This window comes from Trachemys scripta, chromosome 19 (genome assembly GCF_013100865.1).
Source record: "Trachemys scripta elegans isolate TJP31775 chromosome 19, CAS_Tse_1.0, whole genome shotgun sequence".
Classification (NCBI taxonomy): Eukaryota; Metazoa; Chordata; order Testudines; family Emydidae; genus Trachemys; species Trachemys scripta.
Window position 1 is genome coordinate 7288263 of NC_048316.1, and position 70013 is coordinate 7358275.

Below are 70013 nucleotides of genomic sequence, written 5' to 3' on the forward strand. Positions count from 1 at the left end.
CCAGAGGAACAAATCCGTTAAACACGTAGAGCATAGGGTGGGTAGTCGATGTCTTTAGCAGGGAATTCATTTTGAAACAAAATCTCAGATCTCTTAGCAGTGCGGAGTAATTCAAGGTTTGGAGAGAGAAATGATTCAGAACAATCCTGCTATTATATGTCAAGCGCTCCTAATTGCCTTAATTCAGGGTGCTGGTTAATTCTCAGTTCATCCTCTTTGTCTTTAGGACAGGCTCCTGGGGAGAGTGACAGTTGCAGGGAAATCTCCATGCGTTAATAACTCGGCTTTTATCCAGCCAAGCTGCTAATGGAATCAGCAGGAACTGAGCAACAGAAAAGGAGGTGAAATGCTAACAGAAATGATATGTACCCGCCCTGCTTGGAGGAAGGGCTCAGAGGGAGAAGTTGGGGACACGGGGGGCAGAGGAACCCCTGTAATGCAGCACACAGCGGGGGAATGATTTGGAGCCCTTTGCAAAGCTGCTGGGGCCTAGAGCCGGGTGAAACTTTCCTAGCAGGTCTTGAAACCAGCCCCAACCCATGATTTGCTGAAGTTGGCCGCCATGGACCATCTCCCTCACCACTGGCTCCAGGGGGCATGGTTCTTTCTAGGAGTCTAACCGTAGGGGATGGGGAGTTGGCCAATTGTCCTGGTTTTCTGAACCTGAAACTTACAGGAAAACTTCCAGCAAGTGGATCCCCACCTGCACTGGAACCTGTATTCCTGCTGATTGCACGGCTCTAACCGGGACCCCCGTCCCAGCACGCCCGTCCCTGTCCCGCGCACATAGGCCTGCCAGCACCCCGGGGCTCATGGCCACCCCGCCATGGGGAGTGCTCCCGCCTGGTCTCAGCCACTGGGAACCTCCCGAGAGGGGTCGGATCATGCTCCAGCCAGACGGACGCACCCCTCCTAGGACCTGTGGCTGAGCCAGAATTCCCCCGCGGAATCCCAACCCCGCCAGGCGCCTAAAACCCACCGTGTGCAGGGGGTGTAATGAAATAAGCAGCGTTTTTACAGAAGCAGAGGCTCTAACACGCCCCCCCCCCCCCTCAGCCGGCAGCCCATGTAACCCCCACACCTCCTGGGTGTGGTGTTCTGTCCCATCTAGGGCCGGGCTGGGCCATCCTCCCTAGCCCTGTGAGTGATCGGAGTTGGGAGTTAACCCCGTGCCTGCTGCACCTTCTTGGCCAGCGCACCCAGGTGACCTGAGCCCAATGGCGGGCCGTCCTCCGGTGTGCCGTGCCAGGGGGAGACGGGGCTGGTCACGGCAGAGCTGAGTCCAGGGAAAGGCGACAGTTTTCCAGCCTTGTCCGGCATCGGGCATTGAACCAGAGCACTGACTGCAGCCTGCCTGAGCTGCCTCCAGGCATCTCTCCCCTGGGTAGGAGCCCCACAGAGAGGGAGAGGCTGCGGGAGTTAATCGAGCGCACCCTGCCCATGGCGTCCTGCAATCCAGCCCACGTACGGCGCAGCGGCCTGCAGCTCCCAGGGCCTGGAGCCCTGCATGCGGGTACCTTCGGTGGGAACCCCTTCCTATTAAAGGCGGGCTCGGCTGTACTCTGTTCCACGCAGCATCGGGAAAGATTTGAGCACCGATCTCCAAGCCACAAGGATCATACACTTCCTTCTCCCGGGGCCTGGTTCGAAGCCCCTCGAAGTCAATGGAAAGCCTCCCTCTGACTTCCAGGGGCTTTGGCTCAGGACCATAAAGACTGGAGACAAGGAAGCTTTTAAAGCAGGGAGCGAGGGATGTACACTTGTGATGCAATCAGCTCCCCCCTCCCCCTTCGCCCCCCAGCCCTGCAGAATGGGTGGGTGGAGAGAAGCATAAACTCGCCCCACACCGCTGCACGATCTCTCACCCGCAGCGCTCTAAAATATCTCCCCGGATCAATCCGGCCCTGCAGGGGGAAATGACTATCCGAGACATCCTGCTCGGAGTCCGTGCCCAGCAGCACAGCGTTAATATTGCCCTGAATCAGAGCCTAAAACGAGACGGTGTTAGGGGCAATAAACAGGATGAATTGCCTAGGGCGAGCGTTTACTGTGCCTGTGTAACCCCCCCCCCCCCCGTGATTTACGTGTGTAATAGTGTTTGGGGCTGAGTTGTGACCTCTAACCAGGACAACTGTTTAGTGGAAAAGGCTCATATGCACACTGGCAAAAACTACGGGGAACCAGTGAAGGCTCGGGCTTAAATCAAAGAAAGGCTGGAAACGCAGAGCGCAGGGGCTCGGACTGTGTCTATAAACCACCTCTGCTGTGCCGTGGTATTGCAGCGCCGCGGTCCAGTGTAGTGGGGCTTTCCTTTGTGCATAGCCCTCCCTCCCGGACCACAGTCCTTTGCAGCCCCCCCCTCGCTGGAGCTTCTCACCACTGTCTGCACAGCCGTCAAATGAGACTTACCCCTGCTCCCTGCAGGGCTCTCACCAGCCCGTCTGCCTGGGAGCTCTGGAGAGTGGTCACCTGCCCTCCTCAGCATCCTCCCCCTTCCTAGGCACTGCCAGACCGGATTAGACCCGTGGTTCAGCTAGCCCAGCATCCTGTGACCGGTATCAGATGCTTCATAGCCCGGTATAAGAAACTTTGGGTTGGCTGTTCTGGGATAACCTGCCCACAGACACAGTTTCTTCCTAAACCCCAATGGTTAGAGGTTGGCTGAAGCCCTGAAGCATGCGGGTTTAAGGTGCAGATCCTAAAAGGGATTGACGTCAATGGGAGTTAGGGTCCGAAACACCATTTAGGACGGGGCCTAAATCCCTTCCACAACTTGTGTCTTGGTTGGCTGGTTTTTCATCTGTAATATTCCAATGGGTTATTCTTGTTAGTCATATCAGTGTCTGAACCTGGCGTAAAGCCTTCTAAGCACTTTAGGGTGACCAGATGAGAGGAAGAAAATATCGGGACACGGCTGGGATGGCTCAGGTTCCACTGAGCTCTCTGCATGCGCACGGTGATGCAACCAGCTCCCCTGGCAGCTGGCTGGGGAAGGAAGGAAAAACACAACACAATCAAGACTCCTGGGTTGATTTATCGACCAGCTGTCAGCCAGGGAGCCCCAGGAAAGAGGAGCTTTTGTTTCCATCAGATTCTGCCAGGTGCTTGTGCAAGCTCATTACAAAATCTCCCTTTGGGGTGATTGAGGTGGCTAGGAAGGTCAGAACAACACGAGTAACATCGGCTTTTGAGGCTGAAGGGGAATCCAGCGTTCTGCCGCAGATCCTAACCCTGGCCTGGTCACCCGCTAGGACCGCTGCAGACTCTCCCATACTTGAACACACACCTCTCCCAGACCTCCACCTCAATGGCGTAAAGCGTCTGGTGTACAGTTCAACTCTCTCAGGGGCACACAGCAGTTGTGAAGCAGACAACACACACACACACACACACACAATTTTGCCCAGTCTAACATCGTTATGCTCTTTTATCCTTACTCATGTAAAGCCCAGGAGAGCACAGATCATACAAAATAAAACGCAATGTCTCTCACTAGCTCACCTTCCCCTTGGGAGATCAGGTAGGCGGGTCCTCCACCTCCTTGTCTACCCTGCCCCTGCAGCCTCGGTGCAAAATGGCTCTCCCTTCCCCCCAGCTCTCTCTTGTCAGTCCCTTTATAGACTCCTGCTGGGGCCACCTGCTTCTTCTGTTCTGCTCCCGGTAACTTTCCATTATTCCCAACCTGCCCTCCCTTCAGACAAGAGGAAGTGTCTTCTCCCCGCTAGAGCAAACCCACTGCCCCAAAGTGTTTTGTTTTGAACAGAGCATCACCGATCACTCACCATTGTCTCTGGCCTGGTGGAGGCATGACAGACCCCTGCTAACTCCTGGGGGATCCACATACATGCTATGTGGGCTTTCTATGACACAGTAATTCCATGGGACAATTTCATGGAATTCAGACATGGTACAGCTAGAACCCTCAAATCATCACATTGCTCCCCCTTTCAGAAAAAGAACAGTACAGCCACTGATTGGATGCCCCTTTGTGTAACTGCAAGCCAACAATCCCTCTGAATACATTCTAGCGCTGTGACTCCTCGTGGATACATACTGTTCTGGCGGCTTTGATACCAGCCTAGCAAGGAAACGTTTGATATTCTTTGTTTTCAGACATTGGTGGCTCAAAAAGCCACAGAGAGCTATAAAATGAACCCAAAGACAGGGACTCATGGGCTCAAAAAATGCCAACGCATGGCTGCATTCAACAACTATCTTATAGGTAACCCAGAGTGCTGGTATAAATCTCTCTACACATCTCCGGGGTGATAGGACAGCAGTAACTATGGACACAATGGATTATTCAATAAAGATGGGAAATAGCTGTTCAGTTTCGGAGCACTGATTTGAACAGGTCTGGTGCCTATAATGCAAAGCTAGCCTGTCTGGAGCAGGGGCAAAGGGAGTTAGGGAAGCAAAGAGGAATGGGGAACTGCGGATGGTTGCTCTCTGCCATAGAAAGGAGAAGCCACTTGACTAGAATGCCTTGGTGAATTCAAATTTGTCTTGATTAAGATACCGTCCCATTCACACAAACTTTCTCTCACCGTTACTTAACCAGTGAAAAAAATAGGTCTCGACAACTCAGTTCATTCCCTTTAGACGATGCTTAGATACCTTGGTGATGGTCACAGAACAGAACAGAACAACCAGGTTCTCTGCAGTTTGTCTCACTAAAGAGCTCCTTGATTGTCCACTTCCTTTGCAGGCAGCTTTGCTTGTATAAGAACATGAAGAATTTTATAGCCCAGAGTGTTGGGAAGGGCTGAAGTTGAGAGAGACTCTTTATAAATCAAGGTTATGCATAGACTGACACACAGAGAACTTCCTCTCTTGCCCAGCAAGATCTCTGCTCTGAACCTATGTCCGCTGGCCGTCAAGCCAATATCGGTTAATGAACAGTAATCCACCTCTCGGGGATGGTGAGCCATTAATATATGCCGGCTCTCAGAATTATTACTATTCATTGCTGGCGGTCCTGGTTCACAGCAGTTTTACAGCATTCCATGCAGAGCTGCCATCTCATTTTTCACCCCAAATGTCTGACCCAGACGCTTGCTTTGCTGCCGAGAATTAACTTCCCAAGGAGGGGAAGTAGCCGTTGCTATCGACGCTGATCCTGAAACTGCTTAGATCTCAAGAAACTGGTCACGTCTGCAGTTTGGAAACTGACTGCAAAAGGGATTGACGGGTTCAGTTTGTGGGAGGTACCGCTTTACTAACCAGTGTATTATATGTCTGTGTTGTCTGCACATGTGTCTGTGTCTGGCTTTACTTTTGGACGTATTTATTGTATGTTTTCCCTAAAGCAACCCTCAGAACAGCTGAGATGCAGGATGACAAATCACCCACAGTTGAAGGGTGACAGCCATAAATTAAGCACCCTCCCAAGCACACTCGTCCCGTATCCCAGCCTTAACTGGAAGGGGACGACAGCATGGTTGGAAAGAAATGGACGGAAGGAGAGGGTCAAAGAGGGGAAGTAGAGAAGACTAAGGAAGGTAGAAATGGAGGGAAGAGAGATCAGAATGTGGAGATCATGAGAGGATAGATAGATAGATAGATAGATACCCCCACTCCAACTCTCTCTTGCACATTATATCATGCAGTGGTGGGCTAAAGCAATTCCATTGTCATTAGTGAGAATGCCACACCAGCAGCAGAGTAGAATATGTTGCACAGATCCCTCAGGCTCATGAGGGAGGAGAAATTTGCCTTTATTGGGCCGCATTCTGCTCTCCCACACTGGTGAAAATCCCGAGTAACTCTGCTGAAGTCAATCAAGCAGGTCCGAATTTACAGCCCAGTTTTCAGCCCAGTTTGTGCCAAATATGCAGGTCCGAACTGTGGACACCTTCAAACTCAGAGCCAATAGGATCCTCTGTTTCAAAGACAATTCCAAAGACTTTGACAATTGGTTGGTAATTAAAGTCTGGGAGATTTAATGTCCCACGATAAATGAGAGGACTGGTTAATATTCAAAATATGAGCGTGCTCTGTGGAGAGAGAACTGCATTTAATTGTATTGAATTCAGTTAAGATCTAGGAGTGGAAGGCGTCTGGATGTTATTTGATGGGAAAGGAAATATACGCCATCGATATCATTAGGAAATGGAATTACATTTGTAATGGACGAGTTCAAGTGTGACTTTATTTGTGTTTACAATGCAGCCCAGGAGCTCCCGAAGGCAGAGAAATGCAATGTCTGGAAAGGATTCAAAGGGAACAAAACCACCCCATTGAATCTCACGTGTTGACTTCAGACACCATCCCCAGACGAGACACCCAGGCCCAGTTGGGCAGGTTTGGCTAAAGCAAGGATCCCCTTAACCTCTCCCAAATTCTCACTGAATCGGTGCTCTGAGATCTCCAAGGTTTGGTTAGCTCTCTGGGCTTAGGATGGGATCGAAGGTCACTGTGCACCTCCTTTATGCTTCCCTGATCTCTGGCGTGTGATCCCGCCAGCACAACACAGAGCAGCCTTAAGGGGCCAGAGCTTGGTAGTGCTCAGGCAGGAGCGCCGCCAGCTTTTTGGGCGCCCCAGGCGGCGGAAGGTCCCGCCCCCGAAATACCGCCGCTGACCTTTGGTTCTGATTTTCAGCTGTCTCTGCCTGTACCATTTCTGCTCCTGCGGTCACAGCGCAAAGAGGGCAGGAGCGATTGACTGCTCAGAGAACAGACCCATTTAGCACATGCGGCTCTGGGGATCAAGGTCAGTTCAGCCGCCTTCCCAGAACCTGTCGGAACGCAGCAATGGCCGGGGAAAGTTTTGTTGGATTCCTTCCTTTCCAATATATGGAGACTATCTGCTTCTGTTGGCTGTCTGCTAGCACTGCCGTCCAGGTAGCCAGGCTGGACTGAGGGGCCGTAAGTGAAGGGGTTTAAAATCAGTGCTCTCCAGCTGGCCACGTGTTTGCCGAGACCCAGTTCGAGCTGTGAACGCGACCCAGGCTTGGTTTGTAGGTGTCAGTTGTTGCTTATGAGCCTGCCCACAATCTGCAACTTTGTCACATAGCCCAGGACAGCATCAGGGCTCTAAATCTAACTTCAATCCGTCTATAATAGCACTGGGGCCATGAATAATGCATGAGCCCTTGGCTTGCGATAAAACACTTATTTTCCCTCTCTACGGGCACCATAAAATAGTGCCTTCTAATGACTGCTGTATGGAAATGAAACGCTCGCACTCCAAGTATACGAACTGTGGGAAGGATTCCACCCCCGGCAGGGCTGGGAGAGCAATAGATCAGTTTTTATGAGGATCTTATTAAAACCCTACATTGTCCTGGGATTTCAAAATAGTGAAGGTGCTTTTCTCCTCTCTTCCCTGCACCTGTTAATTCAATGCAAGCAGGAGCGCCTGATGCTTCTCCCTCAATGACAGCCATGGTCACGTGAGGGCATGAACCGATTTCCACCCCTCCTCCTCCTTCTGTTCCCTGGGAATTGATCTGGGCAGCAGAAGAATCCTGCTTTCTCCTGAATGCATTGCTTTTACCTGTCATCAGACATGCCAGACCCAGGTTGACCCTGCCGCATTATCCTTCCCCAGCACATGCTGAGACCGCCAGCAACACTGACTGACTGGCAAGTCAGCCGGGAGTCACATCCTAGCGCTGCGCCTGCCCACTGAGAACTTGACACAGGCAAAGGGTTAATGGATGATCCGAGTATCCACTGTGCCTCTCCATTTGTCTTGCCCTGCACACCAACGTGCTTCAGCTTACAGCTGGAAGGAGCTTGCTGTGCTGAGAAGGGGAATTCAATATCCAAGCCCATCCACTCCTGGGTCTCTCCTCCGACTGCCAGCCAGGGGGACAAGCAGTGCCCATTCGGAGGATGTCTTTAGTGACACCGATCCCTGTCTTTTAGGAATGGCATGGAGACTCCCTGACCACATGACATAGCTGCTCCTCATTCTTGCCCTGACCTTGAGGCTCACCATGGTCCAGCTCTCTGTTCAAAGCCCATCTCTGGAACTTTGTCCCTGATTATATTCAATGGACTCTCTGCAGTACTCAATGGAAAGGGCCAGATTCTTGGTCCCAGCTGAGCTGTGCTCAGCACAGAACCTGAAGCAGCGGGGGATATGGACAGATGGAGGACAAAAGTGGCTAAAAGCTGTCTTTTCACTCACCTGATCCCGGAAGCATATAGAGGCCAGTTCAGAACCCTGGGTAAGTTAGAGCAGTCTCGTGGCTGCTCTAGCATATGTAAGCTTATAACAAGGACTTTCCCCAGCTAGGATCTGGAACACAAGGCATTATAGTCATGCTCCCCATTCCCAATAGTGTCCCTACACTGGGGTTCTGGGAGCAGGTGCCATAGAGCCAGCACTATGCGGAGGAATTCCTGGCTGCCCTATCAGGGAGCAGTGCAAAGCGGCTGGAGCAGGCTTGGAGGGTCTGGCCAACATCCTTTCTGGGGAAGATTTTTTTGGACCATTCCCTATCCCGCACCTTTTTTTTCCCCTCTCCTTTCTTCTTTTTGGCTGTTTTCATTCCCTTCCCTTATTTCCTGTCAAGTAGCTGGATCCCAGGACACCAGGTTCACTTCATTTAGAAAGTGGTTGCCTTCAAATGCAAACAGCTGTGACTTGGGTGTCCCGGCAGGGCTGCATGGCTGCACTTCCCTCCTCTGCCCAGAGGCCAGGGGCTCCAGCCCAAGTGCGAACATCTACACTGCTGTTCTTAGCCCTGCGAGCCCAAGTCAGTTGACCCAGACTCGGAGCCGTGGGGTTTTTATTGCAGGTCAGCCTTGCCCTTTCAAGTTCTGTGAAATTGATCAAACATGCAAAATGCCTTGTAACTATTGCTGGGATCACTTCTATCATGAACCCAGTGCACCTGGGATGCTGGCACGGGAAGCAGCATCATGCATACGACAGCCTCGGCCACACTTTGTTTCTTCTTCCCCTTCCCAAAAAACTGGGCTGCTTTCCCTTCTAGAAAGGAGCTGGGCTAGAGAGGGTCAGGAAATGTCTCTTCCCCCAGACCCTGCCTGCCTCTCCCATAAAATGTCACTGAAAAGGAGTGATTTCTCAAAGCAAATATTTGAGAAAATGAAATGTTTCAAGTTTTGTCAGAAAACCATCGATTTTGTGAGAGGCAGACATTTTTTGCAAAAGTTTCCATTTGGTCCAAAAAGCCATTTTCCATTTTAAAAACCACCATGACCAGCTCTACGTCTCTCCAAGCCTCGGTTTTCCCCTGTAAAACGCGGATAATGATACTTTCCCTTTTTTGTGCATCACTTTGAGATCAAAAGATAAAAAGCGCTAGAGAAAAGTTAAGGATTATTTATAGCTTCTCTAACAAACCCAGATCTGCCAGCATCCACAAACACCTGAAATCGCTCACCATTAGTATTCCTTTCACACCGCCCACCGGTGAAAGGCTTGATGCTAACAAATGTTGTTCTGAAAGGTGTTGATGCCTGAGTCTAATTTTATTTTATTTTTGACACTGTGGGTTTATGTTTACGTAGACGCTTGCAGCCAGATTTAGGGCTGAAATTTAGATTTTGAAAATATAAAAGGGTGAGTGTGTTTAGGGGGAAATAAAAGGTTAAACCCCCCTAAATGTTTTAATCGTTTAAACCAACAAACTTTTCCCTTCTTTTCTTTCTTTCCCCCCACCCTCCTTAATTATAATAGATCTGCCCAATGTTGCAAAGACACACCTACCAATGCTGCTTCTGCAATAGACCCAGACAGTGAAACTGACGGTAAATTCAGTGTAAAACAGATCATTCTAGTTAACACTTGCAAGCTGAGTGAAATGTAGAATTTTTTTTTTAAATAACACAGACGGTAAAACATTGATCAGATTCCTAAGCCTGTTTCAGCCCGGTTATTCTAAGCTGTTATTAGAAACAAATGTGTGCATTTATTTTTAATATGAGTTTTGTGTCAAGAGAATGTCCCTTTCAAACTGTGTGTCGCATAACCCATGCTTTCAGGAATCCCATTAGCAAATTACAGAACTGGCCAAATTGCAACTGAGATATTACGGTCCTCATTACAGCCGGCCCGGTCCCGTCATGATCTGATCCGTCACTCAGCTCGGAGAGAGCAGAGCCTAGAGCTTCTGTGCAGGGGTAGGGCAGATAGGCGGTCACCCGGTTGTCATGGCGATGAGGCAGGAGGGTTTCACTCAGCAGTGCCCCGCCAGTGATACAAGGCTGACTCGACTTTATGGGCACTGCGTCCCGGCCCCTTTGTGCCAACGAGGCAGCTACAGAGCAGGCGTCGCTAGGCGTGGAAATCTGGGTGGGCCCCGACGTTGGGGTGGACAGGCAATGACAGATGGTGCCAGATCAGTGTCTCCCCCGACGCCACGCCCTCTCCCGAGCCCTGCTGCCCCCAGATACAGGGCTTCACCTGCCGAGCTGGGCAAGTGCGTGCCTCACCTCGGGCAATCGCCGCCGCCAGCAACTCCTTCTCCGCCGGGCGCAGCTCCTCTCTCCTGGGGGGAGCCATGGTGCCTCCTCCTCGCCCCGTGCACGGGGGCTGGACGCGGCGCAGCATCCCCACGTGCCCGCTACCCCCCTCCCCTCAGAGCAGCTGTGGGTGAGGGTCCAACCATTCCCCCTCCAGCAAGGGGGGGGAGACGCGGCGGCCACCCCTCACTGCGCACGGGGTTGATTTCCCAGCCCCAACGGCCCACGCTACATTCTGCGTGGGGGAGGGCCCAGGCCCCGCCCTCCCCACGTGGGGTGGCGACTCCTGACGCAGAGGCCCCCAACAGCTGGTGCTCACCCTGCACCACCTCCATTGGCACCCTGGGCAAAAGAGACCTGAGGATAGAGCGGAGGCAGTGGGTGGGTGCAGACCCGAGGGTGAAGCATGGTTGGGATGGGCTCAGGGTCCAGCTATTCTGTTCCCCTGCGAAGCCCCAGAAGGGCCTTTGAAACAGTGACGCACTTTAGGGAAGTCCTCAGGGATGCCCTAGTGGATGGCACAGGCCCCACATCCCCTGAACAGGGATGGCTCCTGCTGTCTTTGCACCGGCACTGGGATTATCTGCCCCCAAATTCCTCCTTAAACCTCGAGTGATCGGCCCTCTGGTGGGGACATGGTGCAAGGTGGAATAATGACCGAGGGGTGAGCCGAGTCGGCGAGCTCCAAGAATTCAATGGCCTTGTGAAAGGCTCAAGGGCAGGTGGCCCAGATACCAGGACCAGTGCAACCAACCCTGCCCAACCTTAGCCTGAGGTCAGAGCCGCTAACTAGCCCCAACCCTAGCTCTGGGCCAGCAACACCAACCAAATCTAACCCGAAGCCCAGAGAACCAATTGGCTCCAACCCTAACCCTAGCCTGGGGTTGCCGGCTGAAACCACAGGCCACCTACCAGCCTTACCCCTAGCCCCACTGAACCCACCCCATCGCCTTCCCCATACAGAAATAAGCGATCCTGTTATAAGCACTTTGATCCTAGGTTTCGGAGTAGCAGCCGTGTGAGTCTGTATCCGCAAAAAGAACAGGAGTACTTGTGGCACCTTAGAGACTAATACATTTGTTAGTCTCTAAGGTGCCACAAGTACTCCTGTTCTTTGTACTTTGATCCTAGTACAGTTGCCCCCGCGCTCCAGGGTTGCACCGCTTCTAAACCGATACAACTTAAATGGGACCAAAACTGCGTGTAGACCAAAGTGACACAGGCCTGCTCCACTTACATTTCGCCCTTATGTAGCACTTTTCATCCAGCGATCCTTACCCCCATTGAGGAGATGTGGGAAAAGGAGACAGAGGACAGAGATGTGCATAAGGGCTCAGAGCCCGTTAATGGCAGACCCCCAGATCTCCCCCACCCCAGTGCTCTCGCCACTGGATCACACGGCCTGCTTGAAGATAACGATGATCGTTTAGCTACAAATCCTAACGAGATAAGGGCGGGCACAGTGTGCACTGGAAATAATAGTTCCACCAGTCACTGACAGAGAAGGTATCCCGTCTCCTGTCTTGAAACCGGAATATTAGGGGGACGGGAAGGAAGTGAAAAAGGGAGGAAGGCAACGAGGCTCTAAAGAGGAGGAGAAAGGCTGTTGAAGCAAAGCAGCTGTTATCTGGGTGCCTATTGGGGGGATCAGGCTTTTGCAAATGTCTGGTCGGTTTAAGCTGAAGACCAAGCCCCTTTCCTAGAAATTCTGACGAGCTGAACCAGCTAAAAGATGTTCAAGTTGGGAGGGGCAATTGTCGCCCTGAAGCTCCTGCGTGTGACCACTGGTGGGCAGTGTCGAAACACAATTAGCGAGAGGAAAGAGCACACCCATGCAAAGTCACCTCCAAATGAAACTCACCCCCCTGGAAGGGGCCAGCGCGCTGTTTGAGTCCCACGAGACGTCCAGGCAGCACGGCTGAGTGGCGCACAAGGAGGGTGCGAGCCCACTCGCCACTGAGCTGGTTAATAGTGCCACGCATCATCAAGACACATCCTTTCCAGGATCAGTAGCTTTGGGAAGAGAAAACAGATGAGGACGGTGAGATTAAAAGCTGGATGCTTGCATGCAAACAATTAGCAACGATGCACCATTGAGGATCTACCCATCCAAGAAAGAGACCAGTCTCAAAGCAAATCCATCACCATCGCTCATCAAAGATAGCCCATTCCATGGATTCATTTCTTCTCCTGCCTGGGCCGTGGCAGACCCATCTGGCCTCTTTGCTCGAGTGCTCCAGGAAGCTAACTCTGGAAAACAGCTGTCAGCTTCAAACCCAGTTCCCTTCATTACCATCAGCTTTCTGCAGAGGAAAATCAAACATGCCTGAGATTCTCATGCACAGCAGAGTGAAGCAAAGGAGAGACAAATGAGAGCTGAGTTATCCTAGAGGTCGGAGCATGGGGCTGTGAGCCAGGATTTCTCTGACACCAGCTCTGATGCTTGCAGGGCCATAGGCAAGCTACTATTCTTTATACTGTGGTAGGGGCTCGGGACTCCAGTCAGGGCCCCACTGTGCTAGGGGCAGCACGGACTCACAGTAAAAAGACAGCTAATCCCTGCCCCGAGAAGCGCCTTGCGGAGGCGACATGCTAGAAGAGAGCTCAGCATGTTCAGTAGGGTGATTTAAAGAGCTCCTTGTATCCAGCTGGAACCCAGAGCTCTCTATAAATGGGAATTGCCTCACCCACCCCTGCCAAGCAGCCACAGCTGGGCTGTGGTGCACAGCAACTTCTGAGGAGGTATTAGTGGACATTTATGCCAAGCTGCCCTATAGGGGCGGCAGTGTTGGCCTCTCTCCCTTTGATTCTGGGAAAAGATCACCACGGATCCATCTGAATCAAGCTACTCCAAGCTGCCAACGACTAGCTGTTTGGTTTGTCTTTCGAATGAACCCAGCTTCACAGGGTTATCAAAATACTTCCCGCCCAGGGCAATGCCCCTGATTCCCCTTACCAATGCTTTATCACCCTCCCACACACTCCCTGCACAATCCAAACATGGGGGAAGGGGCATTCTGCCCCTCCTTAGACCACGTCTAATCAGGGCCCTGGCTTTGCCCCACTGGCTTTGCAAACATACAGGGTGGAAATATATTTCTGGTTGCCAGGCTACTCACTTGAAAACAGAACTAAACCTGCTCTTCCCTGCCCCTCTCCGCCACACACTCCGGGCCTGATCATGCCCACTGTTGTCAATGCAGAAGGTTTACAAAACACTGGGCCGCTCCTCCCACTCCGGTGTAAATCAGGAGCAGCTCCCCTGAAGTCCATGGAGTTCCAGTGAGATAAGCAAAAGGGGAATTGGGGCCTGTGTGTGCCTTCTATTCCATTCCCTGGCTCCTTCCTTGTTCCTCCTGTGGATGAACTGGAGTAAAGTTGTCGACAGCTCATCAGTGCAACTTGAAGCATTTGCTTGTCTCCCCTGGCCTCACTGAAGCGGCTCATTCACCTGGCCCTTCAGAACTTCCCTATGATATTCCCATGCATGCTACCTGTCGTCACTCCAAGCGCCTCGCCTTGTCTCCAGCCCTGATGAAATACACCAGTGACACTGGGTGAAAGTTCATCCCAGTTCCTTCCATCAATAAATACATTTCAAGAATAATAAAGGGAAATAAATATTCATGGAGATGCAGAGTCCATCCATCAGGACGGCAGCTGCAGCAGGCCGTTGCAATGAGATTAATGTGTGTAGGTTTCAGTTCCTGCTTTTACCGTTCAAAAAGTTTTTGCTGTGTGACTGGAGTCCTCTTCGCCCGACAGAGAGGCACGCCGTGTCTGAATATCTTCAGAGCAAAGTGCCCAAGTCATCGCAAGGCAACAATCTGGTGGGAAGAATGGGCCTGAATTGAGCAAAGGGAGGTTCAGCACTAAATGCCAAGGGAAAGTTCACTAGGAGCAAGTGTGATATAAACCTCCAAGCTGCACGTCTGTTTCACCCCCCGAGGAGTGAAGTTTCAGGATAACGACACCAAGCCATGATGGTGATGACTGGGTGTTTGTACAGAGACGGGGCCCAACCCCCCTACACACTGATTGTGCAAGGCATGCACTGGGATTGCTTCCACCCAGTTCTGGAATGCAGCCACCTGTAGGGCACAACGCAGCAGCTGCTTGTCAGCACACCTTGGCTTTATGTCTCAACTGAAAGGTAAATGGCCTAATAGGGCTTTGCCACCACTGATAGCCAAGGATTCAGTCCTGCAGTTCTTTCTCCGTTCTTACGCTCAGTCAAGCCAATGAGAGTTTCATCTGAGAGAGGATTGCAGGACTGGCCCCTACGGAAGCTCCCTGGGAAGATTCTATCATGTTACGGGACTTGAGACTCCACGCCCCTTTCTGTTTTCATTCCCAGGGGTGCAAAGCGGGTGAACAATCCTGCCCCGGGTGCGAGTGGAGAAGTCTGGTTTCTTCCTGGCACTCCCTTTGCACAGGTGTCAGTGACAGCACAAAGGGGCCCACTGTGTCAGGCGAGGGAAGACACATGATCGACTCTGCGCTGCCGCGAACGAAGAAGAAAGTGTACATTGGCTGAAATTCAGCAATTCGCATCCCTGTGCTGAGCCAACCGCAGTAATTCGCAGCATGTGGTGGAACGGAGAACAGGCATGCCCGCTGCTGGTATGCAAACATAAACCCAGACTTGGGCTCAATTTCCACCAGCACCATTATTGTTGATCACATGCCTCGCCCTACGGAGGTTGCTTGGTCAGGGCTGCTGGAGTGTGATTTTCAAATTGCTTGGAAGTTTGGATTGAAGAGGCATCCAAACGACAGGACAGTTCTCAGAACCATTAAAATAGCGTGGTTCTGCAAAACTGGACCAGAAATCAGTGTTGACAGCTCTCACGATTTTATTGCCAATCTCATGATACTTGACATTTTTCTTCAAGTGCCAGCTCCTGGAGTCAAGTGATTTCATGAGAATCTCAGGTTTCATTTTAAAAAAGTAAGTTTCTAGCCCTCGTGATGGAGAACAAAGCTTGAAAACGTGGCCCGGGTGCAACTTAAGGCTCAAGAACTAGAAAGCTAAGAAGAAGAACCCCCAAATCTCAGATTGTTAATTCAATCCCATGATTAATTGGGGACCTGACTCATGATTTTCAAATGCTTGTGGTTGGCAACACTGAAATACTAGGACAGCCTGTGCTGTGATACTTCTTGTCCCAGATGGAACCAGGAAGTACAAATGTGTGGGAGAAAACAAGGTGAACATAATGCCTCAGTTGGAGTTTTGGGCAATGTTCTCATTTTATTTCTCAGCCATTTTCCACCATTCATATCAGACAACTGGGTCAAACGGCAACGCCTTTAAAATCGCTACCAGCTAGGGCCCTGATCCTGTAAACTGTAGGAGCATGCCAGGCAACCTGGCTCTTTTTATTTTGGCTTCTACAACATTTGCAGTCCCAAAACAGCAGAGTTTAGGGCTTCCCCTTTTCCGCCTTTCTGCTGGCTTTCATTTTATCTGTCCCGGCAGCCCCTAAACTTGGAAAACTCTCGGGAGTAGGAAAAACAGGACGAAAAGGGAGTTTATTTTTCTTGTAGATTTCATCCAACTGCAGCGACTGCTTTGCTCCCAGATGGGCACCGTGGGCCAAATCCTCAGCCGGTGTAAAACAACATAGCTCCAGCGGCGTCTGGTTTACACCAGCTCCAAATCTGTCCTTTGGGATCCAATGAACCCTCCAACTACATTTTATATATTAAAAACATAGCATTAAAAACCAGCCCACATTAAAACCCTTCTGAGTAACATTGATTTTGTTTCAAAGGTAGACACATTATTGAACTATGTTCCCAGCTAACTATCGGTTAGCATTTCAAATAAGTCCTGGTGAATTGCATTTGTGTTTCCTAAAGGTTTCAGGTTTCCTAGCTGACAAGGGAATCATTGATGTAGATAAACCGACCCAGAATAAATTAATGGAAACACATTCGAAGATTGACAGATTCCATCTAACTTATTAGCATTCTTAGGATATTTTAATGTAGATAAGCGGCTTTGACCTTGGCCAATGTAGTATAATACTAATATGTAATTCCACCACAAATAGATAAATAATTAAATAAACAGACCCAGTGCACCTGCATCGAGTGACTGCAAATAGCAAAGAACAGAGAGGCTGAACCTTTCTTGCTTGATGGATTGTGACAGGAAGGTTTATTTCACAACAGTCAGCTGACATTCATGCTCTTAATGCTCTTTTTATTATTATGATAACTAGAAGGATGCTGTCAAGAGAAATGTCATCTGCTTTAAGATTGCAGTCCTTGTCTGTTACTAAGAATACCTGCAGTTATAAAAATGGATTTTTAAAAATCTCATGGACGTTTCACCATTTATGCTGATTGTGCACTTTTTTCATCTCATTCACCTTGGGGGATTAGGGTCAGATTTTGCACATGATGAACTTGAGAGGCCACGAACTCCAGTGCAGGTGCATAAACCCCTGAAGTATGTGCACATTTGAAATACCTGACTCTGAAGACTGACTGGTCAGTTTCACTTTTGTTGCTAGTCAGTCTGGGGCAAGGCCCAGAGTCTTTCTCTGTGTTTGTATGGCCTCTAGCCCAGGGGAGCCTGGAGCCTGCATGGACCCTGGGTTCTGTTAAACAATATTAATAATGAGGTGGTTGTGTTTGGTTTCCTAAAAAGGCAAGAGGACATTTATGGTCAGATTCTCTGCTGCCAGGAAGAGGTTGCCAGTATGAGAACACGGTACAACTATGATTAGTATTTAATAATGGACATAACACTTTTTTACAAGCATCACAGTATTGAACGGAGTGTAATACCCAATCCAGTATGTCCCAGCAAATCAGTGAAATTGGATCCCATAAATTAAGCCTGCTTACCAGCCACACCTCTAATATTGGACACCCACATGCGCTGGCCTAGTTTATTGGGAGCTCTTCTCTTTCTAATGCATAGCACAGCCTTCTCTGGCTCTAGAAAGCATGTTGGCTCAAACTGTGATCTCAGTTACATTGGCATAAATCCAGAGCAACTTCAGTGTATCCAGTGGAGTGATTCCAGATTCCCCTCAATGTAAATGAAATCAGAATTGAGCCCATAGGGAGCTGGGAGGAGATTGTGGTTTTCAAATTGAATTCTGCTTGGAAAACAATATGGGTTCAAATGAAACATCTAGAAATCAAAACAGCTTTGCAAACCTCAAAAAAACAGGATGAGAGGTTCACAAAACCTCCAATTTCTCAGCTTTCCCCAGCCCTGGTAAGACCGTCTTAGCAAGTGGGAGAGAAGTCTTGCTAAGTACTACCTGTGGAAGAGTCTCCTGCCAGGAGATATTAGATGCTGTAGTTGGTGCAGTAAACATGAACTTCTCTCACCGACCCCGGAGCCACCCAGAGCACTACTGGTGGGAGAACAATTTCTCAAATGTCTTTATAGCGACAGCACCACCTTGTGGGTTCTTACAGCTCCTGCCTTTGGTTTTGGTTTATTCACAGCCTTCTCTCCCTGCCAAGGAGACATTCTGGAGGATGTGATCCACCTTCCCAAACTCCCCCAACCACTGAAAACATGGGGATGGCTTATCATGGGGGGAGGGATTGCTCAGTGGTTTGAGCATTGGCCTGCTAAACCCAGGGTTGTGAGTTCAATCCTTGAGGGGCCACTTAGGGATCTGGGGCAAAAATCTGTCTGGGGATTGGTCCTGCTTTGAGCAGCGGGTTGGACTAGATGACCTCCTGAGGTCCCTTCCAACCCTGACATTCTATGATTCCATGGACACACAGGCCCCTTTACACAACTCTGACAGAGTCAACTACATGCACACCCACTGGACGGTCCCTTTACACAGCCGGAACTGTGGAAGGGGCCTTACTGCAAATAATAGGAAGGAAGGCTGGACTCAGAGGACAAACACCATCTTTCATGTGCCTCCTACCATCTGGGGAGAATTAGCATGTGGTCATTTATTACACTAAGGTCTTTCTAGTGGGGGATGGACCTCAAAAGCTTTGTTTGTACCATCACCCCAAATAAATGGATGCTCATCAGAACCTCTTGGCTTCCTCTCTGCTGACCTGGGCTCCCCCCGCAGTTACCCAGATACAGGATTCTTCTTCCTGTGCTCAAGGCAAACGTTTGTAGTAGAATTGCTGTGAGCTGCTAAACAATCGCCATGTTCCATCCCAGCCCTGGCTTATTTCAGTGGTGGGCAAAGTGATGAATGAAAACAGGGCCTGATTTTCTGAGGTGCTGGGTACCCACAATTCCAGGTGGGAGATGCAGGTGTACCTGAAAATCAGGCCCATAGTTTGTAGGATATTTTTTCCAGGATCCTTCAGCATGAACAGCACCTGAAGGGCAAGATATTCTTTCATTCTTCTTATGCCCCATAGCCGCAAGAGTTAATGCTTCAGGAGAGCACTTCATGGAGCTAAGCACTCGCCACCTGACCCTGCCTGGAAGATCAAAGGCTTTGCCAATGCCTAGTAAAAGCAGGTTATCATCTAACACAAGGCGCCTCAGAGAGGGGGAACATGTTGGTGCTTGTCAGAAGGTCTGCAGTTTATTAAGAGTAGCACCGAATTTACTTTGTTTAACTGTGCTGGGCAGACGTGAAGCTCTAGTGAATGTCACTCCAGTCCACAACAGCCACAATCACTTTCCAAAGCTCTGAGCAGCTGACCCCCAAACTAGCAGATGGACTGGATCTGTCGTTGTCTTTGCCTGGAGAGCGTCTTACTACGAGGGAGTGGTGCTGTGTGACTCTGCTGACCTGGTGTCTCATTGTCTAGTGGAATGTTGGCAGCAGTGCTGAAAGAAGTTACATGTGTGCAGGGAAACAGACATTATCCTATTAACCATTAGCAACCAGGTCCTCCTCCCGAATCCATTTAGTCACCGAGTAAACAGCACAGACGGAGCACAGTACTAAATACAGAAAGCCACGAGGACAGTGCGGTCTTCAGAGCATACAGGCTTCCCTGGACATTAAGGGGACACTCTCAAGGTCAGAGGGACTGACGCGTTTCACTTGCATTGATTTTTATCTCCTACTGGTCTGTGTGATACCTTATACGCAGGGGCTTTATTTCCCCCCAACAGCTTCACTACTTAGTCGAATTTTTCTTTTTGAATGAATGCCAGTGGGCCGGCCCCGAGGAACAACCCAGCGATAACCAAAGCTTGCAAAGGCTACCACTACGGAAACGACCCTGCGATAACAAACCAGCGTGTGAAGCCTCACACTGACCAACAGCACTACCCTAACAAGTTGTGCGTACAGCCGCGCCCGCCGGAGCCACCCTACGCACGTGACTGTGGCAGGAAAATGATTGGTAAGGAAAATGACTGTCCTTTCCATCTAAAAAGGGGTTGGCTCTGAGAGACAAGAACTAGCTTTATTTGTTTATTTTTTATGAGGGAAAATATCGCCATGGTGTCTGTGCGGTTTTGAGGAGGTGGGTGTTGTGAAACTCCAGAAATTCTCCCCGTACGTCTCTTGAATCCCTGTATGGAAGAGCCCCTGCTGCAAAAGCAGAGCGCTGAGCCCCACAGGGGAACAAGGGGCTCGTTATTTGAACAGCCTTATTTTGACTCAGGGCAAGTTGAGCTCTTCAAGGCTGTTTTGTACCCCTGAGCTTGGCTGGCCATGCGTCTGAGCACCCTCCCATTTGCTTATTCTCAATGGACAGTGGAACCAAGTGGTGAGATGGCTATCGTCCTTCAGCCCCCTAACATGATTAAGTACAGGTTCATGAAACATTAACCCTTTGCACTGGGACAGTGGAAACCGACAGCAGTGGCCACTGTGAATCTCAGAGCCCAGGTCGACTGACTGGAGCTCGCGGGGTTCAGGCTACAGGGCTAAAAATAGCAGTGTCGATGCTCTCGCTCGGGCTGGATCGGAAACCTTGTGAGGGGTGAAGGGTCTCAGAGCCCAGGCTCCAGCCCAAGTCAGAACATCGACACGGCTATTTTTAGCCATGTAGCCCAAGTCCGTTGACCCACGCTCTGAGACTCACCGCTGTGGGGTTTTTTGCAGTGTAGACATACCCATGGAGAGCAACAAAAGCCAACGGACAGCAATGGCTTTTGGTTACTATTAGATTGAAACCTGTGATGTAGAGGCTCCACAGCCTAGTTTTAATTCCCTAATTCCCATAGTCCCCTCTGCAGTGATGGTGGGGGGTGTAGTTAATGGAACTAATATTCAGCCGATTATTTGTTGCTTGTTGAAAAAACAAATGAGGAATGAGAGCAGAGGCCGAGTTCCTGAGGAGGTGGATGGAGCTGAGTGAGGAGATGACCCTGGAAGGAGAGTCGATGGGGAACAGCTCTGAATCTGGCATTCAGCTCATGGAGAATAACTCACCATCTGCCCCTGGGCACCCGGGCTGGAGAGAGCTTCACCTGGCAGCTTGGGACGGCAACGCCCACCTGATGAAGCAGCTACTGAGGCAGGGGGCAGTGATAGAGAGCAGGTGAGCCCCCTCGAGCCAGCTACTCCCACTCTACCCCAGCTCTGTCTCACTCATTCGCTCTCTGTCCGTCTCGCGCTGAAATAAACACCCTGAGGTTTCATTTTTGTGCCCACACAGGGATGAGAATGGATGGACACCCTTACACAGTGCCACGCTGAAGGGGTCCATCATGCTGGTGAAGTTCCTGGTGCAGCGCGGAGCCGTGGTCCATGCCACAGACAGAGCACACTACACCCCGCTGCACCATGCCTCTTGGAGAGGCCATACCCAAGTGGCTGAGTTTCTCCTGGCTCGGGGATCCCCGGCATCAGCCGTGACTAAAGGGGGTCTCACCCCACTTCACTGTGCAGCAGCCAGCGGTCACACCCTCATCGTGCAGTTGCTCCTACGGCAAGGCACAGATCCTGCCAGCGGGGACAACAACCGGTGGACGGCACTGCACTGGGCGACTGTGAACAGCCAGCTGCATATTATGGACTTGCTGATTTGCCAGGGTCTCTCCCCAGACCTGGGCAGTAACGGAGGCATCACAGCACTGCACATCGCGGCAGAGACGGGAAGAAGTGATGCTCTAAGGTTCTTGCTAGCCAAGGGTGCCAACATCAATGCTCAGGATGGGCTGGGGAGAACAGCACTTGCCATTGCATCCAATAATGGCAATCAAGAGGTAGGCCCCTAATATCCATTTTTCTTAAGGCACGGAATTCTGCAATATGCTCATGGCAATGGTTCATTATCAGTTGATTAGGGTCAGCAAGGTGGGAGAGATGACCACTGAAGTCTATCAATAATAATATGAATATTTAGCTCTTACATAGCACTTTTCATCCATAGATCTCAAAACACTTTACGAAGAGGTCTGTATCATTATCCCCATTTTACAGATGGGGAAACTGAGGCACGGCGGGGGGACGTGACCTGCCCAAGGTCTCCCCACAGGTCAGTGGCAGAGCTGGGAATAGAAGACAGGTCTCCTGAGTCCCAGTCCAGTGCTCACGTGGGACAATCCGAGATGACCAAAGATGCTGACTCAGACCCAGCCGTTTGGCTGTGAATGTTATGTCTGGGTTATCAACACTGACCGCTTTCTCTCTTGATTGTCCTCTGGGGTTCCAAAGTTCCACAAAGTGGAAAGATATGCCTGAACAGATGCAGCTAGCTCCATTGACTGGTGGCTCGTATTGAACTATATGATCTCTGACACAATAGCACAATGGGCTTGGCTTCTCTATGCATGTTTAGGGAAAAGATACATCACCAAAACGTAAAGGACTCTACTTTCTAACAGCACCTTGGCTGACGACAGATCATATTCTGGTGATGGCATTCGATAGCTTGGGTGCCATTGGTAGTTTGTACAGGTGCACTACATGTACAGTTGCCTTTTCTAAGGAGGGACAGTAAACCAGCTGGAAATTCCCCCTGCCCTCCCCGACGCCCAGCTATCAGAACACAGGGGAGAATTCAATGAGTGACTTTAAAATAGGAGAATGAAACGGAAGAATTAAAAGGCAAATGCAAAGATAAAACGCAAATGAAACTTGTAAACGAAAACGGAATGGCACGGCACGCTCTAGGAATTATTTTGGGGGAGTTCTGTGGCTTGTGTTACACAGGAGATCAAACTAGATGATCTCAATGGTTCCTTCTGGCCATGGGATCTATAAATCTATGAAATTTATATTCACCAAGAAAAATAAATCTACTAGACTATGCCTCGCTGAGAATACGTCAAAAAGAAGAGGAAGCTGCATTTACTGCTAAAAACACTGATTCACTAAAACTGAAATCCTGGCCCTACTAGGGTGACCAGACAGCAAATGTGAAAAATCGGGACAGGAGGTGGGGGGTAATAGAAGCCTATATAAGAAAAAGACCCCAAAATCAGGACTGTCCCTATAAAATCAGGACATCTGGTCACCTTAGGCCCTACTGAAGCCCTCAGAAGGAGTTTCCAGTTTCTTGTCCCATGCCAAGACTTGAAGAGCAAAAAGTAATGCTCATTTTAAGGCCCTGATCCTGCAGTGAGCTCTATATTGGCACAAGGGTCTCTGAGACGGCAAACGGCCACTGAAATTGCTGTAGGTTGCGCAGTGTGGGCCCGGTCCTACAAGATGCCGACCCACTCCTAAGAGGTGCCGAGTGCCCTCAACTCCTGTTGACTTGGAAATGAAAATAGCTGATTGCAACAGGTGCTCACGGTTTTGCAGGTTTGGGCTCAATATTCCAATGGATTGCAAGAAGGTGGAATGTATGCCCATTCGTTTGCATGGGGCCACACAACTGAACTCTCTTTTTCTTTTCCCAGATTACAGAACTGTTGCTGAAAAGCAAAGCTGATGTGAACATGAAGGACCACTACGGCTGCACGGCACTCCACAAGGCAGCAGCTGCGGGACACTTGGCCCTCGTCCACCTGCTGATTAAGACAGGAGCTGTTACCAACATTAGGGATTGCCTGAATCTGACTCCGCTTCACAGAGCTGCCTGTCGTGGGCACAGCGAGGTAGCTAATTACCTTCTGGACCATGGAGCTGAGATCAATGCAGCTGGCTGGCTAAACAAAACCCCGCTGCACTTGGCTGTGGAAAAAAATCACTTCCTTTTAATGGAGCTGCTGCTGGGGAAGGGGGCAAGTCTGTCCCTTAGAACTCGCTGGCATGAAACGGCACAGGATCTAGCGTCAGACAGGGCCCTACCTGCGGGCACTCCATCCGCTTCCCAGGAGAAGATGACAAGCTGCAATCCGGACCTGAACTAGATCCCAACTGCAACTCGAGTACAGTTAGCTGGACCTGAGAGACATGAGAACAGCTTTGTCCTTCAGTTTCCTCTGCTGCCATCTTGTGAAGAAGGATCAGACTTTCCCATCATGCCAGTATTAACCGATAAAGGGCCTGATTCTCATTTACATTGTTCTTGCAGTGGAACAGAACCCTAAAGGGGGTATAAATATACTGTATATCCATTGTAAGGCCCCTTTATACTGCTAGAGTGGTGTCACAGAGCCTGAATATAAATGAGAATAAGGCTCTAATTTTTAAAAGGTTCTGTGTTTACCAATGTGCTGCTGTAATACGTATTTACTAGGGATGTGATTAAACCATCTTTGGGGATTCATTAGATACCAGATAATGTAGCCAGTGGATACTAAGATGAATCAGGGAGGTGGGGTGGGTGGTGCCCAAGGCGCAAGATGAGGTCCTGGAAAGGGTGGTCGGAGTAATGAAGCAGCAGAGGACACGGTAAGGTGAGATTGGTAGAAGATCGGCCAGGCAGCGAGAAGAAGCAAGACCACACTTAAAATGGCCGCTGTCATCACATGGTGGTAGCCATTTGAAGTGCCTGAAATTCACTTACCATTTAGCTTGGGATGCAGAAGAAGGGCAAAATGGCCAGATCTGTGCTATTTACAATCACCCTATCTCTAGAATACACCTTTGTACATTAGAATAATCCTATGCTGATGTCATCTTATATTCAGCCAGTGGCCATGTAATAAACCTGTATGCATAAAAGAAACACTGAATCAACTGAGAAATTACCAGCTCTTGTAGCATAGGAAGCACTGAATCAGCAAAGCTGTCATCTAGGCAATAACTGCACCTGCTGCCTCCATATAGGGCAGGATTCCAAATGAATGCAGGATGTAATTTGTTTCCAAGTGGAAAAATAGCTCCAATGCTCCCAAGTAGTCACTTCCATGCCTGCAGCCAAAATCAAACATGTACATTTTGAAGGCGGGTTGAAGACATGTAATAAAAATACGTCAACAGAAGTTAAATGAAAATAAGAATTAGGTCTTGGTTAAAGCTGGATGGATAATAATATTTGTCAAGTAATGGAACTATTCACTATTCCATGTTTTGCATTACTCAACTTTACAGCTGGTTGAGTGCAATATTTGATGACTAATACATGATCCGGATAATATTTTACTTGATAAATCGTATTATCCAGTATTTGAACAGCTCTCTTTTCAGTCTATACCCCCCACTGTGGACATTAACTCATGTTACAATAATAATCTTGCACTTCTATGGCTCCTTCTAACCAATGGTCTCAAAGCACTTTGTTATTTTTTACTATTATTCATTTACGTAGCTCTTTCCAAGCACAGACTAAGACGTATTCCCTAGCCATTAGCTTGTACACCTCTACTCCGATATAATGCGACCCGATATAACACGAATTTGGATAGAATGCGGTAAAGCAGTGCTCCACGGGGGCGGGGCTGTGCACTCCAGCAGATCAAAGCAAGTTCGATATAACGCAGTTTCACCTATAATGCGGTAAGATTTTTTGGCTCCCAAGGACAGCATTATATTAGGGTAGAGGTGTATATAGTCTTAGGCTTTGTCCCTTTAGCTGGATTCACACGGGCAGATCCCTGCACTCACACAGGACCCCCCAAAAGTCAGTGGGGTTCTCCACTGGTGCAAGGGTCCCATACACAAAGCAGTTAATAGGGCCTAGAATAGACATGTCAAAGCTTGGGCCAAGAGTTCAGATGAGGAGAGACTGCTGGCAATGTGAACACCTTTAGAAGGTGTAAACTAGCAGTGTGCAGCAATCGCAACAAAATTCTGTCGGGTCACCTACGTCCTTCCTACAGGCTCTTCTAGCGTAATCATCTCAGCAAAGTGAGCTTGGTCTTACATTGCCAGAAACCAAAGAGAGGCATGTCCCCCAGTCTGGGTGACTACATTCAGCACTGTAGGTGACTGGGGGATGCGACAAGGTAGCTTCCCAAGCATGAAGTAGGGATCCCTGCCTTCCTTCTATGCAACATGCCGGATTTACAGAATCCAATACTGCCTCATTATCTTCCCATCTGCAGGGAGAGAGGGACACTAAACTGGAGAAAACCCCTGCTGGCCAATGATCAGATAGGAAATCTATACGATCATGAAAGGTTTCAGCTATGAAAAATTTGCACCTCCCAGACTGATTTTTCATTCATTTGCTTGTACCTATTCACCACTGTGACACTTTCTCGCTGTGCCCAGATTCATAAGCCAATATTTTACTCATCTGCCTCAGCAAGGGAGAGTTTTGCTGGAGCTTAAACTGTGTGTTAGGGCCCAGCCACACCGGTCTGTCTGCCTCACCAGCAAACTCCTCGAGAGTCTGCCAGTCTTCACCTTGCCTTGCAGGTAACATTCAGTCAACCCCAGTCCCCGAACCCCTTGGACCATTCCTCTGCAGCATCCATCTCTTGTCACCAGATGACCACAGAAATACCAAGTCCACCATCTCTAAAGAGACAGAATACTCCCTACCCTGTTGGCACATCCGAGACTGCACACCACACTTTAATATAACAGCACTGAGTGACTTTATGGTCAACTAAAATTAGTTTATTAATAAAGAGCAGAGGTTTAAATGATACTGAGCGGAGATAATAGAAACAGAAAGTGGTTACAAATAAAACAAAAGAAAACACGCTTTCTAGTGTCTAAAACTTAACAGTCTCAGGCAATTTCTCACCTAGAGTCAGTTTTCAGCATCCTCAACCCACATGGTTGAGGAACCAGCTTTCACAGATTCCAAAAGTGCTGTCCCCTTTTGTGCCTTAAGTGATGGATAACCAAGGAGTCCCTTTGATTCCATTTTACAGTCAGAAAACCTTTGAAATGTATTCTTTGAAAAATAAACGCAGACAAAGTTCTTCTCCCCTGCTCATAGGTGCCAACTCCGTGGGTGATCTGGGGCTGGAGTACCCCCTAGTGTCTCCCACCCACTGGCAGGCCCATGGATCAGCGCCTCCCCATCTCTCCCAGCCCCTCCCGCCCGCTGTGAACAGCTGTTTCGCGGCATGCAGGAAGCTCGGGGGGAGGGGGAAGGAGCAAGGATGCGGTGCGCTCGGGGGAGGAACTGGGTGGGAAGAGGCGGGGTGGGGCTGGAGTAGGAAGAGGCAGGGTGGGGCCTTGGGGGAAGGGGTGACGTGGGGGTGGGGCCTGGGGCAGAGCCAGGGGTCGAGCCCCCCCCGGCACTTTGAAAAGTTGGCCCCGTGCCCCTGCTGCTTTTTCCTCTGGGTGCAGGCAGCATGCCCCTTCTTCCTCCTCTGGTCAATTCACCTTCTCGTTTGCCTTGATCACTTTGTTTACCTTAGATGTATATGTACTTTTATTGTCCTTTTCTTGTAACCAGGCCATGAGGTTTTCTCATCTGCCTGTTAGCCTGATCCATGAAGACACGTAACCCACGTTCCTTTATCAACTGCCTCCACGACATCTTTTAAGAACACATTTCCAGCACACGTACATAACTGTTTATACACAACCCATACCCACATCACACAATGATATTCATGACTAGCATGTCACCATTTTCATGACACCTCACAAGAACGGTTTGGCTAAATATTCTGACAAGAGCATGTTGAATGTAGTGAGTTTGTCAGATCTGCTGGGATTTATGGTTACATAACAGTACGCCCTTTGCCAGTTGGCATAAAAGAGCTCTTCAGGGCACAACTACCTATGAAATCCGAACAAATGACAGATTGGAATAACTTCACCACTGAAATGCAACCACCCTTGGGGTAATGACTGCAAAAATGGAACATAACATGCTGCACAACTGTGTATGTATATGCAGATAGGAGGAGAAATTTTGGCAGACACCAGGGCAAAAGTCTCATCTGATGTAGCCCCTATTTTAATATTACAAACATCTTATCTGCAATTTATATCTATGGTATACCGTATATCAATAATATTATGTACAGTATATCTAACCTATAAACTATATCTACATATATTACACAAAAAGTCCTAAGTTAAAAGAATAATATTAAGGTTGCACAGTCAAAAGTTAGGAAATGCCAGAATTAAGGCTGCCGGTGTAACCTTAATTCAGCCCCCTTGTGCATATGCATTATGGGCTTCAATTACACTACCCATTTACTGTTTTTTTTCCACAAGACCCTTGCCTCATTCAGTGCACAGAATGGATGGTGTTCACTCAATGAGCAGCTATTTCATATTTTGTTTTCTCCACATTTTTCAATGGGTGGCTCCAGGCCTTTACTGCACACTATTCAAACCCTGTTCTGAAAACAGAATTATTAATTTCCTCCTGGGCTTTTGTATGGTACCGTTGTGATAACCGGGCATATAAATTTACACTAATTGTGAGCTCAACTGTGAAAAGTGAATAAAAGTTCAGAAAATGTCACAATAACCTATAAAAACAAATGTTGATGGGAAAAGGTGCAAAAGATATCTGTGTACCAGCGACCCTGAATCTTGTTTAAGACTGTTTAACGTCGGACAGTGATTGGGTCATGTTAACACCTTTAACTCTTAGGGTCCATTTATTCCCTCTAAATTAATACAATAGTATCATCATAGCATTTGCGTGCTTTACAAACGTTAATTTCCACAACACCCCTGGGAGATGAGGGCACGTTGTTATCTTCATTTTACAGATGGGGAACTAAGGCACAAAGAGATTAAAGTCCAAAGTATCTACTAATTTTGGGTGCCCAGTTATTTGAGACACCTGTGACCTGATATTCCAGAATATTTAGCATTATGCAGCACTTTATATGTTCAAAGCACAGCTCCCATTGATTTCAGCTGCAGCTGTGAGAGTGGATTTTCAGCGAACAGCAAATGGCTCATCATTGGCTCAAAGGTCAAGTCCCTGCTCCAAAGCATGAGGACACTAGAGCGTCCTAAAGAAAAGTTTGTGGGAAAGTTTTTTCCTCCTTCTCACAAACAGCTGAACTCTTTTGGCTACATTTTTTTAAAACAATTCATCTTGAGGAGACACCTGGCAGGGAAAGCTTCAGTTCCACCAGCTAAAGTTTGGCAAAGTTATAAACACTGAAAATCTCATCAAGAGATGGGTTGGGTACCCATAACAGGCAGCCCTTCCAGCCCCACCTGTTGCTTTTTCTATCTACCTTGCAGGCCATCTGCACAGCTTTCCTGACAGCACAAATAACTGGCTGGGGGGGGAGGGGGGGAGCTCATGTGCCCAGATATACATTTTTCCCCAATCTTGTCAACTACTGCTCTTCCCCCCCCAAAAAATATCTGGGCAGCTGTGACCTCCTGCCCAGAAGGGCTGGAACCATTTGTATAGTGGGGGGGGGGGGGGCTGAGAGCCATTGAACCAAACTGTAAACCCTGGATAGGATGGAAACCACGTCAAGCCAGGGGGTGCGGCAGCCCCCCCACGCCCAGCACCTCTGCTCCTGCTCCCCAAAACTGAGCGCATGGGAATCCCTGCCCAGCCCCTAGCATGAGCAGCTGAGACCCCCGCCCTTATGGCCGGGCCCAGCCCCGCAGCTGCGCCGCGGCACGGACACCCGGCCCCGGCCCCGCCCCCTGCGCTCCCCGCGCCTGCCCGCGTGCCCCCGGCCCCGCCCCCTGCGCTGCCCGCGCCTGCCCGCGTGCCCCCGCCCCGCCCCCCGCGCTCCCCGCGCCTGCCCACGTGCTCCCGGCTCCGCCCCCTGCGCTCCCCGCGTGCCCCCGGCCCCGCCCCCTGTGCTCCCCGCGCCTGCCCGCGTGCCCCCGGCCCCGCCCCCTGCGCTCCCCGCGCCTGCCCACGTGCTCCCGGCCGCGCGGCGCGCAGGGCTGTGGCCGGCCAGGCGGAGGGGCGATGGTTTTCCTGAGCGTGTCCTGCTGGGCGCGGAGCCGCCTGACCGACCGCTTCTGGAGGGTGCAGGCGGTGCTCAAGCATGCGCGAGTGAGTGAGTCCAGCCGCCCTCCGCGGCCCGCTTCCCGGTACCGGCCAGGCCTCCGCCCCGGGCCTCTTTCCTCCCCAGCCCCGCTCGCGGGCTCGCTCCCCTTTGCGCAGCTGCTGGGAGCCAGGCGCTTTCTCCTGCCCTCGCCCCACCTTGCGGCCAGAGCCCGCGCTCCCAGCCCCGCCGCGAACCCGGTGGGGGTGTCTGTCCCCAAGGAGCAGAAAGGGTGTGTGTGTGGGGGGGTGTCGTGTCCCCAAGGAGCAGAAAGGGTGTGTGTGTGGGGGGGGCGGGTGTCGTGTCCCCAAGGAGCAGAAAGGGTGTGTGTGTGGGGGGGGGAAGGTGTCGTGGCCCCAGGGAGCAGAAGGGGTGGGTGTGTCCCTTTCTCTTCGTTAGTTGCTTCCTCCCCCACCCCGTCCACTTACAGTCTTGTCCTTCCTCTGAGCCTGAAGGTGACACGCGTGTTCCTCTCGGAGTTGCCCAGTGCATGGTGGGTGGTAATGGCAGAGAGCAGAAATAAAGCTTTCACCCTGGTCTCCCCCAAAGGCTGTGCTCTTCTCCATAATAGAACCAGAAATTCTCACCCTTTATTTTTTTTTTATACAAAAGGGAGGCATGATGTTACGGCTTAAAGGAAAATAGCTGAATTATTGGCTGTCCATAGTTGCTGTATAAATGGGGACTAGATGGCTAACTGCGCCTTGCTTGCACATATAAGGTTAAAGGGACAGTGTGAACTTAAATTTGGTCACCAGAAATATAAATACTATAGAACAGGGGTTCTCAAACTGGGGGTTGGGAGATTATTACCTGGGGGGTCGCAAGCTGTCAGCCTCCACCCGAAACCCCGCTTCATCTCCAGCATTTATAATAGTGTTAAATATTTTTAAAAGTGTTTTTAATTTATAAGGAGGGTCGCCCTCTGAGGCTTGCTGTGTGAAAGGGGTCACCACTACAAAAGTTTGAGAACCACTGCTATAGAAACTAGTTTTGATAAAGCCTTAACCAAACTTTCCCTCAGTGTTTGAAACTCAAACTGTAAACAATGAAACTGGCTAAATTGACTTAATTTTTGAACTGATCAAAATGCAAAAGGTAAAGAGCATTAACAGTGATAAGTACATTTATATTTGTATATCTTCAGGTGTTGTTAGAACTGGTAAAGATACTTCTTTACAATATGACTTAAGTGGACAGTATCTCTTAAGCTATTGCATGTAGGGTTAAAAAGGAATTTTCTGTAAGGGCATATTGTCAGTAGCTTTAGTGATATCATCACCTGCTATAGCATTGAGCAGGGCCTTGCCTAACTGAAATGGGCGTATCCTACACTTGTGGGTCCCAATCTAGCCATGTATCATAAGTAGCCTGTGGGGACAGTTGTTGGAGGGCAGACTAATCACATGGTGCACTTGCCCAGTGTTAATTTTCCATATATGCAGCTGTGGTGGTTTCCACAGATATTATATGATCATCAGTGGTACATGAAGTGGCTCAAGCTATGAGACATTACTCAGGATGGGGATTCCCAATTGATTTCCTGCTTTTTGCGTAGAGGCACAACCCCTTCTGTTTTTTAAGAGTCAAAAAGTTAGTGTGAGTTTGGCCCACTGTTAGAATCTGGGACTGAAAACTAAAACTGATTCTGTGCTCTGTCCAGCCAGTGAGAAACTATGGTCTTTCTCAGGTTACTTAATGTTTGAGTTTCTATTTCCTCATTTGTAAAATTAGGCTTAACTAATGTTTGTAAAGTGCTTTGAGATCCTCTTAATGAAAGGCTTTATAGAAATGCAAAGTGATATCTTCTATATTCATATTACTGAAGGGCTTTACAGCCTTATAAAGTTAATAATTGAACTGGAACATCTTGTTTTTGCCTTAGCATTTTCGTGGAAGAAAGAACCGCTGCTATAGATTGGCTGTACGAAGTGTTCGGAGAGCTTTTGTGAAGTCAACAAAGGCCAGAAGAGAAAAGAAGAAATTCATGAGAGCGGTAAAAAACAAACCAAAATGATAGATGTAAACACTGAAACTGGGAGACTAGAATCATTTTTATATAGCCATTTTCCTACTCGGGGTATCCCCAAATGCTTTACAAACTGCTGTTGAAAGAGTAGTTCTGCAAGTTCAAGGCAAGTGCAGTAGCCCCTGTTGGCTCTGCAGTAGCTCATGTTTCATCAGAATTTTAGTAGTGAAGAAATGTTGGTCAGGACACATTGTGTTTATTGAATCTGAGCACATCCATATGTCTAATTCTCTACCAAAAGAAAGCATCAACTAGAATATTCTTATTTTTATATTTAAATCTTTGTGTTTTTAAAGCTTTGGATTACGAGGATTGAAGCAGCTTCTCTTGAACATGGTTTGAAGTATCCAGCTTTCATAGGCAATTTGCTTAAGGTAAGTGTGTTGCTTGAAGAAGAATTGCACTGAAATGGTGACATGTTGTCCAAAATTCTCATTGGTCTTTCAGTCAGTCATTCCATAAAACACCCAGAAAACCTCTCAGCTCTGCTGATGAGTGATAAATATGAAATTTGTTGTGTAGGGTTTTTCTTGCTTACTGCAATAATGTAGTCATGTTTTATACTTGTATCTATTTCTGCTACAAGTGACGACCTTTTATCTTGGCAGCATAAGAGCTCAACATAAGACTCATAACATGTTCCTATCTCTTCACTATAGATTTATGTGACCAGAAGAACTTTTTTCATTTATTCTTTAAAGGGACAGTGTCAGTTTACATTGTTTATTGTAAATAAAAGATGTTACCTATGCTACTGTCAGGTGCTCAGAGTAATAGCTGCCTTTTTTAATACCTTGATATCTAAAAAATATAAAACAAATAAAACCTTGAATTACTAAAAGTGAGTTTAAAAATCCGAATTACTTTTCACTAATTCGACTGGTGCATTTCAGTCAGCTTGGACAACAAAAATAAATGCAGTCAGTTTCGCTGCTACATTCTTAGCACTCCAGTGCTCTCTTAAAACAAACGGGGGGATTTGTTTCAAAGCTTCACATTAGAATTGGAAAAGTTTGTTGGTCTTAGGTTTAGCTTGTTGCGAGGTTATTGCGTGGGGGGTCGCGAGTTGTAAGCCTCCACCCCAAACTCTGCTTTGCATCCAGCATTTATAATGGTGTTAAATATATAAAAAAGTGTTTTTAATTTATAAGGGGGGGTCGCACTCAGAGGTTTGCTATGTGAAAGGGGTCACCAGTACAAAAGTTTGAGAACTACTGAACTAATTAAATCAGATTTATTCTAAAGTTATCAAACTGTTAAAGTTCTTCCATTGTTTTCTCTTGTCACTCTTGGTAACTAATGGAATAAAGTACTCGGCATAGAAGTTCCATCAAACTGAGTCAAAGGAACAGGTATTTCAGAGAAAGTCAGTGTCCCTTGCATCTTAGAATTGTCCAACAGGGAGGTCCTTAGTTTCATTTTCCAGAAGAAGCAGACCTGGTTTCTATAATCTCTTGATATTTTAGATCATCCACTCGTTGCCCTATGTAGTCTATAAAGGGACCGATCCTGAAGTCCTTCCATTTTGAGACCCATTTAATGGCCTGATCCTGAGTTCAGCATCCACCACTTCTGTGGAAGTCAATGGGAATTGTTGGTGTGCAGCACTTCATGGGATTGGGCCCTGAAACTCAAACTTGGCTTTTTATTTAAAGGTGAAGATAAATGTATGGGCTGAGAATATTTCTGGATGTTATTGCATAATCTGAAATACAATGTAAGGATGGTTAAGGCACAGGACTAGGAACTGAGACCCAAGTTCTATTGCCAGCTCTGAAATGGACAACTTGTGCAACTCTGGCCAAGTCAGTTTCTGTGTATCCATTTCCTCACCTCTAAAATGGATAGAATGCATTACAAAGGAGCACTGAGAACCTTGGATGGAAGTCACTATAAAAGTGCAAAACATTATTTCAATAAGAATTCCCATCCATTTGGAACATATATACCTTGTTTGCTGGAATTTGAAAACTAGAACATCCAAGATCAGGCACTTACTCCGTAGACTTACATAAAGGAAGAGACTCCCCACTGTAGCTACTGGAATTTGTTAGAAAGGGTTTTTAGAAAATCCATGATTATCTGTTTTATATCAGATGCTGTAGTAGAAGATTGCTGCTGTTGAATTGTATGACACTTTCCCCTTGGGATATTCACAAAAATTAGATGTGTATCTTGTGAGGTTTGCCCAGGCAGTAAAATCATATGTTCATTTGCCTAAAACAGTCATTAAATATTAGCGTTTTAATGAAACTTGTATATAGTAATGCACTTAAGCACTTAACAATGAACATTTGGAAAAGTATAATTCCTGTGCTCTTCATTGACCATCCTTCTTGCATTTAGTGCCAGGTGGAGCTGAACAGGAAAATGCTTGCTGATCTGGCTATTTATGAGCCAAAGACATTCAAGTCCCTAGCTGCCTTGGCCCAAAGGAGGAGACAAGAAGGCTTCCTTGATGCCCTGGGGGATGGAAAAGAACCAGAAGGAATATTTTCACGAATTGTGCACCATTATTGAAGTGACAGGCATAACCTACAATTGTAGCTGCCTATTCTAAGCCGAGGCTTGTATTGCAAAGTAAGTTTGCACCCCAGAGTACAAAAAAAGATCATGTACTTGAAGGAAGACTTAGACAGCTAGCTTGTAAACTCAAGAGGGCGGTTCTTTTTCCTTAGTGGTTTTGGTCAAAATTGCAATCTAAGCTTAACAGGGATAAACCCTACTGTGCAGAAGTCACTCTATGTAAAAACATTGTGTAAACATTTTTGTTCTGTAACAATCTAATAAAGGTTTTTTATGTATTATAAAAATATCTGAATAGTCACTTCTGGTGTCACAGAACAATAACATGCATTTTAAATGCTTCCTGAAATGTTGACAACTATCCCACATAGATGCAAGTAAAAAAAATATTTATGTGGTACTCAATGTTAATGAGGTTATATTGCAAAGCTATGGCTTAAATATGTGATGCATAAGATAACTATGGAAGTACCTGCCAAAAAGCAGAAAAAAGGAAAATCTTAAAGGCTTTAGTAAGGCTTGTGCTGCAGCTAGTAGAGTTCTACTAAAATAAGTAGTCAGTCCATGAGAATAAGCATGTGAAGGCATCTTTTACAAAAAATAAAGTGAAAAAGGGCTAGTGAAATCACCAGAAATTCAGATTTTGTTAGGAGTATAAACCATGCCTTCTTAAGTATTGTGCCATCTAGCTTCATGCCACAAAATGTGGAGTTATCTAGCTTTTTTTAAACTAGAATATGTAAGAGTGCAGCACAGCTAGACTATATTCAAGTGTAGCGGTCAGTCTTTCAAATTAGTTTAAAAATTAAACTGGCCAGTCTAAAGTAGGGAAAGCTTACATGTGATGTGTTGCTTAAAACGTATCCACAGAGTTGCAAATCTCTCATTGGTTCAGTCTATACTATACTTGTATCCGAATCAGGGGAACCAGAGATTAAGCCCATATCTACGCTACAGCTGCGCTACTGTAGCGTGGACCCTTCCTAAATTGATGGAAGGGTTTTTTCCCCATCAATTTAGTTAATCCACTCTTCAAGAATGGTACTAGGTGGATGGAGGAATTCTTCCATCAACCCTGCTGTAATCTACACTTGAGGTTAGGTGGACCTCCGTAAATTGCTCAAGGTGTGAATTTTTTCACAGCCCTGAGCAATGTACCTAACTAGATATAATTTTTTAGTGTAGAGCAGGCCTTGCACTTAAAAGCTGTAGTGCAACTGGGACCTCTGTCTGTGTAAAGGCTTTAAAACCCTGGATCCTCCATGACTCTGGTCTTCAGGGGAGCACCACCGTATTATAAATATCCTAGCTAAAGTTGAAGCAAATGGAGGCTTACACTCAGATATATCTTCCAGTAAAATCTGTGTGCTGGAGTCTGTTCAATGCAGGTGCTAGTGCTGCGGTGCAAGATAGAGTTCAAGCAGGAATTAATAAGGCATAGCAGTGCAAGATAACAAAACTACACTTGTGGGGAGGCTGGTCAATGCTGCCAATTCAAGATTTTGGGGGTGAGCCTTGGGCGACTTGTTTTACTTAAAGCCCGGGCTGCTGGAGTCAAGAAACAAAGCTTCTTGCCCTCCAGCATCGCAGAGAAAAGCTTGAAAATGTGGGTGGAGTACCCCTTAGGGCTCCTGTTAAATGTGGGGGGAGGGCAATTGTCCCAGGGCCCCCCAACTGTAAGTGGAAGGGGGGGCTCCAGCTTTCTCTCATGGGCCCTGTCCATACCCCCAGCATCTGTGTCAATGAGTCTTTCAAACCCCCTCCCCCCGGCGTGGGGGGCTCCCACTGGCGTGTGCTGGGGGCGGGGGAGGGCTGGCTCGGGCCTGGTCGGTGGTGGCGAGCCAGGCTTTGTCTGTGTGGGGGAGGGGGCGCGGGAGGCGCGCGATGCACGCCGGAAGTTCCGCCCGCTCCACCCTGTTTCGAATTCCCAACCGCTGCGTCACGCCGCTTGCATCAGGCCGCAGGACCAGCGTCACGGCGGGGGCAGGCAGGCCAATCCGAGCGCGGCGCCTCGCTGTCACCCGCCAATGGGAGGCCAGCGCAGGGGGAAAGGGGCGGGACACCGCCCGGCTCCGGCGGCTGGAGAGGGGGAAGGCGAGAGAGAGGTGAGGCGGCGGCCCAAGATGGCGGCGGGGACGAGCAGCGCGGCGGCCGTGGTAGCGGGGGGCCCGGGCGGGCCTCAGGTGGCGGGGCCGGCCCCGTCGGGGAGCGGCGCCCCGGGCCCCGGCGCGGTGCTGATCGGGGACCGGCTGTACTCGGGGGTGCTGATCACGCTGGAGAACTGCCTGCTGCCCGACGACGCGCTGCTCTTCACCCCCTCCATGGGCAGCGGCCTGGACACCGACACCGAGACCCAGCTGCGCGTCACCGGCTGCGAGCTCATCCAGGCGGCCGGCATCCTGCTGCGGCTCCCGCAGGTGAGCCGGCCTGCGGGGCCGGGGCCGGGCCCGCGGCGGGTGAAAGACGCTCGGCAGGGAGGAGCAGCTTCCGGTCTGAGGGAGCGAGCGAGGCCCGGGCGGGGGCGCCGCGGGCCGGAGGAGGAGGGGGTTGCGTAGCCGCTCCGGGCCCGCGGCAGCCGGGGGCGCTGGGCCTTCGTTGCCCGGGAGCGTCGCGCTTTGTTCTCCCGGGCAGGGCTGGTGCCCCATGGCCGCTGCGTCACTCACACAAACTCCCCCTTTAGTCCTAGAAACTAGGTAACGCCCGACCCGGCCGCTCCCGGGGGAAACGGGCTCGGGCCCGGGCCCCGCAGCCGCGTTTGCAATCGCGGGGGTGGAACAGGGATCACGAGGCGCCGCCGGCCTTTGATTTACCAAGGAACCAGGCGTGTGAAACTGGCCCTGTTGTGTCCTTTACGGGCAGCATTCCCCCCCCCCTTTGTCCCGGCCGGCTCTGCTGAGACAGGAAGTGAATGATGTAACCATCTCTTCCGGTAAAGCCAGGGCCTGGGTTGGCTCAGCCCTCCAGGGCCCTTCCTGGTAGATCGGCCGAGTCTCGCTCGTTTCTAAGAGGAGAGGCCCCCTCACGCTTTTTCTTTGCTGCGGGTGGTAACGCACATGATTTCGCAATGCCTTTCAAATGGGGTTTCTGAACTGCTTTCTCGTATGACGTGTCGCCAGTGGACTTCCCTGGTGCGCTTCAATTCCTCCCATTAAAGAAAATGGGACAAAGAGTCAATGTTACTAACACGGCTGCTACTCTGAAATGTTACTATGATGGTTGGAGGGAAGAGCAGTTACAAAAATGCCACTATGGCTGAAACAAAGTTAACGAGACCTTCAGCTTAAAAAAAAAATTTTTTTGGCCTAATGCTGCTACCAATAATCTTTATTTTAGCTGTTTTAATTTCTCTAGCCATCTTTTCTTGCATATGAGTGTGTTTTAATATGGCAACAAGGGAGTCTTTTTAAATATGGTTATGTGATTGTAAAACCACAAAGGTTGGCTGGGGAGCTTGTGGGTAGGTGGTAATGCTTGACATTTAGTGCTGACTCATGGTTAAAATGACTCGCTTTGGGTTGGTGGTTGCCTTTTAATATTGCACAATGAACATAAAACCAAAAATAAACAAGTAGGAGTGTTTGCATAGATGGTGGAGCACTGCGGGGCATTTAGACTGTAGTGTCCACCCTCATAACTATTTTTGAGTGTCCCCATAAAATATTTTGTTTGGTACTTTTCTATTGTCTAGTCTAAGACTGCACATTATAGTTCTAGGTGTTCATGGTGTTATACGCTTTTTTTTTTCTCCCTCTGGGAGCTGTTTGTTGCTGTGTCAGGCATTTCTAATGGTTTTTATGGGACTCATATTTGTTGCAGTGTAATTCATCTTGCTCTAGAACTTTGTATGGGGATATTAATATTGGATTACCATTTCTTCCTTTCTCTCTAGGTGGCAATGGCTACAGGGCAGGTGCTGTTTCAACGTTTCTTTTATACAAAATCTTTTGTGAAGCATTCCATGGAGGTAAGGATTCTTTTAGAAAATGCACTATGCATTTGATTTCTCTCATGTTTGAGAGCATATATTATGCCCTGTTGTTGAACTATGTGTACAGGAAACTTTCGAGCTATAGATATGTTGTTTAGTTAAACACAGTTTTACACATCTACATTGTAACAAATACTTAACTTAAAATTTGGAATATTTCTTGTTTTTACCACCACTTTCTCTTGTTATCCCTCCTAAAGCTCTTGGAGGCGATCAGTTCCAGATTTGAGCAAAACATCAGTATGTTGCAATACTTATATTTCAGCATGTGTCAATGGCCTGTGTTCATCTGGCATCCAAAATTGAAGAAGCACCGAGGCGCATAAGAGATGTAATTAACGTATTCCATCGCCTTCGACATCTAAGAGAGAAAAAGTAAGTTTAGAATCTGAAAAATGTTCCCTTTCTTCATGGCCGGTTGTTTAAATGTGGGGACTACTGAACATGAGAGCCTGAATTTAGTAGTCTAGCTAGCCATAATTGTTGCTGTGCCTATGGGGGAGTTCAGATGCATCACGACTCAAGGAACATGGGGTAAAACCTTGTTTGGGGAATGAAAACCAAAACATGAATCTGGTTAATCTTAACTGGAAAAAATGCTTGTACTGTTGTAAATACTAGCTAGTTTGCATCAAAATATAGTAACTTGCATATGTGTCCAAGTAAGATTGTTGGGTGTCTTTTAATATTGGCAGTTCATTCTTACTCGATGGAATCTGCAATAATGTCTTACAGAAAACCTGTACCTCTACTACTGGATCAAGATTATGTTAATTTGAAGAACCAAATCATAAAGGCAGAGAGAAGAGTTTTAAAGGAGCTGGGGTTCTGCGTTCATGTAAAGCACCCTCATAAGGTTTGTACGATATTCAACTAACTTATCAACTGTGTGCGGTTCACACTCTGCTTGTTCTGGGCAGACTATTAAACTGGTTAAAAGCTGCTTGTTCCACAATACTGAGCACAGTGAAGCTAGTTTACAGTGATCTTGCTATCTTGTTTCTCATTCAAGAGAGTCTTAATAGTTGGTCTTGTATCTCATTGGTCAGTGAAGATTGGAGATGGATGCAAATGTTAAGAACTGGTTAGACTTAACTGTACTTGGATTCTTCAGTTTGTCATAGCATGAAAACAACTTATTGTTGAATAAGCAGGTAATTTTGGTGTTAAATTCTGAAACAATATGAATAACTCGTCTTTGACTAAGGCTCTCGAATATCCCTTTTGTAGAATCTAGCTCTGATTATAATATTCGTCATTACTGATGGGATGTGTGAAATTCTCAATCCCAGGAATGCTGTTCCCCAAAGTGTGCCGACTCTGCTCCCCATAGGAGCTGGTCAGCACGGCTGTTTGAATCTAATAGAAGGTTAAAGTAGTGTAAGGGTTCTCCTTTTCCTTGCCCTGCAGGTATCTGCTCTCTGTCTTGCAGTAATGGCTACTACTTCAGACCTCTTCAGCTCACTGTAGTGTAAATGCTCTTTAAATTTGAGATCAAGTGCCCCCTGATTAAAAATGTGTAGATACCTTGCTCTGTTCAGATTTTCTCTGCCCACTGCCATTCTTTCTGAGCCTCCTTATTTATTGGGGTACCAAACACAGGAATGAGTGTACTCCTTCACCCACTAATCCCTGTGAATTTTCTGTAATTTTTTTTATCTACCATCTTTTTTCATGTGGTTCACAAAAAACTTTGTTTTGTATGCTGCTGTGAACCTTTTAAACCTATTATGTAGGACTTTGCAGAAGCAAAAGAGGGGAAAACACGTTGGCTAGGTTTAGTCCCTTCCAATAGAGGTGTTTTGTGGTGGATTGGTGCCACTTTTTTCCAGTTGGCAGTGTTTCCTCCCATGTGGCAGCTAAGAGGACTGTTGAGTTCTATAGGAAAAGCAAACCTATTTTGAAAACTGAGCGTAAGGCAAGACTTCTAGATGAATAGGATGACTGAGCACAGAAGGAGTATGAAGAAGGTCAGATTTGGCTGTGCACAGCCATTTTTGGAGCCTGTTCTTTCCCTCTTTTGTAATTGAAGGCAGAAACTACCCGGGTAAACATTTGGCATCTTACAAGCACTCTCTCGGTGGATATTTGAGAATGTTAAAATCTAGAACAGAATAGCAGATGCTACATGGACATCCCCTCTGAATTAAATACTTGGCTCTAGAGATTCTTGATAATAACTCAGTAACCCATATCTTCCAGATAATCGTTATGTACCTTCAGGTATTAGAATGTGAACGTAACCAACACCTGGTCCAGACTTCATGGTAAGTTGATCTATCTTGTTATACGAGACCAGCAGGGCAGTGGCAGAAATATGTCATTTGAGGCACTCTGGGCAACATTGGTGTAGCCCACAACTATGTTCATGGAATAGACAGTTCCAGTGTTTCCTGGAGTGCCCCAACCTACTACCCAAATGTTGATCGGCCTCTAAGTTTCAGGCACTGTCTTAAATGGTAAGATAGCTTTTAAACCCCTCAACCCTTGCTCTTTCTTCCCTTTTCTTCTACCCTTTGCCCTCCCTCTAAAGTGAAAATGTTAAGTGGTTGTTTCTTTGGGTAAATCATATGTGCAGTTCTTGTCCGTCGCTGATGCTGGGAGACACTTTCCCAACACTTGAGCTGCGGTTGCAACAAGGGCATCAGGAACCCTCGACATAAATCCTTTTTATCCACATGGATAATCCAAGATGTCAGCTACTAAGACTGGATAACTCAGTGTTTTTGCATTTGTCATGAAACGTCTTCTGCCTGTCTTGTTGCTTCACTGTAGTGAAGAGAATCATTTGGGGATGGGTATCGAAGTAAAAATTCCAGATTGTAACAAACTTGTAACTTATGAAACAATGACATAATTTAAAAATTGGAATAATGAATCTAAAGGTCATATTTCTGCTGACTGAACTCTCTGGTACTGTGATCTGTTTGATGGAGAACCTATTTTGACTTTTCTTTTCTGTACTCTTTTAATCAAAGGGTAGCCTCTGAGGGTAAGTGACTAAGACTTCTCCTCTGCTGCCCAAGCGCTATGGTGCAGGGATAACTGCGTCTTCAGTCAAACCAAAGCAGGCTCTACAAAGAGAAGGCTGACTCTAGACAGGTGGTATAAATACGATAGTATAGTAACTGGCCAACTGCTTCTTGTGCTTATACTTTTGATTTTTGTTGTTGTGCCCTTGACTCTCTTGTATATTTTAGAACTTGATTGTTTAAATTTTGAAAACTGTTAATGTTAATATGCTTTAACTATGTTGATGATGCTGTACCTTTTTAAAATGCAAAAAAAAAAAAAAAACTATTTAAGGTGGGATTTAAGTCTTCTGGGTGAATTAACTAACTGGTAGACTTCAGTTTTTATCATATCTGTGTATGTTATTTAATCCAACACTTAAGACCTTCTACTCAAGTATTTTCAGTTTGGAATTAAGTACAGCAATGACACTGGACATTTTCCCTACTTCCAGATTACACAATACCATTGCATTTAGAATTCACATGTGAAGCAAGACTATTAGGCACCAATTTCCTTTTTTGTTTGGGATGCAGCGGAATAACTATTAGAGCAATTCCCTAACCATTCATTGCTTCCAGTACCTGGAAAGTCATGGGTATCCAGTATAACTAATGTTTGAAGTGCAGCGGTTTTAGAGAACAACTTAAAGGTGAAGTAATGTGACACATGTTTAATTCTACATGCCCCCAAACTCAGAGCCCAAAAGACCAGCTGCACAGTTAGCAAGTTAGTTTTTGTTTAGCAGTTTGGGAAAGGAAGCCCAATCATCCTTCATACCTTGTGAATACTTCTCTCGCTGCACTTCATTTCGCAAAGACTTTCTCTGATCTCCTTCAAAGTGTCTTCTCCATAGCAAAAAATGGTGTTAGAACAGCATGACTTAGTTTAAGCTTTCCTCATGGGCAAGGTGAAGGAGAGTCAAGACTAAGCCTCTAACTTGCCACTTTTTTCCCAATGGTCAGTCGATCCCCGTGTATTAGAACTGAAATATCCAGTAAAGGACTAAAACACGTAGATGGGAATGAGATTCATGAGCACCTCCTCTTTCTGTAAACTGGTTTTAAATGGGCTGTGGTCTCTGGTTTGGGCATCCTTGTGTGCTGCATACCTCCACGATCAATTTCAAACTCTTCTCAGAAAGCTTGTATAACTATATGGTGGCCTTTGTTCTGGGTGGTGTTTTCTCCCTTGCCCACCTGACACGCTGCTTGAAAGAAATATTTTTTTTAAAAGTTATACCTTTAAACATTGTATTTGTTTGTTGACAAATTCAGATGCAAGTACTTTGAAAATACAAACTTCCTTGAGGATTTAAAATCAAAATATTTTAAAGTATGTACTGACTGTTGTGGAATATGTGCAATATTTTACAGTTGTCTCATTCTGTGAATATTCATTTTAAGAAACCTTGTTGAAATGGGACATTTGGAAACGATACTGTCATATGCCAGAGAAGAGGAGATCTGTTTGAATACTGAACCATCCTCTGCACTGATGATCCCAAATTCCTGGATTTCTTCCACGACTAGCTTTTTGCATCACAAATGGATTCTGTCTTGGATGCTGTCTCACTAATGGAAAATGGACAGGTTCCTAAAACTTTCCAGTGGAAATGGGTACACGCTGAAGTGGATTGCATTTCTCCGGAGAACTCCAGCAGGATCAGCAACTTTGAACACTAGCTTTCAGTTTGCATGCTTCTCTGCACTCTGGGATTGAGCCTAGATTTCTATTACTGAGTTCTTTACAGATTATATGTGGTCTCTACAAAAACATTTGTTTTTGCATGAGAGCAGGCCAGTAGATCTAGAGGGAAAAGTAAAGTTAAAATTGGTTCTCTTTCATAACTGATTTGTCTGACAGCCAGTCAGAAACTTATTCCCAACCACATATCCATCCCCTTGAAGAAATTTTTCTAACTTCTCTTCAGATTTACAGGAGTATAGCATTTGAGCTTAGTAATAGAATGTACAGAAAAGTAGTTACTGTAGAATTGAAGAGAATAGAACAGAGAGGCATTCTGCAGGGGGTTGCAATTGTTCCCTTATTGTGTATTTCAGGAATTACATGAATGACAGTCTACGAACAGATGTCTTTGTAAGATTCCAGCCAGAAAGTATTGCTTGTGCCTGTATCTACCTTGCAGCTAGAACATTGGAGGTGAAACATCTATTTATATTTGTCGTTTAAATTTACATTAAGGTTTTCATGTAGAAATAGAAAACTGAATGTATGATTTCTCAATTGTAGATCCCACTTCCTAATCGTCCTCACTGGTTTCTGCTGTTTGGAGCAACAGAGGAGGAAATTCAAGGGATTTGTATAAAAATCCTGCAGCTATATACTCGGAAAAAGGTTCGCTATTGTTTTATATGATGTGTATTCTCAGAACATAGGGCAAAACATTCTGCTTCCATTGAAGCCAGTTGCAAAACTCCCACTTCTCTGGGAGCAGAATCCAGACTCTGTGAGTTGTATCCCTTCTTCTAAGCATGGTCAATTGAAACAGTACAGAGAACTGATTTTTTTTTTTTTAATGTGCATTTGCAGGTTGACTTGTCTTATCTGGAAAGCAAAGTAGAAAAGAAAAAACTAGCCATTGAAGAGGCAAAAGCACTAGCTAAAGGCCTGCTACCCGACAAGACTCCCAATTTGGAGAACACGTCAGGGTTTTCCCCTGTTCCTAAAAATGGTTGGTATCAATGTACCTAGTTTGCACATTTGGACTGCATTGCTTTCTCCCATATTTTGGGAGTATTAGTGACTTCATAACTTGAGTAAGAATCCTGTCTCAGTCAGGCTATTTTAGATGGCAGGTATTCCTTGTTAAGCGGTCTATGTTCCAAATGAGGGCTGCAAATGCCGCTAATTTGCGGCATCCTCACTCTAGAAAGGGGTAGTCAAACTCCTCATGAGATTTTTTTTTCCCGTTCTTTTTCTTGGCCTCATGTTATTATGTGTGCTAAAAGAAAGGCAGCCTTGGGACATGACATGAAACTATTCGTTGTAGTGGGAGAACATTGTCTAGTGGAGAGAGCCAACGTGTTCACTTTTCAAAATGCCTCTGCTCCAGTAACTGTATGCGCTGGGAAGGGTGGTGGAGGAATGGCTGTGTGTGAAGGGAGAGTGCCCTGTTCTCTATTCAACTGAAATGTGTGTATAAGAAATAGTTATTTCCGGCTAGTTAAAATTCCCTTTACAAAAAAAATCTGGCATGTAAATTTCCTTGAAACAAAGAGGAAAGAGTTGGACCTTTTAATGAATCAAATAAACTGGTATTCACAGATTTAGGTTGTAACAACTTTAAAGAAAGTTTTTTCCCCAGAGCACCATGTTAGGCAAAAGATAGTTTCCAAACAGAGCCCTCTTGGAGATACAATAGTATCTGCCTTTCCAAAGCATTGAAAATTGTGTGACATATTACATAAAATGCCGGTTCAGGCAGTTCTATTAAAGGTTTGTTCACTGTTTAAAGTCTGTTTTAGAGGTTTTTGGGGTTTTGTTTTTTAATGTACTAGGTTTACAGCCTCAGAAATTTACTTTAGATTTGAATAACTCATTCAAGTTTCACCCTTTATCTGAATGTACAGCAAAGGGTATCTAGAGGGATCTGGTAATTAGTCGATCCTTGCCCTCATTAGTGAGGGCAGGTGATCCATTCAACTACTGCTTGCCACTCCTTATCATTGGGTTGCCCACTAAAGATTGACATCTCTGATACGCATGTGGGGGTGGATGAAGTGTAAACTTCTACATTTTTCTTTTAGAATCTCCAAAAGAAGGTAAAGGAAATAAACCTTCCCCACTTGCTGTGCAGGCGATGAAGAATGCCAAAAGAAAAATGGATGGAACAAAAAGAATGAATTCCAACAGCCCAGTGAATGGGTAAGATTCCACGTGATATAGACTCTACTTTTTTTTTTTTTTTTTTCCTCCCAGCGCTTAAATCTAAATCTTACTTGGATTCTGTCCTTCATAGCATTCAGAAAGAAAGGGAGAGCAGAAGTGGAAGCAGAAGTCGAGAGCAGAGTTATTCAAGATCACCATCTAGATCAGCATCTCCTAAGCGCAGGTACGTACTGAAATGGGTGGAAGTGCTGAGTCCCATTTGTAACCTGCTATGCTAATGGCAAACTACCATCCCAGAGAATGGTGCTTTGGGAGTCAGTGGGCTCTGAAGCAACAACTACAGCAATTTATATAAAAACTGAAACCCCGTTTGAGCTCTGGAAACGAGACTAGTGTATGGAGGTGCAACACGGTGGCCAGTGTAGGTTCACGTGAAGTTATGATTAGAGGAATAACTGCATATGAATGGCATCTTACTCAGCAAATCTGCTCCTTGTGCCCATGGTCCTTTCTGCTGACTTAAATGACAAAAATAAGTTTATATACTGCTTCTTACTAGCCTCACCATAGACCCAACAAAGCTTGGGGGATAGGGAATTGGATTCTCTTCTGACTCTCAGATCAACAGAATGGCAATATGTTCAGCTTCTCCCTCCATTATACCTTGTGCCCCCTGTACCAAACACTGGGGTTTCACAAACAGAACTGAGGTCCAATTTTGGCCTGCAAAGCCTCTTACTGGGGGTGATGCTCAAGCTAGGAAAGACCGCTTGATTTTCATGCCTTAAGCTGTTTTCAGGGCTACAAATTAGAGAGAAAAATCTATGGTAAATTGGCTCAATTTACAAGTATGTAGATATCCATGAGAGGTAATCATGGAACCCCCCAAAGTCCATAGGTCTAAAATTCTTCCAAAACCTTTTGCTGTAATTATGAAGCTGATTTCTTTCTGGATTATTAATAAAATGTTGTGGAAGATACTGTTCAGCATTTCAAAGCATTGGGTTTTTTACCCATTCAACAACGGATCTAATGATTACAAATGTTACCTATTATTTTAGTCCTACAGGAAATTACTTATACTGTGTTTTAATGAGTTATGGGGTGTGAGCTGGGGAAGTATTCTGTTTGAAACCAGGCGATGCAGACAAAAGCTAAAATGTAATTGAAATATCTTCTAAAGCTTGCTGGTTCAACTAATCAGATTAGTAGCGCTCTGTATTTAGAGAAGAGGCTTTTGCTTGTAAGATCTATTCTGAGGGCAGCTTTCAACCTGAATTGTAGTTTACAAGTAAGTAAGGGTGGCATTTTAAAGGACCATGTCAAATTATTTTTTCTAAAACCTTTTTCCTTGTGTTCCAAGTAGCACCTAAGATTGCTATAATCTGTCTTGTCCTAGTGCATGCTTTTAATGTTGTAAAGTAATTGGACATTGATTGTTAAGGCACTCACTGTTCTCTTCTCCTTCTACTTCCCTGTCTTAGAAAAAGTGAAAGCTACTCAACATCGAGTGGTTCCAAATCCCACAGCCGCTCCAGGAGTCGCAGTGATTCTCCCCCAAGACAGTTCAACCATAGTGCTAGTTACAAAGGCTCTAAAATGAGGAGTTACAAAAAGTCAAAGGACTACAAATATTCGACACACAAGCCAAGGAAGTCCCGCAGCAGGAGCTCCTCACGTTCCCGGAGCCACTCACGAGAGCGTTCTGATCATTCTGGGAAGTACAAGAAGAAAAGTCACTACTATAGAGAGAGACATGAGCGTTCCCACTCCTATGAGCGTACGGGTCATCGTTATGACCGAGACCACCCTGGCCACAGCAGGCATAGGAGATGAGCGCTACAACGGGTTCTCTTCTGTCCTTTGGGATTCAGAGTGGAGCCCGGTTTCCCCCATTTTTCCCTTGCAGCATAGGGTTAGCCTGGGTCTAAACCACTTAGCATCAGTAATCTTTTCTAACCCTGTGCTTGTTAGCATGAATCCAAATACAAGAACACTGAACAGACATGATGATGTGGGAGACTTGATCTGGTAGATGGTTTAATTGTTCTGCTGCTGGAGCGTCTCTTAGAAACACCGAAGAGCCTCTCTTGTGGTGGCTGCTCCTATGCCTGCTCTTTGGTAATAGGTAAATTTGCATACTGTAGTGCAATGGTGTTAGTCTATTTCGGGACTCGGAGTACTGAGAGCACCAATTTCCTGGCTCAGCGATTAGCGAACCCTGCTGAACTAGCCCTTCCTGATGGAACGAGAAGAAAGCTCAAAACGTTTCATGAAAACCATTAGTGGCTTGGTGCTAACAAAGCTGTCGTTTCATACTGACTCAATTATGTTGTACAAATGTAAGGTGATATTTCTAGAACTGATGCCTATATTAGGTTACACTTGTGTATATATTTTGCAGTGTTTAACAATACAATATGGGAATATGGCCTTATTAGCCCTTCTACTTTCTCCACCGTGTAAATAAGCATTTGTTTAATACAAGTGAAAGCTATATACTGAAAAGTCAAAACTTGAATTCTATCAATTTAAGATTTGTGTAGAGAATTCTGATAAATGTGAAAGTATTTAGCTCTGTGTATTGAAAGTAGTATATTTTTATCCGTGCAATGCTGCGTGCAGGCCACCAGCTCATAGAGAAGTTTCATATATATACATTTTATGTGTTTTGAATAACTCTATACTCAGGATCTTTGACACGCTGAAGAATTGGTAGTTTGTCAATCTGCTTGCTTGTTTAAAAACAGAAGGTGTAAAAAAAAAAAAAAAAAAAAAAAAAAAAGCCCAAGTCCGCAGCTCAGTGGTATCCGTTTTAGTGGTATATCTGAGCTGTTCCCATGCTCCCTAATTTCATTAAAGTATTTGATTTTGTATTTAAACTCCATGATACTGTCTGGTGTAATTCCGAGACTTTCTTCTAAGTTGTACCGCCACGTCTACTCGAAAAGGGAAAAAATAACCTGACTTGAAATAGGGGTAAATGAATAGTTTATAGCAGTTTTATTTTTAAACTGACGTGTACCATCTCAAATGTAAATACTGTTTCAGACTAATTTTGTAGCACATGGTTACAGGGGATGTGAGTAATGGTAAAACAGGTCTCTTCCTTTCCCACTGGAGGGAGTTAAAAGCTATGCAACTTAGCAGGTCCATCAGAATGTTCATCAGTGCAGGTGTAATAGAGGGTTAATTTCCTGAAGTGGGGAGTGTCTTCCTATCCAGGGAAAGAAAGTAATGGTGGCTGCTGATTGGTTGACAGTGGTTCCTGTGACTTTCAAGCCACTGAGGGTATGTCTACACAGCCCGCAGCAGCGAGCCTCTGAGCCTGGGGTGACTAAAAATAGCCTTGTAAATGTCATGGCCCCGGGCTCTGATGTCTACATCATTCTGTGTAGTGCAGTAGTGAGAGCCTGAATCGGCTGACCCAGGCTTGGAGCCTCACAGCCTGGTGCTGTATAGACATACCCTGATACAGCATAGGTTAGCTTTGGTTGCCTAGATACTACAGTGAGGGTGGGGCATTATAAATGCCCTTGTATGTCTTCGAGTGATCTGCTGGCAGGCTTATCGCAGGAGCGTTTACAAAGACTTTCAGTGTCCCATCACCAGGCATGCGCAGCATTAGGGGTGAGCCGGCCACTGGGATGGCGTTGAAATTCCTCGTTCCCATATCCCAGAACAGAATTGTGCAAGCAGTGCAGTATCCTTTGCAAATGCCTTGGAAGAAGGGTGCGCCTGGGTCCCACCCCACGAATCATGGTGCAGAGGGGAGAATAGGCAAAATGCTGTGCTTTCTATAGCTGACCAGCAGCAATCTCCCCTTCCTGCTGTTTTTGCCCTGGCCTTTCCCACACCCTCTCATGGCAGCTTCTCATGTTACCACCGTTTCCCCCACATGCTGCTGTGGAGCAGGGGAAGCAGAACAACCAAGAGGACCTGGAGCTGCCTCCTGAAGCAGGGCTGTTCCCTGCGGATCACCTAGGAAGTGCTGAGCACCCCAAGCCTGTGACAATCAGGCCTCCCCAAAGTGCCTCAAATTGGGGTAAAAATGGAGGCACATAGTCACTTATCACACAGGCGGGCCTGGATGTGCCACAATGTATCGTGTCCATTGCTGCTTTCTTATCACTGCACAGAGGATTAAATGTTGCTTGCTATGCCATCTGACCTCAGTGAGTTTCTCATATATTAAAAAAATCCTTCAGCTTTTAAAGCACAACCGCTTGAAACTAATTGTGCTAACAGCTGAGGTAAACTAATGGGAAGAGACTAAACAGTGATGGTGCAGTTAAGTCCTGTGGATAAGTTTATTGGCATGTTAGACTTTTTTCTCTAGGTTCCCCCCCGCCCCCATTGGTTCAGAGTTCTGGCAATGCTTCTGTGCTTCTGCTCACACTTCACTCTGGTCTTTTTTTTTTTTTAAACTTGAACATAACCCCCTAAAGAGGCTTTACTCCATCCAGCATGTCACAGCCCCTCCAAACAATAATTCTGGAACAGAAGAAACTTAAGCATTTGTTATGAGGAACTTTAATCTTCTGTAAGGACATGATGTCCAGATGGAGAAAATTACTGGTCTAGCTATACTACTAAAACTCCCATCTGTATGCTTCTCTTCCTGAATAAGACTGCTTGTTTTCTGATTTTTAATTTGCTTTGAAAGCAGTGTAAAGATCAGAAAAGAGCCTTCCTTTTTGTGGATACAAGTGTCCACATAGGGAATTCTACCACTGGCTATGCTAGTAATCTTCCCTGTGGAGACAAGCCCTCAGCTGAATGCCACTTCAGACCGTTGTGGGGGCTATAGGCACCTCCCACACACATGAAAGACTCAGCTGCTATCCCTCGACCAGCATCCGATCAAATTTTGCACATGATGCAAGGAGAGGGTGATGCAGAAGTTTGAGGACAAGGGTTACAGTAAGATCCCAGTTACCTAGCTTTGAATGTAGCTGCTGTATGGTTCTATAAAAATGGCTTTTATATGTAACTCACTTTTTGCTAATGAGATTCCATTACTTTACATTACCAGTCAAACTTGAGGAACTTTGGTCTCTAGGTATCTTCAGCACGTGTTTCTCAAGTATCCCAAGTAGAAGCAGTTGTCTAGGCTGAGACGTGGGAAAACTGTCGAGTTTAAGTTAGGATTGTGCAGTGTCAAGGAATATAACATGAGAGTGTGAGGAGGGGGAAGATACTAGCATAGACTAGTGCTAACTGGTTTTAACCAAGCAGGTCTCTTGTTCCATCTGTTCAAAAGCCAGCAAACTACCTGCCTTCACCTGTATTTTGCACACGTGGAGGGAAACTGAAGTAATTTCATACTTCAATGGCTATTTGGACTGTTTAGTATACACAAAGTCTTAAAGTAACAAGCTACAGGCAGTACATCAAAGTAATCTTGACCTGTCCAAAGTGTTACTCTGTATGGATTTGAAAGAACAGAAGAATGGCTCTACTCAGTCAGACCAAGGTCCATTTAGCCCACTATCCTGTTGGCTAACAGTAACCAGTGCTAGTTGCTTCAGAGGGACTGAATGGAATAAGGCAACTTACTGAGTTATCCATCCCTTATCATCCACTTCTGGCAATCCGAGGTTTAAGGAAAGCCAGAGCATGGGGTTGCATCCCTGATCATCTTGGCTAATAGCCACTGATGGACCTGTCCTCCATGAACTTATTCTTTTTTTAACCCATACTTTTGGCCTTCAAAATGTCCCATGGCAATGAGTTGACTGTGCACTGTGTGAAGAAGTACTTCCTTATGTTTTTTTTTTAAACCTGCTGCCTATTCATTTAATTGGGTGACCCCTGGTTCCTGTGTAATGTGAGAGGCTAAAGAACACTTCCTTATTCACTTTCTCCACACCATTGGTGATTTTTTATAGACCTCTATCACATCACCCCTTAGTCATCTCTTTTCCAAGCGGAAACAGTCCCAGTCTTTTTAAACTCTCCTCATATGAAAGCTGCTCTGTACCCCCTAATCATTTTTGTTGCCCTTCTCTGTACTTTTTCCAATTCTAATATCTTTTTTGAGACAAGGTGATCAGAACTGCATGCATTATTCAAGGTTTGGGCGTACCATGGATTTATCTAATGGCATATTTTTGGTCTTATTATCTATCCCCTTTCCTAATAGATCCTAACATTGTTCGATTTTTTTGACTGCTGCTGCCCATTGAGCAGATGTTTTCAGAGAACTATCCAGGATGATTCCAAGATCTTTCTTGAGTGGTAACAACTAATTTAGACCCTATCCGTTTGTATGTGTAGTTGAGATTGTTTTCCAATGTGCATTACTTTTATTTATCAACATTGAATTTCATCTGCCATTTTGTTGCCCAGTGTCTCCCAGCTTTGTGAGACTCCTTTGTGGAGTAATCTTGTTCTGCCGGGAGTCTGCATGTAAACTCTGCCCTTACTGCCTAATGTAGCTGTAAAGGGATCAGCCAAGCGCATTTAGTGAAGTAAAATGCATCTCTTTGCTCATGCCAGTCTTAAAAGGAAGTGGCCATTCCCCCACTTTAATCATCAGCTCATCTCTGTTAGTCATTTTAAATAGGAGGACTCCTATCCTCAAAGGTGCCTAATTCCCAATTGACATCAGTGGGAGTTAGGTGCCTAAATACCTTTGGGGAATCTGGGCTGCCCCGAGGCCTCCTGTCCAATCCCTTAGAGAAGCAATCCTCCAAACAGCAGGTTTGTGCACCAGGTTCTGAAAATCAGCAGATGCAAAAAGTGAGGGTTGCACAAGGGGAGCAAGTTCTGCAGTTGAAACTTCCACTGACGCGTTTTGCCATCGATCTCCTGATTAAATCGGGAGTCCGTTAACTGGAATGCTTGGAGTTAAACCTCAGAATGCATTTGGGGAAGAGGGTGAGGGGTTTCTAGATAGACATTACCTCATTTGGCACAAGAGGCAGCAGCTGTGTTTTATAAACTGCTATGCAAATGTACAGCATTGGATAAACAGTAATACTCCACTTTTTCATGTGTGTGAAGCCAGAGAGAGAAATATCTTGGAACCTCACACCCTATATAAAAGTGCATGGGCGTGTGTATAGGGCTCCGAACCAAAGGGATTATATCCTGGGATTAAAAGGGACATCCTGTTCTAGAAGAGAGCAACATGTTCTTACTGAGAAAACCCCTCCAGCATGGATAACTAACCCAGAGTCGTGGCAGTGGCATAGAACTGAGAGAAGCTGCTGCAAGGTGGATGGAGAGTACAAGCTAGACAAAACGGCTGTAGATCAGAATAGCTCCATTGACTTCAGGAGAGTTGTGTCCGTTTCTACCAACTGAGGATGCGGCCTGGGTCTGTAATGGAAGGAAACAGGCTTTGACTCTGCTGAAGGAGCCACAGACTAGAGCCAATTCATATTTGTCTAATTTATTTGACAAATTTCATATAACTTTTTAGTTGAGTAGTTTTTCTCCAGTATCTGATCTTGATTTGAGAGTGAGCTATTCAAAGAATACTCCTTCCCCCGCCTCCCGTTATTCCCCCAGCGGTGCCAGAGCAAGGGACAAAGGGATGCACCTCTAATCAGAGCCATGCCAATGGACCTTACTTCCAAGCCTGGTTGGGTACAAGAGTCGTGAGTTCTGATGCAATTGCAGGAATGGTGCAAAGTGGCTTTCACAAGTGCCATAGGGAAGATTTCTGCTGAATGCGCAACCCCAAAGCACCAGTGGATGGGTTTTTTGGGGATGGGGCTGGCTTGTAATCAACAGTGGCTGATGGGAAATAACAGTTTGGCAATTCAGCATTCAGTCAGTTACCAAAGAGTTACCAGCCCTTTAAAAAGGCAGCTTGCTCACCTGAACAACTGAGAATATTTCAGAGAGTGAAATGAACTCCTGGCCCCTTGGATGGCCTTTTCCAACCCATAACCTATGAAATGGCCTGAACTGAATCAAATAACCACGGCAGTGCGTGATCACAGAGGCTGCTCCACTAATGACTGGGAAATTCAGAGCAAGCTCAGCTGTGTGAATTATCAAATCATAGGGGAAAGGTCTGGTCTGATAGAACCAAAATTCTAGTGCTAGAACATTCACCAGGCCTGATATTCCCGTCACCACCACCACCACTTTTCTTCATGCCTGGGAGCACATCTGGCCCCTGGTAACAGGCTGTGTGGGTTTGTGGGGAGAACCGTGGTGGGTCAGTTGCACTCCATTCCTGTCCAGTCAACCCAACACAGCTCTGGCAAAGGTGGTGTGGCATTACGCCCTGTATTCTTCGTAGAGATAGTATGAGATGGTTACGGCATAACTATTATTAAGGCTCTGTGTTTGTCACAGATTCCGTGACTTCTGCTGCAGCCCGTGCGGCTGGTCCCCGGGAGCAGCGTGGGTAGCCCCTGGGCCAGTCACACTGGCCACTACTGGGACAGTCTCGGGCCCCCCCACTCCCCAGCAGCAGGAATTTGAGTGTGGGGGGGCTGAGGGTTGGGGTGCAGGGTGGTGCTTACCTGGAGAGGGCTCCCTGGAAAGGCCACAGGAACTCCCCTCTCTCAGCTCCTAGCTCCACGTGCTGCCTTCGCCTGCAGGCACCGCCCTCACAGCTCCCATTGGCCGCGGTTCCCAGCCAATGGGAGCTGCAGAACCAGGGCTTGGGGTGGAGCAGAGGCAGCACGTGGAGCTAGGAGATGGAGCTTGCGGCTTCCCAGGAGCTGGGTAGGGAACCTGCCCCAGCCCTGCCCATCCCCCTGAGTACCCATGGCATCTACCCGAGCATCCACAGTGCTCCGTGGGCTGCCCCACCACCCCCGAACACCACGGGAGTTTTAAGCTGCAAGCAAGTGCAGCTTACCTTCAAGAATCTCTGCAATCTGCCTAAAACAACATTGAGGGAGAAAATTTATTACACGTCCAATTTCTTTATTGCATTAAGTTTAGATTGCATGTTTGTTGTATTTGCTAGTTAATCTGCTTTGATCTGTTAGATTTTAAGGGAAAACCATCTTTTGTAGTTAATAATGTTTTGTCTAAGACCAGTGTGTGGAAAACATTACTGGGGGGCAGGGCCGGCTCTAGGATTTTTGCCACCCCAAGCAAAATCAATTTTGGGGCCCCCCCCGTTTTTTTTTTTACCCCAACCCCGGCCCTGCCTCAACTCCGCCCCTTCCCCAAATCCCTAGCCCTGCCTCCTCCCCCCAGGCTCTCAAGCCTGGGAGGGAGGGGGAGCAGCGGCATGCGAATCAGTTGTTTCGTGCGCCGTGGTGCGCGAGCGGCGGCAGCAGCAGCAGAGGTGAGCTAGGGCGGCCGGGGCACATTTTTAGGGGCAGCAGGGGCGGCATTCTGGTGCTGGCCATGCTGCCCCTAAAAATGTGCTGCCCCAAGCTCCAGCTTGTTTTGCTGGTGCCTAGAGCCGGCCCTGCTGGGGGATGGGCAAAAGCTGATGCATATCTTCCTCCACATTGAGGGAGGGGGCGAATTTCGTGAGCTTACGCTGTACAGATCTTCGTGCAGCTCAAGACGGTATAATTTTGGGTTTATCCTCTAGAGGGGGGTGTGCATTGGAGTACTGGGCAGTTCTTTAGCCGAGCCTTCCCATGCACAGCTGATTTCCGCGTCTTTGTGTTTCTGCAGCTGGGTGTGTCCCTACCTGTATGTGTGCAGGCTGAAGCCAGGGGGAGGGCTTGGCAGGAAGATCGATCCAGCCACAGAATGGTTCCATGGGCACATCTGTGCTGGTAAGTGACCCAGCAGCAGTCAGTTTTACTCTCAGCCTCTTTTGGGGCTCTAGGGGGGAGTCTTTTCCCTGAAACAAACACTGGTGTTTTGACAACCCTATGTGAGCGATTCAATGACATCATAGAGATGGGCTCGGTGCTTGGGAATGGGTAAGGAACCTTTCCACCTGCGAGCTGAAATCAATACAGGCTGGCTTGACAGCAAGCCCAGCTTCTCAGACCTAAGCCCAGCTTTGCTGCAAGGTTTCAAGAACTCTTTTCTGAATCTGGCTCCCGTCCTCCTGCCTTTTTTTAAACCAAACTGCAAAGGTCGTCTCTGGATCTGAACTGTTGCAAAGTTCTGAGGCAACTGGATCTGGGTCTTTGGTTCGGTTTCTTTACGAATCCTAAATAAGGATTCATAGCCACAAGATATAGTCACAAAGTTTGGAACCAGTTCCAAATGTTCTCGAAGTTTCAGGCAGTATTTGAGCCTGGGGGTTGGTTCAGGCCTCTCTTCAGTGTGTATCAAACATCTTGTCAAGCTGTACATGGTACACATTGTGAGGGAGAATAGGCATTTCACTGACTAGCTAAAAATGTAGCCGGAAGACACCAGCTGAGTCTCTAGTTAGCCAGCATTGCTCTGTGTATGGCCCTCCACGCTAATATGTATTATATGCATGACCTTAACATTGTGCACATTACAGCATCGCTACTTAACCTTCGTCTCTGGTAAGTTGTATAAACGGGGGTTGAATGACGCTTTCCCCAGAATGCTGTTCATTCATGCTATAGTTGAGCCCTGCTCTTGGCACAAATACAAAATCTGTCTGAAATAAGAAAAATGAATAGTATGTCCTGGTACCCGCACAGCCCCTGGGTACCTGAACTGTGGAATTCAAAACAAAGATAAGGAAGGTACAGAAAGTCAAGACAGGTTGGTGGGTTGAATCTTGGCTGACGGTTAGCTTTCAGCTTGTAAATTACCACAGGTAGCCCTGAGCACATACTTTGGAACCAGTCCTTCGACATAAGGTGAATGCCGTGAGATTGCTTTGTCTTTGACTGATAAACTGATTATGCTTGGCTATTTGGTCTCTTAAATATTTTTACTATTGAACCATAAATGTAGTCAAGTAATTGGTTCTACCTAGCGTAGGATAGTTATGCAATTAAAAGAATTAAAGTTAGCTTAAGTTTGGTAAAGAACACAATGTCTGCTTTATGGTTTGTGGCCAGTATGGAAAAGGCCCCGATAAGCAAGTAAAAGAAGGCTGTGAGAATAATCAAGTGCTTATTACTTGCAGTGTGGGAAGGATGTGGAGTTCAAAAAGTAACTAATGGAATAAAGACCTGCAATCAGGGCCGGCTCCAGGCACCAGGCACCCAAGCACATGCTTGGGGCGGCACCTGATAAGGGGCGGCGGGGGGAGCACGGCGCGGCATTCCGCGGCGGGCTCCGGTTGCGGGGCCTCGGCGAGGGGGCGGCGTGGGCGCGGCGCTGGAAGGGGGTTCCGGCGGCGCTTGGCAGGGGGCAGGGGCGGGCTCCAGTGGCGCGGCGCTCGGCTCCGGCGCGTGGTGCTCGGCGGGGGGGTGGCACTCTGGGGGGGTTCCGGCGACGGTGGGGTTGGGGGGCGGCGCTTTTTTTTGCTGCTTGGGGCAGCAAAAAAGCTAGAGCCGGCCCTGCCTGCAATAACAAGATGAAGAAAAACTGTTTCAAAAGATACAAGCACAAACCTTCCTGTGTTCTATTGGCCAGCAAGAAGGAAGGGAAGAGATGGGGAGGAAAAGGCATGGGAAGACAGGAGGTTGGAAATTTTATCGGGATTAAGCTTGCAAATAAGGGTGAATTGTCTCAAATGGGTTTTTAGCTAAAGTCAGTAACTGGCAATGATATCACTTGTTTGTTAAAGAGTATAAAAAGTAAACTCTTAAAGGGTTCATTGCTAATACCTGCCTGACCTCATTGGAGCTGACAAATATGGGTCTAAGCCAGGGGTGGCAAACTTTTTGGAGCGTAGGAGCTGGAGTGGGGGACATGCTGCTGCTTCTGGGACCATGTGGAGTGGGGAAGACCCCGCTCCCTGGCTGGAGCACTGGAGCGGGGCAAGCCCTGGACTCCACTTCCCGGCAGGAGCTTGAGGGCCGGATTAAAATAGCTGGAGGGCCGGATGTGGCCCCCGGGCTGTAGTTTGCCCACCCCTGGTCTAAGCACCCATGGGTTTAGCCTGTTTGTAAGTGTCTTGAGCAAATGCTGACTGTTTATGTGTAATGACTGCTTGTTTTTCGGCTGTTAGGCATGTTTAAAGTCGTATAAAATACCATTTGGCCCTTGGACTTAATAAAGGAACATATGGTTAAGTTAGTGTCTGCTGGTTTCCCATATTAATAATTTGAAATATTACTAATTCCAACACTCTCTCTAGCGAGGATGGCAATGCTAGTCAGGTCTTGTCTTCCTCCCTGGCAAGATGTTTAATAAACCCCACAGAGAATAGATACAGTTAATATCTAGGGATTACAGAGCCGTGATTAATGAGAATCTGCTGTTTGTCTTTGAAGCAGAAAGACACAGGCTCTTTATAATGCCACTTCATTGGAAGTTGGGAATATGGACCAGATGCCAGTTCAGCACCGGGGCCTGCTTATGGTAAGGGGCAAAGAGAGAGCCTTTCAGGTTTGTCCTTTCAGGCAGGAGAAATGAAGCACTGTTTGGAAGAAGCTGGGGAATAATATGTGGAAAACAGAAAGTTAAAATCACCAAGTGTGAAGAACAGACGCTGCAAAGAGACCCACTGCCACATTAACGGGACACAGGCCCCACCCTAAAACCTTCTGATCTCACAGACTAGGTCACTGCCTGCATGCAGGACCCTGCAGACGTTCTAGGGAGCGGTATCGCTGGCTCTTCTTCCATCAAGTCTGTTGAAACCAGGCCCCGCCATGGCGTGAAAGGAGACACTTTGCTTCCAGAGGTGCCATCCTCTGGCTGAGTCATTGCGCTGTACTCCTGGGGCTAAACAGAGGGCTTTGGTGTCCAGGTCACGCTCAATCCAGCACCTCCCACTGGCATTAAACCCACCTGGGGATGGACTCTGGAATGGGGATGTGAAAATTCCATTTAAAAAAAACAAGAAAATTTACCTTAATTGTACCTGTAACCAGCTGTCAGAAAATTTCCGGAGATGCCAGTTTCCATGAAACTCACGCAAAATCTATTTTCTTTCCCTTATCCAAAGAGCCCTGGCAGAGAATTAGCCCTAGGCACACACAAAAGAAAGGGAAAGTGGCCAGGTGCCAGTTCGCGGGGTGTGAAAACATTTCAAAGCGGATGAGTATCAGCGCTGTTTTGATGTGAACCAGAGTAGGGGAGTTGCCCAGGTGGCTCTGGGAGTGAACGCTGCTGCTGACGAGTGACCCGGGAATTCCACGAATGGAGCTTGTACAGATCCTTTTCTTCTCTTCTCTTGGCATCGTTTAGCATTTGTTCACTTAATCTTTTCTAAGCACCGTTCCGGCAGTGACGGCTGAGTGCACATGATTGGACACAACAGTGGGGGGAGGAGGGGAAATCAGCCCAGGGATTTCAAAGAGCTGTTAAAGGAAATACGGAGTTGTCATTTTTAGTAGCGTTCCCTTGACTCCCCCCATGCCCCTAGCACTCTCTGACAAGCCTGGGTTTTGTCTCTTTCCATCTGGCTAGTGCTGATTGCTTTCCCCGGGTCTTTCAAATGGAACTGAAATGAACACAGCTCCCTTTTCTTCAACAAGAATAGGGTGACCAGATGTCCCGACTGTCCCGATATTTAACCCTTTGTCCCGTGTCCCGATCAATGTGCGATTGCGACGCCATTTGTCCCGATATTCAGGTAAGGAGGTGAGCGGGAGGGAGGCGCCGACTCTGTGGGTGCTCCAGGGTTGGCGCACCCACGGGGAAAAATTGCAGCCAACCTCCCCCCTCCTTGCCTCCTTCTCCCCGCAGCACGCCGCGTCCCTGCTCCTCCCCTCCCCCAGTGCTTCCCACCACCTAACAGCTGTTTGGTGGTGCTTAGCGCTTTCCAGGAGGGAGTGGGGAGGAGTGGGGACGCAGTGCACTCAGGAGAGGAGGTGGAGAAGAGGCGGGGTGGGGACTTGGGGGAAGGGGGTGGAATGGGGGTGGAGCGAGGGCAGATGCTTGGGCAGGAAGAGGCGGGGGGTGGGCGAGCACCCACCCGGCAGAGGGGAAGTCGGTGCCGTAGGGGTGAGTGGTGTGTGTGGGGGGTGAAGAGGTGAGCGGTGGGTAGGGGACTGAGGAGGGACGGAGCAAGCCAGCAGGGGATCGCGGTGGGGAGAGGCAAGTGGGGAGGGGGCGAGACCTGGGGCAGAGAGTGGGCGGAGCCTGGGAGAGTGGGCGTAGACTGTGGGCGGGGCTGATGGCACCCCAATGTGTCCTGATATTTTAGTGTTGTGATCTGGTCACCCTAAACAAGAAGAACAACCAGCCTTCCCCTTCAGGTTGCTGGGGTGAATCTAGCCTGGCTCAGCAGTGATCACGGACCATGGATGTTTGGCCCGTGTGGGAAGAGACATATTGGGGTCTCAGCCCCATTCCTTACCCGCCTCCCAGAAAAACCCTCCCCCAAATTGCTAGGTTTCTGGGCAGCCCCTGCTGACTGACTAAGCGGGCTTGGAATCTGAGCTAGAAACAGCTGCTGAGCAGTTAACTGTCCATTAACAAATGGCATTAGTTCTGAGTCAGAGATTGATTTGAATTGCTTTTAGTTTTTAAATGTCCTTCAGCTTTTGTAACCAGAACTGAAAAACAGAGTCCGTCCGGTTGGAGGCAGCTCAGGGCTCCTGCATTCTTTTGCTGCTCATTTGAAGAGTAGGTTCAGATCTTTCAGCCAGTTGTTGCTAGATTTGGTCAGTTTTGGGTTCAGCGCACAAGTTAGGGGGTTGGGAATGTCATACAGGCCTTGTTCGTTCACGTACACGTGACTACGGGGCGTGCCCAGAGTAAGTGAAGCTGGGTTCCTATCTGGCCATCGTTTCGCCAGTGTAAGTGTGAATGGGGACTTGCATTGGGGATGGAGCTCTTTCGGCTTATCAATGGAAAGTTCCGAGCGGTGCCAGCTCTCGGGATGTTTGGTATTTTACTTCAAATCCCATTTTCAGGAGGCAAGAAATGATGTGAGAATCTCAAAATAAAGTTTCTAGCCCTCATGGCTGTGCAGAAAAACCTGACCTGAGTGGAGCCTAAAGGATCAACAAACAGGAGGCAAGAAACCCAACATTTACCTGGAAAAAAAATTTTTTTTTAGGTCAGTCTCATAACTGGAGGGTGGGAGCCGGCTGATTTTTGAACATCTGAGGCTGGCCATGCTGCTCTCCATAGTCAGACTTCATCCCAGCTGTTTCTGTTGGTCCGAGCTTCCCACTTCTCCAGCCCTGTCCTGCTCTGCTCTCCTCTCCTGCCCCTGGGGTCTGAGAACAGTGTGTTTTTCTCTGTGGCAGCAGGAGATTTTTCCTATCTTTGTAATGCTTGTACAGTGCTTTGCCTTGGAGTATGTATTTTGGATGCATAAGAACATAAGAACGGCCGTATTGGGTCAGACCAAAGGTCCGTCCAGCCCAGTATCCTGTCTTCCGACAGTGGCCAATGCCAGGTGCCCCAGAGGGAGTGAACCTAATAGGTAATGATCAAGTGATCTCTCTCCTGCCATCCATCACCACCCTCTGACAAACAGAGGCTAGGGACACCATTCCTTACCCATCCTGGCTAATAGCCATTAATGGATTTAACCACCATGAATTTATCTAGTTCTCTTTTAAACCCTGCTATAGTCCTAGCCTTCACAACCTCCTCAGGCAAGGAGTTCCACAGGTTGACTGTGCGCTGTGTTTATTTGTTTTAAACCTGCTGCGTGTCCTTTCTGGGTGTAAAGAAATAGAGCTCGAGCCTCAGCTGGCCTGGCAGCATCTTGTACTTTTCCCTACTGCTGATAGGGATTCCTCTCTGGGTATTGCTAGCTGTGGGCTGAGGCAGCATGGTTTGGTGGGCTGGGAGTTAGAAGGCATCGGTTCTAATCTTAGCTCTGCCACTGAACTAGTTGTGACGTTGGGTAAGTCGCTTTATCTCTCCCACCTTCTGCCTTGTCTATTCAGGTTGTGAACTCTTGGGGTCGGAGGCTGTTTGTGCAGCGCCTAGCACAGTGGGCCACTACTGTAATGCAAATAAAAATTAGATCCCTGGGGTAGGAGCCCAATGGGGGCAGGAGTCTGCCTTCCTGGCCCTGATCACAGGAGCAATTTATCAGATCCCTAGTGCTCATTAAAACCCTTCTTTTCAGATGCACCATGCCTCAGATCATTACAAAACATGGAGGATGCCTCTGACCTCTTTCCCCTCCCCACTGCCAACTTCAGATGACGCACGCTGAGCAGCTACTGTTCTGAGAGTTTATCAGTAGTGTTCAGTGTGGTTTTAACCAGGAACAAAGTGGCAGTGTTTCTCACTACATGTGGTAGGTGTGTTTGCCAGTTACCGTTGCCACCCTCTTTATGGATGAGAGAGCAGGTTTGTTTAAATAGTAAAACAAACAAATTGATTCTCTAGTCCCTCCCAGTCCCATCTCTCCACTGCCCCCTTTACAACCCCAGCAGCAGCCCTGGGTGTGACACCAGCTAGAGAAAGACCCTTTCAAAACTATCCAGTGAAGCCATATCAGTGCATTGGAAAGAGGAAAGTCAGGGTCTATGCAATGTACAAAGAGACAGCAGTCCTGCGATCTACGGAGCAGTTGTGCTGGGCTTCCAAGCCCTGATTGTTGTGGTGCCCTGGAATAACAACTCCACCAGCTCTCACACACAGCCACATACAGACACTGCAAAGAGCCCAGCTGTGTTTGCTTCCTCACGTCTTTAAGATCTAGGGTGTTTATGGCACTTTATGCTGCTGATAGGGGAGTTATGAGGTTTAATTTAATGTGCATAAAGCTAATAAATTTGTTAGTCTCTAAGGTGCCACAAGTACTCCTGTTCTTAAAGCAGGTTGAGTTATTTCAAGTAAAGGTGCGTTAGGAGTAATAATATTTAATAGTGAGATAGCACCCATCATCTGTGCCCTATAATGTGCCTTACCGAAGCAGGGACGGAATATCTTTCCCATTATACAGATGGGGAAAATTGAGACACAAGTGACTTGCCCAAAAATCACACAGCCAGTCAGTGACATGAAAAGAATCCAGGTCCCTTGACTCCCAGCCCAGTGTCCCACCCTCTGGGCCTCACGGCCATATTATTTATACTATTGCAGTTGTCCATCTTTTAGCAGCGTTATGATCTTGCCCTTTCTTAACAAGGTACCTTCCAGAATGACCCCTGGCACTTCCTAGTGCTTAGCCCCCTTAGGGGGAGATTGGCCAAAGGAACGGCTACTGGGAGGGCAAATCCTGTAGCCAGCTTTGAAAAATTCCACCCGGGGAAGTCAGCAGCTAAACTCCTCATGAGTTCAACAGGGCCAGGATTTCTCCTTTCATCTTTAAAGCACTGTGCAAACATGGCAGTGGCCAATGAGTCCCAGAGGGGCTGCGCTCCCCAGGTTGGCGGTGGGGTTTGCGCACGCTCAGCCCCTCTGGACAGCGACGTAGGAGGCAGAGCGGCTGGAGAAGTGAGCAGCCAAGAGATCATCTGTCGCTGCCAAAGCAACGTACCCAGGCAAGAGAAAGCAGCAGCCAGTCCCAGGGTGCCAGCCAGGGCCAGTGCCATGGGAAACACAGCCCCGCCCCCCCTCCACGCCAACACGCCACTCACAGAGCAACGCAGTGGCTCAGAACAGAGAGTTTAACCAGGGTCTCCAGGCCCGCGCCCTCACCACTGGGCCCTACTTCCTCCTCCACCGGGGGCTGAGAACAACGTCACTTCATCTGCTCAGGTTGTGGAGCCACCTCGGCCATGCGATCCCCAGCCCAGCCCAGCCCAGCCCACCCCACCTCACCCGCACCACGTTTTTCCTTGTTCTTAAAGGACAAGACAGGTCTTCTGCGTCACTTTCGCATGTTATTTGGCACAAAATGTTAAGACTGAAAATAAGATGCTGGGTTGTTTTGTAGACACGCACCAAATACAAGCCTATTCCCACTGACTCCTCCACTGCATTCACTCCCCTGCGTGGAGTAACACAGGCATGCTGCAGATAAAAGCATGCACACAGGACCGCTGCCAACTCCCGCCGTGGAACCTTTCACCTCTGCCTCAGGTATCCCTCAAAAGAGAGGAGCCAGGTGACAATCTCTGATGGTTGATTATTGGTATTACTGTCTCACCTAGGAGCCCTATTCATGGGCCAGGACCCCAATGTGCTAGGAGCTGTACGAACACAGAACAGAAAGATGCTCTCTGCCCCAACGAGCTTTGCACTACTCTTTACCCCAGCTGGCTTTGAAGTGAACGAACATGTTCTAATCCTCTCTGCATTTTGCCCATCAAACAAACCTCTAATTTGCCGTGCCTTGGCCGCCTGTGCCTGAGAGCTCGGTCTGGAATAGCAAGGAGCGAGGAGAACTTGCAGAGCTTCTGGGGAGAGCCAAGGACTGGTACAGCAGGGGTGGGGAGTCTGGGACAGAGGCACGCTGGCAGAGCTGTGTACAACCCTGACCTGACCTCTAGCAAGTCCTGTTACCTTTCATAAGCACCAGCTTCACCCGAAACCTTTTCAAAGGAACACAATATGATGATGCCACCGAAAAGAACTCTGAGCTCAGCATACGAATGTATGCCCTGGCAAGCTCAAATCACAGCCCCGGTGTGCAGCGCTCAACCAGCCGCTGGAAGACCTGTGGGGGAGGTTGGACTCAGACAAATTCACTCGTTTGCCCTACTGTATTCCTGTCCTCCTCTGAAGGGCTTTGGCAAAGCGAGCACGGGCAGAGAGCAGGGCTGTGGCCCTATGAATTTTCTCCAATGGGCTTCAGCTCTGTCTGCAGGAATCCCGGTCTGGGCTGCAAAGGAAGTTCACAGTCTCCCTGGCCCACTGAGTCTTTGGTCCCTCTGCTGGAGCTGCCAGCAATGGGACTTGGTTAGTGCCGCTGCCCGTGGTATGATGAGGACTAGGCTGAGTCCCTCCAGCTCATTACAGATGTGTCAAGCGGCAGTGGTCTTCCTTCGCTACTGCCCTGCACTGAGATCACGCTGGGGAGCTCAGTGTGAAAGATACGATGGCGGTGATGGAGGGGGGCATGGAACGTGGCTAGACAGATCCATATCTCAGCTGTACTAGTTTTGCTAAGCCGTCAGGGTCCCTCCCTTAGTAGTAGCCACAAACCAAACAGGGCAAACAAACAAACAAGGACTGCATGGTGTCAGTTCCTCCTTAGCCTGTTTCCAACAGGAAATGCCCTTGTAGATGCAGGGAGAGGGTCACTGATTCACAGCCCAATCCAAGACCCCAGAGCCCGGGTCCTGGTGCTTATGAAATCCATACTTTGTGGCCTGGACCCATCTCTCATGAGCTCCCGTCCTTGCCTGTAAAGCAGCCTCTGCAGGTATGGTCCCCCACTGCTGCTTCCCTCCCCTCCCCCATTGCTACACCTGCGGGCACACAGGGAGAGATTTGGGTCAGGTACTTTGGCCCCATTAACAATGTTATCATAATAAGAGTTATTGTGGGCTATAAAATTGCAGTCTGGGACTTTGCCCTTGGAACGGGCTTTTGTTTGCTGTTCAGAAACATTCCCAGCAGCTGGGGAATCCCATTTGCATTTGCTTCAGAAGGTGCTCACCTTTCCACTGGGACATAGGAAATGCTGCCAGTAGCCCCTTTGACATCTGGTTTGGGGATGCTCCATTCTCCTGCTCACTGGGGGCTGCTCTCGTGGTCTTCCGTGGACACTCTGCCTGAGGAAAGCCTGCGGGTTTTCGGTCCCTCCTATCCCATTAAGGGGAAGGAGAGGAGTTTGGAATGGGTATGAGCATCTTAGCATGGGCCAGCCAGCAGCAGATCACCAGGGGCCTGATCATCCCTCTAAATGTGCAAGATCCCTCAGGCAAATGTTCCCCAGCACATCTGAGAGAGAGCGCAGGAAAGTTCAGTTCCAGTCGGCTCTTAAGACGGCCTCATAGACAGCTTCACTCTTAGGTTACCTGGCCAGGGTTAACTAACTGGCCTATCAGGCCCCCGTTAACCCTATCAGGGCTGTAGTGGGTAACACCCCATCACAGCATCCACAGTTTTCCCAGCTTGTCCTCTTCTGCTTGGCCAGCACAGGAACAAGAAGTGGGATGTGTGGGGAGATGTCGATGGCAAGGCTGGTCAAAGGACAGTCCCAGAGCTGAGGGCAGGCAGGATTTATAAACCCCATGGAGAAGAGAGCTGTCAGGCATGGGAGCCTTGTGCATAGTCCCAGAATCAAGGACTCCTCTGCTCTGAACCTGGACGTTCAGTACGCTGAACAGGGCCAGATCAAGTTGCTCACAGAGCTGAAGGAACTTGCAAGCTTCCAGCTTTCCCTGCTCTCTTCCCTTCTGTTTCCCCACACTCCTGTTGGATTCGTTTCTTCACAAAGCCAGAAAAAGCTCATGCAGGCGCCTCCCCTTGCCCCCTACTGATTTTGCTGTCTGCCGTTAAACTAGTTCCAAGCACTGAAAAGTCAGGAAGTTCAGGCTCCTACAATGTTAACTCGGCCCCATTGCATGGATGTGGGATGGTCTGTTCCTGGTTTCGCTTGTTAAATGTAAATTTGGATGCAGCGCCGCGTCTGTGGGATGCGGCTGGTTGCTAAGGTAGGAGCCAGAACTGTCCCTTGGGTAGGGTGAATCGGGGTGACCGCCCCGGGCCCTGCGCTTTGGGGGGCCCCGAACTTCGATCAAATCGGGACTGTCCCGATATTTAGCCCTTTGTCCCGCATTCCGACTGATGTCCGATCAGGACGCCATTTGTCCCGATATTCAGGTGAGGAGGCGGGCGGGGAGGTGAGGTGGGAGGTGAGCAGGGTGAGGAGGTGAACAGGGAGGTGAGTGGCAGGTGGGCAGGCGGGAGGGAGGTGAGGAGGCGGGCGGGTGGGAGGGTGAGGCGGCGGGGAGTGGGTGGGCGCACCGGATGGACGGCGAGGAGACTAGCAGGGAGGGCCCTGCACCCCCCAAGGGACAGCTCTGGTAGGAGCAACCTGCCTTTTTATTTTTTTTCACTTTTCTGACTTTTGCAGGCTTGATATTCTGAATGGAGAGTGGATGTTTTTCTCAAAGATCTGCTCTGGTTCAAACAGGAATTAATTCAGGGAGGTCCTATGGCTTGTGCTCTGCAGGAGGTGAGACTAGATGAGACTAGACTAGAGGGGAGACATGTGAACCTTGCATTTGGGTTTTGTGTTGACTCACTAGTGAAGTGTGCTCTCGATGGACGGCGTTGTTTTTCTGATTGGCTTCTGGTCCCTAATGCTCTGACTCTCCACAAGACAAGAGCCAAGACAGCCTTTCCCAGGGGTGCTGTGATGTACAGTGGAAGCAATACAGGGCATCAGTTTCCCCATCTATAAAATGGGGGGCCAATGATCCTCATTTTAGCAGCGTGCTTGGAGATGTGGACATGAAAAGTGGAATACAAACATGCCCCTGCCAGGTGCTGAGCCGTCTGGCCCCGATTCAGCAAAGTACTTAAACCATGGGCGTAAGAGCCTGATCTTGCCCCACTGAAGTAAAGGGGAGTTTTGCCATTAGCTTAAATGAGTGTCGATTTAGCCCTAATTGTCCTGGAAGTCAATGGGATTAAAGTCAAGCAGACGCCTAAATGCTTTGCTGGATCACAGCCGGGCTGCTTGGCACCGTGCAGGACTGAGCGCCGAGAGAGTTAATATCAGTACTAGTGATTTGAAGAAGAAAACTCGATGTAAGTGCTAATTGTCATTAATAATATTTATTGGGCTGTGCTTAAAGGGCTTGTCTGTGCTGGAGTTTGTAATTGTGTCTTCACACGTGTTGTAGCCTGATCTGGGGTGTGTGAGTAATGTTGATTTAATTTACCCACTTAATTTTATTTTATTTTAATTAATTTTAATTAATTGATCATATTAACCGGGATTGATTGTTAATATTAATTAGTGTGGGGTTAGGCTCGCCAATATGTTTGATTAGAAGATAAACGTTCTTGTATTGTATTACAATACATCAAATACTTAAACTTATAAGAAAAGATGTATCTATGCAAGCAAGTAGATTAATCCTTAGGGCTACAGTGTTAACTCATGCGGTTATGGGATGCAGTGCAGACAAGGAATAAGCATTTGTTGCTAGTCATGTTTAACCCAAGCCCAAAGTGGGAGATCTGGCATTCAACTAACACCAAACAAACCACCTCACTGATCGTCACTGAGATTGTGGGCCATCAATGGCACCACAGATAAGACTTTCTCTCCTGCGCTATTGGCTTCTGTCAATACACCCTAGTTCTTCCGCGTCAAGGAAAATATTTAACCAGGGTTACTTGGCTGATGTTTCCTAATAAATGGACACAGCAGCTGTGACTTTTGTTGTACAGGTAGAAGTTCTTGTCCTCACACCTATGTTTGCTCTGGATCAACAAAGAGAGGGACAAAAGAACAAAGAAACTATTTTCCCTTCTGGGTGAGTGCATCGGAATAATGTCCCCAGATAGTGTACTGAAATAGGAACTGTGTAACAGCGAAAGGACCGTTCTTAAGAGGCGATTTGAAGGATAACAGGCCAATAGGTGACATAGCGCATGGATCCGAATAACATGGGCTGAGGTTTTCAAAGTCTCCGAAGGGAACTGGATGCTTGATCCTCGTTGATTTGAATGGTAATTGGATGCCCAAATCTCTCAGGCAACCTTGAAAATGTCAGCCCTACTGTATAAATGAAGATTAGAGGGCCCCATAAATTATCCAGCATAGCCCAAATGCTGTTCCTGTTGAAGCCAATGGGAGTTTTGCCAATGATTTTGATGAACGCGAACTGCCTGTGGATATGTGTTGACAGTTGCCCATTTGGCCAATAAAATGCTTGTGCCACACCCTGAAATCACATGAAACTCACCTCCTTTCACATTTTCACTGAAAGCATGAAGCAGGCCAGATTTGCTGAAAGGTTCAGTAAGGTTTGGGAACTCTTTGAGAGGGACAATTCATGGCTTTGCATCCACGCCCAATGCAGGCTGTTGTTTCTCATGGTTTTGCTGGGTTGAAATTGAGCTGTGGAGTAGGGTGACAAGATGTCCTGATTTTATAGGGACAGTCCTGATTTTGGGGTCTTTTTTTTTATATAGGCGCCTATTACCCCCCACCCCGTCCCGATTTTTCACACTTGCAGTCCAGTCACCCTAGGGTGACCAGATGTCCCGATTTTATAGGGACAGTCTTGATTTTTGGGTCTTTTTCTTATATAGGCTCCTATTACACTCCACCCCCTGTCCCGATTTTTCACACTTGCTGTCTGGTCACCCTAGTGTGGAGGAAGCAGGTGGGTGTTCCATGGAATTTTGCTTAAGCTTTGGGTTTATCTGAAATGAAAGAAAACATCTGTATAAACCTCTGTAAAGCAAAATGTCCGTGATTCACGCACCGCTCTCCATAGAGGAGTCATGCTGTCCTAGCAGCTAACGCAAGGGCCTGAGTGTTCACAGCTGGATTCTAATCTATGCTATTGAGCCTCCACGTAGCCTTGGATAAGTGTCTCCACCTCTCTGTGTATCATTTCCTCCAGATAATACTTACTGACCCTCACAGGCAAGCTGTGAGGCTGCACTTGTCAATATTTCTCAGGCCTTGGCTACACTTGGGAATTCACAGCGAGTGTAGTCACGGCACCAGCGCTGCGAGAGCTCTCTCGCAGCGCTGTCTGTACTCCACCTCTCCGAGGGGAGTAGCTTTCAGCGCTGCAGGCGCTGATCACACTGGCGTTTTACAGCGCTGCGCTCGGGGGGGGGGGGGGAGGCGTTTTCACACCTCTGAGCGCGGCAAGTTGCAGCGCTGTACAGCACCAGTGTAGCCAAGGCCTAAGAGGCTTTGTGATCCTCAACTGAAAGGCACTTGAGGAAAATAATAAATAATTAATGGAGATATCCCATCTCCTAGAACTGGAAGGGACCTTGAAAGGTCATCGAGTCCAGCCCCCTGCCTTCACTAGCAGGACCAAGTGCTGATTTTTGCCCCAGATCCCTAAGTGGCCCCCTCAAGGATTGAACTCACAACCCTGGGTTTAGCAGGCCAATGCTCAAACCACTGAGCTACCCCTCCCCGCTAAGGAGGGAAGGGGGTATTATAGTTCCGCATACAGTACACTGAAAATGTTCTGACCCTTCGACTTGAGTGGCAGGCGTGGCAAAGATCTGTAAGACTGTATCCTTCATGAATGTAGATCCCAGTACACACGTTCACCCAGAGGATGGCTGGCCGGCCGTGCACTGCTGCTGAATCAACACAGTGGTGCAGAATTCCAACTATGTCTGACACCAATGGCATGTCCAGACAGCAAGGGCTGAAAAAAGTACACACACAAAGACGACAACTGAGAAATGTTAAGCATGAAGGGGATTGCTCGAAAATCCTCCAAAGCCACTAAATGCCTTTGTTAATGTACAGCATGTATTGTTCCCAAATCAACACATCGGTGAAACGGATTAGAGAGGGAGAGAGATGCTACTGGAACATAGTGCCTTCGAGGGCTTTGGTTGGCAAGGAGAAAGGTGCAGGTGTCAGTACACATTGTTGCTTTGCTGCTGGTTCAGACCACATCCCATCTGCACAGGAAGAGGAATCTCTCCCTTCCATTTGCAGGGAGCAGCAGAATCTAATCCACCTTAAACAAAGCACGCTGAGCCCATCCATTAATTTTCTCGCGTGTCAGAGCAATAATCAGACACACGCTTGATTGTTTTCATGGTCTGGGACCTCTTGAAATTGGCCAGGCTGTTGGTTTGTGTGTGTGTGTGTGAGCACTTGCCTTTATGCATGGGTGGATATGTGTTTGTTCCAAAGCTCCCTGCATGAAAGCAACCTCTTATCTGCAAGACTGAGCCAAGCTTCGATAAGCAACTCTATCACCCATCACTGCCAGGGCATTCAGTCCCCAGGCAGTGCTATTTCCAAAGTCACTGAACCTTGAGCAAAGCGGGAGTGCCTGCAACTCAGTCACTAGGTCATCTCGCCACTGGGGAGCCAACACGACAACAGAGAAATGTCAATGGACAACATTCGGATGCAGCCTTGGAAATTATGTGCCTACCAAGAGCCCTGAAAGGATGCTAGAGTTGAAAATCCCTCCCTGAGGGTACTATTATGGAGGATCACTTACAGTCTGTCTATGGTCCTCACAGTGACCTTGTTACCA

General features: G+C 47.6%; 3 protein-coding genes and 1 long non-coding RNA gene across 7 annotated transcripts in view; 3 read left to right on the top strand and 1 right to left on the bottom strand.

The window, feature by feature from the left end:
* The first annotated feature begins 19050 nt into the window (after window positions 1-19050).
* Window positions 19051-24598, top strand: ANKRD65 (ankyrin repeat domain 65). Its single transcript, XM_034753689.1, has 5 exons — window positions 19051-19427; window positions 19523-19755; window positions 20670-20901; window positions 21019-21568; window positions 23210-24598. The coding sequence occupies exons 2-5, from the start codon at window positions 19554-19556 to the stop codon at window positions 23660-23662; spliced, it is 1437 nt and encodes a 478-aa protein (XP_034609580.1). The 5' UTR covers window positions 19051-19427; window positions 19523-19553; the 3' UTR covers window positions 23663-24598.
* Window positions 24599-29438: 4840 nt separating this feature from the next.
* Window positions 29439-34433, top strand: MRPL20 (mitochondrial ribosomal protein L20). Its single transcript, XM_034753583.1, has 4 exons — window positions 29439-29604; window positions 31482-31592; window positions 31922-31999; window positions 33972-34433. The coding sequence occupies exons 1-4, from the start codon at window positions 29518-29520 to the stop codon at window positions 34143-34145; spliced, it is 450 nt and encodes a 149-aa protein (XP_034609474.1). The 5' UTR covers window positions 29439-29517; the 3' UTR covers window positions 34146-34433.
* A 1812-nt stretch (window positions 34434-36245) lies between these two features.
* On the top strand, window positions 36246-47885 carry CCNL2 (cyclin L2). 4 transcript variants are annotated; one of them, XM_034753188.1, is made up of 11 exons: window positions 36246-36568; window positions 38041-38115; window positions 38405-38514; window positions 38875-38995; window positions 40342-40406; window positions 43215-43314; window positions 43405-43509; window positions 43705-43846; window positions 44922-45039; window positions 45134-45226; window positions 46488-47885. In XM_034753188.1, the coding sequence occupies exons 1-11, from the start codon at window positions 36275-36277 to the stop codon at window positions 46837-46839; spliced, it is 1575 nt and encodes a 524-aa protein (XP_034609079.1). In that variant the 5' UTR covers window positions 36246-36274; the 3' UTR covers window positions 46840-47885. The 4 variants fall into 4 exon arrangements, with proteins under 4 accessions (XP_034609079.1, XP_034609080.1, XP_034609083.1 ...); XM_034753189.1 differs by lacking the exon at window positions 36246-36568 and having other exon boundaries at window positions 38035-38115; window positions 38340-38514; window positions 46488-47877; XM_034753192.1 differs by lacking the exons at window positions 36246-36568; window positions 38041-38115; window positions 38405-38514; window positions 40342-40406 and having other exon boundaries at window positions 38909-38995; window positions 46488-47877.
* A 20193-nt stretch (window positions 47886-68078) lies between these two features.
* LOC117867963 overlaps window positions 68079-70013 on the bottom strand; it is a 4715-nt gene continuing 2780 nt past the window's right edge. The window contains exons 2-3 of the long non-coding RNA XR_004643541.1: window positions 68981-69161; window positions 68079-68184 (exon numbers count right to left, since the gene is read on the bottom strand). This is a non-coding gene — a long non-coding RNA (uncharacterized LOC117867963). The remainder of the gene's footprint in view (window positions 68185-68980; window positions 69162-70013) is intronic.

Coding starts and splice junctions, on each gene's coding strand:
- ANKRD65 (XM_034753689.1), top strand. CDS start 19,554: ATGAATGCCAGTGGGCCGGCCCCGAGGAACAACCCAGCGATAACCAAA. Junction 19,756..20,669: donor CTGTGGCAGGAAAATGATTG/GTAAGGAAAATG, acceptor AAAACAAATGAG/GAATGAGAGCAGAGGCCGAG. Junction 21,569..23,209: donor CCAATAATGGCAATCAAGAG/GTAGGCCCCTAA, acceptor TTCTTTTCCCAG/ATTACAGAACTGTTGCTGAA.
- MRPL20 (XM_034753583.1), top strand. CDS start 29,518: ATGGTTTTCCTGAGCGTGTCCTGCTGGGCGCGGAGCCGCCTGACCGAC. Junction 29,605..31,481: donor CGGTGCTCAAGCATGCGCGA/GTGAGTGAGTCC, acceptor TTTTTGCCTTAG/CATTTTCGTGGAAGAAAGAA. Junction 31,593..31,921: donor AGAAGAAATTCATGAGAGCG/GTAAAAAACAAA, acceptor GTGTTTTTAAAG/CTTTGGATTACGAGGATTGA.
- CCNL2 (XM_034753188.1), top strand. CDS start 36,275: ATGGCGGCGGGGACGAGCAGCGCGGCGGCCGTGGTAGCGGGGGGCCCG. Junction 43,847..44,921: donor TTCCCCTGTTCCTAAAAATG/GTTGGTATCAAT, acceptor TTTTTCTTTTAG/AATCTCCAAAAGAAGGTAAA. Junction 45,227..46,487: donor TCAGCATCTCCTAAGCGCAG/GTACGTACTGAA, acceptor TCCCTGTCTTAG/AAAAAGTGAAAGCTACTCAA.